At 33.4% G+C, this 60,948-nt stretch overlaps 6 protein-coding genes and 1 long non-coding RNA gene across 8 annotated transcripts in view; 4 read left to right on the top strand and 3 right to left on the bottom strand.

The window, feature by feature from the left end:
* LOC131640253 (uncharacterized) overlaps window positions 1-2,535 on the top strand; it is a 2,730-nt gene extending 195 nt beyond the window's left edge. The window contains exons 1-11 of the mRNA XM_058910662.1: window positions 1-208; window positions 291-450; window positions 654-744; window positions 825-952; window positions 1,033-1,105; window positions 1,194-1,341; window positions 1,447-1,604; window positions 1,701-1,821; window positions 1,898-2,068; window positions 2,154-2,210; window positions 2,290-2,535. The exon at window positions 1-208 is cut by the window's left edge and continues 195 nt beyond it. Coding sequence (XP_058766645.1) covers window positions 68-208; window positions 291-450; window positions 654-744; window positions 825-952; window positions 1,033-1,105; window positions 1,194-1,341; window positions 1,447-1,604; window positions 1,701-1,821; window positions 1,898-2,068; window positions 2,154-2,210; window positions 2,290-2,463 — 1,422 coding nt within the window. The 5' untranslated portion in view covers window positions 1-67 and the 3' untranslated portion in view covers window positions 2,464-2,535. The remainder of the gene's footprint in view (window positions 209-290; window positions 451-653; window positions 745-824; window positions 953-1,032; window positions 1,106-1,193; window positions 1,342-1,446; window positions 1,605-1,700; window positions 1,822-1,897; window positions 2,069-2,153; window positions 2,211-2,289) is intronic.
* An 832-nt stretch (window positions 2,536-3,367) lies between these two features.
* LOC131640235 (uncharacterized) lies at window positions 3,368-8,919 on the top strand. The gene is made up of 9 exons (XM_058910647.1): window positions 3,368-3,863; window positions 3,973-4,059; window positions 4,150-4,594; window positions 4,689-5,076; window positions 5,134-5,662; window positions 5,752-6,972; window positions 7,073-7,291; window positions 7,396-8,253; window positions 8,342-8,919. Exons 1-9 carry the CDS (start codon window positions 3,368-3,370, stop codon window positions 8,917-8,919), a joined length of 4,821 nt encoding a protein of 1,606 aa, XP_058766630.1.
* Window positions 8,920-13,517: 4,598 nt separating this feature from the next.
* LOC131640255 (uncharacterized) lies at window positions 13,518-14,640 on the bottom strand. The gene is made up of 4 exons (XM_058910665.1): window positions 14,392-14,640; window positions 13,893-14,294; window positions 13,742-13,787; window positions 13,518-13,648 (listed from the first exon to the last, which is right to left on the bottom strand). Exons 1-4 carry the CDS (start codon window positions 14,424-14,426, stop codon window positions 13,643-13,645), a joined length of 489 nt encoding a protein of 162 aa, XP_058766648.1. The 5' UTR covers window positions 14,427-14,640; the 3' UTR covers window positions 13,518-13,642.
* Window positions 14,641-15,283: 643 nt separating this feature from the next.
* LOC131640249 (uncharacterized) lies at window positions 15,284-16,949 on the top strand. Its single transcript, XR_009295195.1, has 3 exons — window positions 15,284-15,648; window positions 15,797-15,862; window positions 16,364-16,949. It is a non-coding gene; the product is annotated as an uncharacterized LOC131640249 (long non-coding RNA).
* Window positions 16,950-33,192: 16,243 nt separating this feature from the next.
* LOC131640254 (lipid transfer protein EARLI 1-like) lies at window positions 33,193-33,736 on the top strand. The gene has a single exon (XM_058910663.1). The coding sequence runs from the start codon at window positions 33,243-33,245 to the stop codon at window positions 33,609-33,611; it is 369 nt and encodes a 122-aa protein (XP_058766646.1). The 5' UTR covers window positions 33,193-33,242; the 3' UTR covers window positions 33,612-33,736.
* Window positions 33,737-45,756: 12,020 nt separating this feature from the next.
* LOC131640245 (probable DNA helicase MCM8) lies at window positions 45,757-54,121 on the bottom strand. Its single transcript, XM_058910657.1, has 17 exons — window positions 53,885-54,121; window positions 52,615-52,755; window positions 52,400-52,517; window positions 52,058-52,280; window positions 51,785-51,948; window positions 50,627-50,890; window positions 50,024-50,119; window positions 49,697-49,849; window positions 49,054-49,124; window positions 48,849-48,967; window positions 48,381-48,510; window positions 47,613-47,664; window positions 47,327-47,510; window positions 47,050-47,224; window positions 46,445-46,615; window positions 46,248-46,361; window positions 45,757-46,066 (listed from the first exon to the last, which is right to left on the bottom strand). The coding sequence occupies exons 1-17, from the start codon at window positions 54,095-54,097 to the stop codon at window positions 46,016-46,018; spliced, it is 2,439 nt and encodes an 812-aa protein (XP_058766640.1). The 5' UTR covers window positions 54,098-54,121; the 3' UTR covers window positions 45,757-46,015.
* A 4,283-nt stretch (window positions 54,122-58,404) lies between these two features.
* On the bottom strand, window positions 58,405-60,341 carry LOC131640257 (large ribosomal subunit protein eL32z). 2 transcript variants are annotated; one of them, XM_058910666.1, is made up of 4 exons: window positions 60,285-60,341; window positions 59,721-59,817; window positions 58,806-58,987; window positions 58,405-58,694 (listed from the first exon to the last, which is right to left on the bottom strand). In XM_058910666.1, exons 2-4 carry the CDS (start codon window positions 59,808-59,810, stop codon window positions 58,565-58,567), a joined length of 402 nt encoding a protein of 133 aa, XP_058766649.1. In that variant the 5' UTR covers window positions 59,811-59,817; window positions 60,285-60,341; the 3' UTR covers window positions 58,405-58,564. The 2 variants fall into 2 exon arrangements, with proteins under 2 accessions (XP_058766649.1, XP_058766650.1); XM_058910667.1 differs by lacking the exon at window positions 60,285-60,341 and adding an exon at window positions 60,231-60,253.
* Window positions 60,342-60,948: the final 607 nt, after the last annotated feature.

Genomic DNA, 60,948 nt, shown 5'->3' on the forward strand with positions numbered 1-60,948 from the left:
ATTATTTTTTCTTCATTCAACCTTACTGATAGAGTTCTGTTTCTTCCACTACTTTTCTCAACAGAATATGAGCAGAAAGTTTTCCCCGATTAAGGATCTCAACGATTCAAAAGAAACATGGAGATTGGCCGTTCGAGTTGTTGATTTTTGGAGTGTTATCAACAGCAAGGGTAAGGAGCATCTGGAGATGGTTCTAATGGACGTATCGGTAATGATCCGTATTCTCTCAACAAGTTTATTAGGTTATTATATTTTTCAGTTATGATATTGTTGTTGTTTGTCATCGTCAGGGTGATAGGATACAAGTTTTGATTCGTTCTGACCACACACCAAAATGGAAAGCAAGAATACGCGAAAACATGTCTTGCATAATCAACAATGGAACTGTTTATGAAAACGATTTTCAGTGGAAGCTTTGTGATCACGACAAGAAATTTGTGTTTATTGGTGGTACAACTGTTAAGGAAGTTGAAATTCAGAACCTTCCTCCCAAAAGATTTTTTTTTCAAAGACTTTAATGATATTCTTGGAGGAAATTGTGAGATGAACCGACTTGAAGGTAAATATATTAGGTCATTTGATTTCTTCATACTACAATGTTGTTTATTATTACAGAAGTTGATTTTAACTTTCTCTCTTACTATGTTTTGTAGATATCATTGGTGTGGTTCAAGAAATCAACAATTTTCAATACAACAATTCTGGAAAAAAATCATTTGTTTCACTGAGTCTTAAAGACTTGAAGTAAATTATCTCAATTCAAATATTACAACTGTGTTCCATCATTATTATCTTATTGATATTTTTTATGTTTATTTCTGCAGAGGAGTCATTGTTAACTGCACATTATGGGAGAGCTACGGAACAAAATTTTTGGACTTCTACCACGACGAAAAAAACAGTGGTGCTATTGTAATAATACTAACTCATGCAATGATAAAGGAATCACAAGGTTTGTATCAATAATCTCCTATTTTTCAAATACTATTCGCAGAGCAATAAATTTGATACTCTATTTTTGGTCTTTTTCAGTCTCAAATGGTTGGAGTGGATCTAAGTTGCTTATTAACGAAGACATTCCAGAGATAACTGAGTATTTATCAAAGTATACACAAATTGTTATATTCTTAAAGTATAATAAGCTCCCTTAAAATTTATCATCATTTACATTCATTTTTGGTTCAATGTTTCAGGTTACCGTCAAATGAGCAGACTGAAAAGCCTTCGCAGTCTTCGAAGGGAATGTCTCTTTGGTCTGGTGCCTCTCAATTCACCCCAGTCGAAAGTTTCGTTCATAAGGCCAAGTGTATTTCTCTCAGTGAACTTTGCAAGGTGAAACAGGTACATGGTTATAACAAATTTCAAATAGTAAGATCAATATTATTTTATACAGATGATTTTTGTTAGAGTGTTGCATTTTTTTATATTCAACTTATTGTATCTTAGGACATGTTATGCGTTACTGTTGGAACAACTCAAAGATTTTTTGTCTCAAAACACGGTTGGTTTTATTATGGGTGTACTAAATGTTCTCTAAAGGCATCTGATGTGAACAATCCATACAAATGTTCATGTGGACAGAATGTAGAACATGCCATACCGAGGTTGTATTTTTCAACCTTTAATCAGATTAATTCATTTGCCATTATTCAATATTTGTAGTGTTCTAATTTTATTTTCCTATGCATTTATGTAAAAAGGTATCGAGTTGACATATATGTGGTTGATGGTGATTCCAAATTTCGCTTTGTGTTTTGGGACTCTGACTGTGCCGACATTATTGGAAAGTCTGCTGATAGTATTTATAAAGCAATGCTTGAGGTTCATTTTAATTCATTACCTATTTTAATGTTTATTTGTATATGAATGAAGTACTTACATTGAATTTAATGTGCAGGAAGGTGACGACGACCCAATGATATATCCAGATGATCTTGACATGCTACTTGGTAAAAAGATGGCGTTTAGGGCTAAAGTTCAGCCAACATTTGGCCAAGCATCTGTTTGGAAACTTTCCTATGATGAAGAGTTTGTAAAGGAAATTGAGAAAGATTATATTACTGATGAAGTATGGAAATTTTTCTTTGCACATCTACATATGTCTATTTATCAATATTTGTATCTTAATCTTCATCTCAATATCTGATTTGCAGGGAGATAGCAAATCTTTAAACCAAAACCCAGTTGTTGATCGTGTTGATGAATCCATTGTATGTTAATGTTGACTAAACTTTAGCCTGTTAATTACAGTATTTTCTTTATACTTACTGTTAATTTGTTTTCTTCCAGGAGTCGTTGTCGGCATATGGAGAAAATGATCCTGATAAACAAGTGACCAATACTCCATCCAAAGGAAGTCCTGTTTATCTTGATGCTGAAGATTCCGAATTACAAGCGTATGGTACTACCCAGCTCTCAGGAACCAAGCCTGCAAAGAAAGTTAAGATTGAATCGGATGCATGAAGACTCCACCAGAACCACTTTAATTTCCATCATTATTGTTATTTTGTGATATTTTCTTGACAGTTGTTTTAATGTTTTGGTACAAGATACACGAGTTATGATCCATGGATTAAATATCAATTATCATTTTGTCATACGATATCAAATATCAATTATCATTTTGGTTTTCTTATAATTTCTCTGTAGCAATGGTGTATGGTATGTTGTTTGTGTTTAATATTGCATGATATATTGCCCGATTATACAATGCTAAGTATATTAACTGTTGTTTGTGTTTAATATTGCGTGATATGTTGTCCGATTATACAAACGATCCATATTATTTGGAAACAAATTAGTGGTAAACCATCCTACATGATATTTCTTCTTACCTGCAAGTGAAAATTAATTTTTGAATAATAAATTATATATCAGAATCGCTTTGATTTGCACAGTATTTTTTCATTAAACCATAATTTTGGCAATGTTATTTACAGTAATGTTTTACAAATTTTGGCAATGTAATTTTGGCAACTTGATTTGAATACTGCATGCATTATTTAAATATAACCTCACCAAATGTGTTTTACAAATTTTTTAATGTCGCTCTTGAAAACTGCACCAGCATCATGTCAACCATCATACCTACCTGACATATGAACAGTAGCTTGCACTACATTCTCATCTTATTTGTGCACGCTTCAGGCAATTATGGTTGCTTGGTGCATTCATTTTTTGCTTATTTAATGATTAAGTCACAATATTTTTAACTGCATAAAATAGGGAGATGACATAAACTTTTCATATTCAGCTATTTCCCTCCATAAACAAATAGTTTGGAGGGAGTCTTTGTCTATATATTTCATGCTTCCCTGCATATTCATCCATATTTTGCAGAATGATTGTATCTTCAAAGTAAGAAATCATGGAAAAGAAACAAAGCGATGAGCATGATCACTTCATGAATGTTATCAGAAGAAAAAGGCAATTTGATGCTAGACATCATAGAATTCGTGTTCTACGAGCTAAGAGAGCCAAGGCATTGGCGGCAATGAACAAAGAAAATGCATGTCAAACTCAACCCCCTGCTGATACTATATCTTCGCATTTCAGATTACCACTATCTTCTATTTCTCCAAATATTCCAAGTTCCACCATAACTGATCGAAATACACAGCAGAAAACTCACAATGTATCAACATTGAATACATTGCCAAGTTCATTAGCAAAAAAACGCCCAAGAGTTGTTTCTGTAAAGAACATTAACAATTTAGGAGTTAACCTCAGAAGGAGATTTGATAACCAGTTTATGAGCGGTGCGACGGCATCTTCAAGCCATACACCTAATCCAGATTCCAGCACCAACGAACTTTTCCAAGATGACAGTGAAGGGGATGAAGGTTCCGGTAATTCTTCAGATGGTTAGTATCTTTATTGTGATGGATTATTAACCGATTTTGAATGTTCTTACACTTAACCAAATATAATAACATAATATTTTCTAACTCATATTATTATATGCTGCTGTAGCCTGCAGTTCAGTTTCCAACTATTCAAACGACGAGCATGAAGTAGGTTTTGACACTGACATTGAAGAAGTAGATGTTCAAAGATCAGGTTGTATTTTATTTTATTGATATGTTTCTTTATTTAAAAAATCATTATCTATTATGTTATTTTACCTGACAACTGTACATTTTTGTTTAGGAGAATACTACGATTTAGGTGACCCATCATGTGAGTGTCAGCAATGTGGTGCAAATATGTGGTATATGGAGAGGAAAAACAAGTCTCGACATTCTGCTAATCCTAAGTTCTCAATGTGTTGTGGAGAAGGAAAGGTTCAAATACCTTTGTTGAGACAACCTCCACCCGTATTGCAGAGCCTGTTGTTTGAACAAAACGAAAGTGAATCAAAAATATTCCAACAACAGATTCGTCTTTACAATATGATGTTCGCATTTACTTCTCCGGGTGCTAAAATGGATAACAGATTTAATAATGGTAGAGGTCCCCCTAACTATCGTATTCAAGGTCAAACATGTCATCGTATAGGCAGCATGTTACCTTTGCCAGGTGAAAAGGCCCGTTTTGCCCAACTATATATATACGATACTGAACATGAAGTTCAGAATAGATTTGATATTTTCAGGTTTTTACTTTATACATCTTTGTTTCAACACTGTATATTATTTTGTTGTTGCAATTCTCAACATTCTGAACTCTATATGTTGGATGTTTTGCAGAAAAAGGGACGGAGTTGATATTAATATAGTTGAAAAGTTGTCTTCAATGTTATATGAACATAATGTTCATGCTCAGTCATTCAAGATGGCAAGGGACATACTTTCTCAAGGAAATGTTGCAGATCTAAAACTCCGTCTCATTTCTGATCGTCAAAATGATGGAAGAATATATAATCAACCAACAGTTTCAGAAGTTGCTGCTCTCATTGTTGGTGATGTTGATACTGCCGAAAAAAGGGATATTATAATGCAAAAACAATGTGGCCAACTTCAGAGAATAGATGAATATCACACTTCTTATTTGGGTTTTCAATATCCTTTACTTTTCCCTTACGGCGAAGATGGTTACAGACCAAACATACGGCATCGCAATAAAGGATCTACAGCGGTCCGTAATGCAGAAACAACGACCACGGTATCGGAAATTGACGATGTTCCATGGGAGGATGCAACCAAGAGAAACAGACTTACAATCAGAGAGTGGTTCGCCTTTAGGATTCAGTCAAGAAAAAACGAGGCACAGACAATTCTCAGGTCAAGGAGGTTATTTCAACAGTTTTTGGTAGATGGTTTTACAATGATGGAATCCGAGAGACTTCGATGGTTAAGAAAGAATCAGTCAAAACTACGAGTAGGGAAGTATGATCATCTTGCAGATGCTAGGACAAATGGACATACACGTGGTGCAGCTACAGGGAAAAGAGTTGTCCTACCTTCGTCGTATGTTGGAAGCCGTAGATTTATGGATCAGTTATATTTCGATGGCATGGCAATTTGTAGTTATGTTGGATTTCCTGATTTGTTTATTACATTCACATGTAATCCCAATTGGCCAGAAATACAGCGCGTATTAAGTTCTACAAATCTGAAAGCGTCTGATCGTCCGGATCTCATAACAAGAATCTTCAAATTGAAATTTGATTCGTTACTGTCCGATTTGACTAAAAAGAGTATCATGGGAAAGGTTCTTGCGTGTAAGTAATTTGTAAGTTTGATTAATTTAACTTCCTTATTCATTTTTAATGTAATGTTATAGGCTAATATGTTCATTTTATATTTGTAGATATGTACACAATTGAGTTCCAAAAAAGAGGGTTGCCCCATGCGCACATATTAATTTTCCTTCATCCGTCGAGCAAGTACCCAACACCCGCTGACATTGATCGTATCATATCAGCAGAAATACCAAACAAAGACACCGACGAAGAGTTATATAACTTGGTCAAATCTCACATGATACACGGACCTTGCGGAAATGCTTTTCGTAATTCTACGTGTATGAAGGAAGGAAAATGTTCTAAATACTTCCCTAAAGATTTCAGACGTGATACGATCGTTGATCAAGATGGATATCCGGTGTATAGACGAAGGGACAACGGACACACAGTTTCTAAGAATGGAATTGAGATTGATAACAGATTTGTTGTTCCTTACAATGCAAAGTTATTGTTGAAGTACAGAGCTCATATTAATATGGAATGGTGCAATCAAAGCACATCCGTCAAATATTTGTTTAAATACATCAACAAAGGATACGACAGAATAACTGCTGCAATTGTCATGAATGAAGATGGATCTGTTTCGCAACACGAAACCGTCGATGAAATAAAGCAGTATATTGACTGTAGGTACGTTTCTCCAAGTGAAGCTGCTTGGAGAATTTATGGTTTTTCCATTCATGGAAGAAAACCAGCTGTAGAAAGACTTCACTTTCATGGGGAGGGACAAAATTCTGTTTTTTATACTGATGTCAGTCCCATTACCAAAGTCCTTGATAAACCGAGCGTTACTGAGTCGATGTTCACTTCATGGTTTGAAGCAAACAAGAAATACGACGAAGCGCGCCAACTAACGTATAGCAATTTTGTTTCAAAGTTTGTATACGTTAAGAAAAAAAGAGAGTGGAAACCCAGACAAAAGGGATACACAATTGGAAGACTAATTTGGGTTCCTCCAACTACCGGGGAGTTGTACTATCTAAGGATGATGCTAACACATGTGAAAGGGCCGAAAAGCTACGATGAAATAAAGACAGTAAACAATGTTAGGTACGATACTTTCCGTGATGCATGTTTTGCTATGGGATTTATTGGGGATGATCGAGAATTCATAGCTGCAATAACAGAAGCATTTCATTGGGGTTCTGGACATTATTTGAGATTACTTTTTGTTCACATGTTATTGTCAAGTAGCATTAATAGGCCAAAGCATGTATGGAGTAAAACTCAACATCTGTTATCTGATGGAATTCTGTATTCTCAGCAAAGGATTGCAAACAACAGAGGTATATTACAAAAATATGATCACAGTAATTAATTACACATAATATTACTATGCTATTCCAATATTTACCAGCGATTTATTTATTTTTGTTCATTTAACAGATCTGCGCCTAACAAATGAAGAAATTCTCAATCTGACGTTGATTGAAATTGAAAAACTTCTCCAACGCAGTAGAAAGAGTTTAAGTGATTTTCCTGGAATGCCAAAACCACATGGTTACATAAATGAGGAGCTTGGAAATAATTTAATTTACGAAGAGAGAAACTACGATCCTGCTGAACAACTTCAACAGTTTAATACGCTGTATAATAACCTCACAGGTGTAAATAGTAGTTAACATCAATTAGGCAGAAGAATTTCATATAACTTAGAAACTTATATTTCTAATATGAAGCATCTAAATTATGTGTTGACTTTATTTCAGATGAACAAAGAGATGTGTTCAAACAAATCTTGACAGCTGTTGATACCCAGAACGGAGGGGTATTCTTTTTGTATGGATACGGCGGTACAGGGAAAACATACATGTGGAGAACATTAGCTTCCTACATAAGATCAAGAAGACAAATATGCTTGACAGTTGCCTCTTCAGGTATTGCATCCCTTTTGCTCCCCGGTGGTCGAACGGCACATTCGAAATTTAAAATTCCGATCCCCACACTTGAATCTTCGACATGCGACATTAACAAGGGTAGTGACAGGGGTAACATGCTAAAATTATCTAAATTGATAATTTGGGATGAAGCTCCCATGTGTCACAAATTTTGTTTTGAGGCTTTGGATAAAACACTCAGAGATATCATGGGTGGAACCAGGTCATCTGATAAAATATTTGGTGGGAAGGTAATTGTGTTTGGTGGGGATTTCAGACAGATTCTACCGGTTATTCCAAGAGGCAGCCGTTCAGATATAATTCATGCAACTATCAATTCATCATACATTTGGGATCATTGTAAGGTTCTGAAACTTACAAAAAACATGAGGCTTCAGCAATCTGGGACGACCATATCGGCATCCGAGTTAGAACGGTTTTCAAATTGGATATTAAAAGTTGGAGATGGAAAACTGGCAGAACCTAACGATGGCTATGCTGATATTGATATCCCAGCAGATATTTTGATATCTAATTTCGATGATCCCCTTCGAGCCATATTCGAAAACACTTATCCAAATTTTGAAGCTAAATTCAATAATGTAGCTTTTCTGCAGTCAAGGGCAATATTGGCTGGAACAATTGAGACAGTAGATGAAATAAATCACTATGTATTAGACAATCTTCCAGGTAATATTTAATTTTTTGTGAAAATTTATCCGACGATTTTTCACTTCCATCTTTAAGAGATCATAATATAAAGGCACTGCATTTTCAGGGGATGAAAAAGAATACCTAAGCTCTGATTCAGTCGACACGCATGATGGTGATGGCAATGAATGTTTTGATGTTTTAACTCCTGAGTTTCTGAATGGACTGAGAACGTCGGGACTTCCTAATCATAGGATCAGATTGAAAGTAAATACTCCAATCATGCTGCTCAGGAATATTGATCAAGCAGAAGGCTTATGCAATGGAACACGTCTAATCGTTACAAGATTGGCTGATCATGTCATCGAAGCTAAAATCATTTCAGGCAAGAACATCGGCGGTATCATTTATATTGCCCGAATGGACATTACTCCAACGCAGACGCCATGGCCATTCAGGATGACACGAAGACAGTTTCCTATAACAGTCTGTTATGCTATGACTATTAATAAATCTCAAGGTCAGTCTTTGGATCATGTTGGCATATATTTACCGAGGAGCGTATTCAGCCATGGCCAGTTATATGTTGCAGTTTCAAGAGTAAAGAGCAGAAAAGGCCTTAAAATCTTGATCCATGATAAGGAGAAACTTCCATTGACCACCACAACAAATGTTGTCTTCAAAGAAGTGTTTGAAAATGTGTAGTCTATAAGTTTTTGCAATATTTATGGACCTGTTGTTATTGGTATATGTTTTGTGCTCAGTTGCCTAAAATTAGCTTACAACTTAAACAACTTATTAACTGTCATGAATGGAAGATTTGATATCATCTTTGCATACTGATAATTTATTTTCATCTGTACAACTGGATTGAAGACTTACGATGAATTATAGCTGCCATAATATCAATGATTGTAGAACATCAACAATTCAAAGCTTAGCATAGTAAAAATATTCACGTTGATAACCATAATTTAAATCCATTACAGAGCCATCTGTGATTACAATCTAAGTACCATCAACAACAAATTTAAAGCTACAAGTAACATCTTTACATCCTAATCAGCTACTTTTTTCCCCAAGAACGCAAACATCAGATCTGAAAATGGAATCATGGAGAATTCTATGAAATCTCCAACTTGAAGATTTTTTGACTTTGCAAATTCGTACCAACCAACTCCAATACGTTTCTCATACTCATTCCTGCCAGCCTTAAGAATACGACAGTGATATCCCTTTCCGTCAATAAGATCTACCATCCTTATTGCATTTTGGTCTTTACGAAAACATGTCCTTGATATTTCCATTGGAATATTCTGCATTATAACTTTCTACTTATTAACCCACGATATATATAGATCTATATACGGCAGTGGATTTAACTGGGTTTTGAACTTACCAGAGCATTTTGGCCTCGCATGTTCGCTTCTGTGATATTAGATTTCCACTTTACCTCCCCGGTGTGATCAGCCATGCACTCAGCTTCAGTAAGAAACCCATCTTTTATGAGTGTTTCAAACATCTTTTCCTGCTCTTGCTCAAACTCTTTGTTAATGTTATGAGCCCATTCAAGACTGTCTCTCTCAGGATCACTGAAACACAAATTGTAAAGAATAACACTGCTATTAAGCAAAGATTTTAGAAAACAGGGGAATCCATTTATTATATTACAACATGCATGCAAATTATACTTACCTGCTTGATGGAGAAGGGACGAATGGAACTCCCCACTTCACCATATCAGAATTAAATTTTATAAGGACCTCAATTCTGATGCATTATGACAAAAAATTCTATATATAGATAGATAGTGATAACCCTTATTTTTTGGGCCAGACAACACTGATGGGCCTACATTTTTTATATGTACAAATATCCAGCATGTTTGGTAAACGAGTTTTAACAACAAAAAATTAATTATTGCAATTTTTTTAGTAGTTAGTAGATGTTACAAATCAGACCTTTAAATATACATGACACTATATTTCCTTCCATACATTTAATAAATATGTTTGCCTACATAAATTGAAGTTGCTATATATATAAGCTGATTGTATAATATGTATTCTTTATAAAGTGTAATTTGGTTTTAACATGGTAAATTGTTTATCAAACAAAATTTCTTAAAAAAACATTTCATATATAATTCATGTAAATAAACTATTTTAACACACATGATCCAATCATGATGGCCAATGTAAAGGAGCAACCATGAAGTATGTAGAACACAAGGATTTGCAAAACATATAACCATTCAAAATTTAGCATGTGCCATAATAGTAGTCTTGATAAAGTCATTCAACATTAGAGCAAAGTACCAACCCATAGGGGAAACAAAAAACATTGTTCAGATAAGTTATAAAAGTCACCACCAGATACAAAAAATTCAAAGACTTTGGTCTTTGAAACTACTTCAACAACAGACAAAAAAAGCAAAGTACTTCCACCACCTTTCAACAGCCCCATCACTTCTTCTTCATCGTAACATAAATGAAAGTGCCATGTCTCGCCAACTGACAAGTCAGTGTGTCGCCTTTCTTGAACCCCTTGGTCTTCACATAGTCGTACCATCCTTTAGTCATGTATTTCTCAGCCGGACTCGGAGCCCCGTTGCGGTATGCCGTCTTCACAGTACACTTGAATTGTTGTTTCAAATCACAATCTCTAATAGTTACCTCCTTCTGATTACTTGCCAAGCAGTCTATTGCTATCTGCTTAGGGAAATGCTGCAACAACACAAATTTTCATTGAATAAACACTTGAGATCTGCAAAGTATTAAAATATGAGGTCGATTTTCAGTATGCTTACCTGGACATTATCCTTTTTTACTCTTGAATTCTTTATAGCAATATCCCAGCAGTATGTTGGCTTTCCTCCCCACATTCTTATCCTAACATTTGAAACATTTTTCCCCTTCTTCGCAAGTTTCATTGTGCTCCTCTCACTCCCATCTGTAACAGATCTTAAGTTGGCAGTCCTTCCAAGATTTTTGCTATTACTCCTCCTCTCAACTTCAGCTGCTTTCTTCCCAACTGTTTTATCAACAACAGTTTTTGACTTCTCAGTTTTTTTGTTAGTCTGTACATTATCGTTCGCAGAGACAAGGGGGACATCAACTTCTTCAAGCTTCACACTACTCATAGGAACAACAGTATTGTTGACATTTGGAACAACTGCAGGGACATTGTTGCAAGTTTCTGCAAATCTAACAGATTTCTTAGAATTTGCTTTACCCTTTCTCACCGACCTGACAGATGATTGTGAAGCTGAGCCATCTTCAACCTCACCTACGAGTTTTTGAATTTCGTTCATTGCTTCCTCCTCACTGAAAGAAAAATTATAGTTGCATGAGCACATTATTAATCCCAAATACGGATTAACACCCCAAATATACCATGTACAGGGAATATTTGAAAGATTAACAACTTTAAAATATATATAACACCACACTATTGGCCCAGAATAAAACACCTATGCTTCATAGATTAACAGAATCAGGCAAACAAAAATTGCAATACAACTTGACCCCCCACAACGTTTCGAAGACCTGATCTGGGAAATATTAAACAGTAAACTCCATTCACATCATGATCTTTTAATCAAACAAATCTATTTTAGCATGCATCAGAAATAAAAAAAACCCTAAAACCTAACTAGATCGCACATGAACTTTATGCCAAAACAAATAAATTAAATAGGAATTCATGTATCTAACCTGATAACTTCTTCTTCCTCATCTGGAAACCACCCATACGCTGGCTTTCTTCCAAACCTCATCGTCGAAGACTGTTGCTATCTCCAGAAGTGATGTAAGTGTTTTGATAAAGACTGGAATGAGAAGGAGAGAAGTTGTGTAATGTAAACAGTTCAAAATATGTTATAACTCAACTTTGCACGTTTCCTTTTTCTTTTCCCTAGACTTATTCAGTAAATGACCCCTATCTCAATCAATAATGACTGTTACCTATGATCCCCCGTGTAACCAAAACATTTACTAATTAATTTGAAAACAACACTTTGTAGTCTAACGAAAAGAAAGCCATTTAATTTATCTCTATCTCTTAAATCCAAACATACATGCATATACTTTTTTTAAACTCTACCTATTCCATGCAGTACACGTTAGTTTTATTTAGATTTCCTTTGTTTTTTTTATTACTTACTCTTTTCTAATTTTTGCTGTGTTTTAAAAAACATAACATTATATATTTTTTATTAAAATCCACTTTTTAGGAACAAAAAATAGTTTCTATCAATCCTACTTTATTTCAAAAATTTATTTTTTAAAATCACATTTAATAAATCAAACCAATGTTATAATAATTAAAAATTTATGTAAATATTTGTAGATAAATATTCAATATATGATTATTGTCAAGATGTTGGTTTCAACTCACACATCTATTGTAAATTAATTACTAAATAGTTCAATAAAATAATATTTTATAATATTACTTAGCTTATTCATCCCACTAATTTTAAAATCCTATGGAAATAAATTTCAACAACCTATTTTTATTATTTTTCAACACTTTGTGACATATTAAAAAAACAATAGGAATTTATATATCTTTTCTTATACATAATTAACTCAGTTATAATTCATGTTACAATATTTTTTACACATATTGACATCCTTATGTGTGTTTATCAACATATATATTATTCATAATTTAAAGTTTATGCAAATAATAGTTGATAAATAATCCATATATAATTCTTTAAAAAATATTAATTACACAAAAGAATATCTTTTACTAAGAAAAGTTGACAAGTTGTTTTTTTTCCACTCGCCTATTAAATAAAAATTAATTATACAATCTAATATGAAATTTATAGTTTCTAATATTACTTTGCTTATTGATCCCACTAATTTTAATATTATACAAAACATTTTTATTACTATTCTTCAACACTTACTAATATGTTTCAAAAACATTGGGAATTTATATATATATTTGTATACATACTTAACTAAACTATAATACATGTTTCAAGATTTATTAGCCATACTGATATGCTTATGTGCATATTTCAATATATATATCAGAGTTCCCATTCTCCTATTAACTTGAAGTTTATGTTGAAAAATAAGTAAAATATTAAACATAACCAAATTATACTAACAGGAGTACATAAATGATAATTTTAAACCATGCTCATCCATTTGATTTTCACACATTGTTGCAAAGCATATGACTATTATATTGCAATTATAGAGTAGCAAGGATAACATTAGCTGTTTCAATCCAAAGAAAACTGATGAATAACAAACACAAAAAGTCTTAAACATAACATTAATCCACATACAACTGAAATAGAAAAAAAAAAAAGCCCAACAACATCATCCAAAACAATCTACTGTTCTTCCAAAACTTTGCACTTCTTCATTCACCATAGCCATCAATACCCAACAACACATATTCTTTAACCCTGCAATACAACAGAATGATAATTTTTCTGTTTACTTTCAGAAACATACAATGACAGCAACAAATAATTTAACACGTAAAACATATATCTAACCATTCTTTTCAGCTTCTCCACCAACTCTGTCCATATCATCCATTCTCTGTCATTTAAACAACATACACAGACTTAATACTTAAATTTAAATTGAATTCATATAACCTAATAGCATGCCTTTTCGGAAAATCGGATAATAACATTCTTATACCTTTCATTTTCAAAGAAAAAATTCCCAATATACACTGAGTTCGATATTTCTATCATTCTGGGGTTTATCTCCAGTCCAACACTTCCCAGAACATCCGTTAAAAATTCCACGTCTTCAAGTACAGCGAACCTCAAGCCACCCCTCAATTCCTGATGCTTCCCCGACCACCTGATTCCAAGCATCTCATCCTGCCACACCCCTGCTATGTTCTGAATCTTACTTCCCCTTTGCCAGGCGCATGCAACACCATCCATCACATGCAAAGCCCACTCAGTGCACAACTTGGTAATCCGCTCTTTCTTCGTCTTCAAACTCATCCGCAACATCTTCGATCTTTGCTTCATCCTCCTTTTAATCGCCAATCGTTTGACTGGGTCTTGAACAACAAAAAATTTCATAGTTCTGCAAAATCAGAAAAAATAATGAACAAAAGTGACATTTCATAACAAACAAACGAAACAATGAGATTCGATTACAGAAAAAAAAGAACGAAGAGTACCTGCAAGCCTTTGCAACTTGGGAGAAGCTACCCATTTTGTGAAATCTCCAACTCACGGATTAGGTTTCAGGATTTGGTACTTGAAGAGTGGAAAAAAACTGTGTCCTTTGTACTATATATACTCAAACTCCCATTACCTGTTAGACTTCCTTTCAGTAGGTAAACGTGCACAAGTTTTTGGAAACTGTTGAAATGCCTTTTTCTGTACATGCAGAAGTAAATTTAATTATATCTTTTTAATAGTAATAATTAATTTCACACCATAATCTAAAAGTCAAATGATTTTATTGGGTGGGAAAATAATTGATTGATTTATATTTATTATATAATGTAATACAAATACTTAATTATTTCGTTGCATAGATTATTAAACATGTTAGTGCATCAAACATGACTTTATATTTATAGCAAAAAACAAATTAAAAATACCTATTTAAATTTATATTGAATTTTTAATTATCATCGAATAAATTGTTTATCTTAATTAATATATTATTTTATATAAATCGTTAACCGTAATTTTTTTTGTTTAATGTTTATTCCTACCGACTTTACGTGACCCGCTATTTCACATTAGTACATCATTTCTACAGTATCTAAAACTTTATTTATTTAATTGTTTTTATAATAATTATTTATTTATAATACTATGAACTTTTTTATCCAATTTTAATATCATATTGAAAACAAATAAAAATTTATACATTAAATTAATATGGATATGCTAATTATTATTTACGAATTTTTTTTGTTTAATTATTATAACTTTTATTAGAATTCTTTAACCATAAACATATTAAATATATTAAATATTTATACCGACTTTACGTGACCCGTGCGAGCGCACGGGTCCTTTACTAGTTGAGATAGAAACGAAACCCTTCCTCTTCTTCTCAAACTCTTTTTAACACAAAATCCATCTGAGTGCAAACTCAACTTCACTACAAACCCTTCTCTTACTGCAAACCGTTCTTCACCGGAAATGTCTTTGTCATACACTTCTCACCGCATGACTCCAAAATTGACTAAACCCACAAATAATTTCCTCCTATGTAGAATCCCTTCATTTCACTTCCTCTTCAAGTTCTCACTACTTCCCCGTTCCTCTCATTTCCCGACACTCTCTTTCTCTCTCCCATTCACTATCTGTGACCAACTCTCTGATTAGAGCATCGTCGATATGCCCCTCTTCATCTCGGACGAAGAGTTCTTACTGTTATCCGGCGACACAAGCGCCATAACCCTAAAAGCACGAAGGTGAATGAGTTGCACTAGTCAAAGAGGCAGTTAATTAAGTTGAATAAACTTAAATATCATTCTTTTTATCTTTCAATTCTTTTTTATCATGCAACGTGATGTACTTTCATCTGAGACTATGCCTGATTGAGCTTTTATATGCTTGTAGGAATTAATATCAACTAAAGATGATGATGCAACCAACAAAGAGAAATTTTCTGCTGAACTTTCAATTGTAAGTGTTATGGCATACATGAACCTCTTCCCTAAATATAAGCCCAATTTTTTCCCTTTCAAATACTGCTATAATATGCTTAGAATTTGGATATAGTAGCATGGCTATCTATATTACTTTTTGGGTGGCAATCTATATAGCATTGGGGTATAGCAGCATGGCTATCTATGCAGTATGCACTGTTCTAACTGCTTATCTTAAATATGTTTTACAGAGGAAGAATGAAGGGATACTTCACATATGCTCTGTATAAACTGTTTCATTTTATAGTGTGTGAAAATAAACTGACAACTGCTTGAGAATATATCATAATATAGTTTCACGAGCCCAAATCAACTCATCAAAAACCTCTTTAATGTTATTTTTTGTGCTTAGGCCAGTTAGGTGTAGTGTGTGTTGGACATATCATACTAAGGAGGCTTGTGAATTTAATATCTTTGTTCTTTCTCTCAAAAAAAGTGTTTCTTATTTTTTTTTTCTTTTAATGATGAGTGTTTGCAGGTTCATCCTCGTCAAATTGATTCACACTCGCATGTTGTTAAAGAAAGATGATGAATGAGACTTTATACAAATACTCGATAAATATGACTGGTCCAACAATCCCATGCATCTCTTTTTTTTTCATAAACAACTCTTATATAAAGATTAGGAGTACTAGGGGTACTCCAACCCTATACAAGAAAAAAAGGAGAACAAATTAAAGTTACAATCGTCATGCACACAATGGAGGGTTTTTATACCACTCATAGAAGTTACAATTGATACTTCCTTTTGAAGTTGAAACAATCCACCACCAAGAATGCCACTGTATCTTGTAAAATACCTCCTCAAGATCAAACTTTGCATTGTTGAAGATTATGTCATTTCTCATCTTCCAAATACACCAGCAAATTGTTAACCATAAAGTTGCAGCCCTGTTACACTTCAGTTTGCCCTTCAATTGTTCTATCCAATTCATCAAATTTCCGCAGCAATCCAATACGGTTTGCATCTGAGTATCAATCCACAATAGAATTCTACTCTTCAAAGAAGCTAATTTAGAACAGTGCATGAACACATGATCTAAATCTTCTACCTGCAATTCACAAAACACACACACAGCTTGTTGTTGACGAGCTATAATATTTCTTCTTTGAAGTTGTCTCCGTGTTAGTAATCTATCTCTAACCAACCTCCAGCCAAAAATCTGGATTTTTGACGGCACCGCTGCTCCCCATATGATACTCAAACACTCTTTCATTCCAGTTGCTCCCATAGAATCCGGTTGTTGATTTAACCTCGTATAATACGATTCCACAGTGAAACAATTAGAGTTGTTGTAAGGCCAAATGAAAACATCTTTGGCACAATTGACAGGGCTGATCCCAACCAAACAGGTTTTCAATTCCCCATATTCCCTTGAAGCCTCGCTCCCCAGAACTTCTGTACCTCTAATCAAGATCCATTCCCACACTTCTCCAGTCCACTTTCCATAGTTATAGACAGAATCTTCTTTAAAAACCACTTCCTTGTATATAGAAGGAAATTGGCTAGCCAAATTACCTATCCCAATCCATTGGTTCTTCCAAAACATAATGTTTTTACAATCTCCTAGTCTAAATGTAATTTTCCTCATGAGTCCTTCATCCTCATCACACAGCTCCATAATGTCCCTCCACCATAATGACTCCTTTTTTTTGGAATAGAGTTGTCACAGCCCCACATTTTGTTTCTCACATTCCCATATCTACCTTCCAACACACCTCTCCATATAGCATCTTCCTCAGTCAAGAATCTCCAAGGCCATTTAGACAATAATGCCTTGTTATATCTTCCTACATGTTTAATCCCCAAGTCTCCTTCTTCTTTTGATTTACATACCTCCTTCCACCCTACCCAAGCAATGGATTTCTTGTCCCCGACTCCACTCCACAAAAAATTTCGTTGTATGGAGATAATCTCTTTCATCACCTTTTTTGGAACTTTGTAAAAAGAGAATTTCGCTGTTGATCCCATGCATCTCATAGAGTATGTACTGTGTTTTGTGAGTTGCATTCCATGGTGTAGTTTCTTTCTGTTCAATACGATTAAGATTTTGTTGAAATGCTTGAGGTTTGGTATATGTTCGCTATTTTGAAAGTGATTGTTGTATATTGTTTCGATAGTGGTTGTTCCCCCTTGATATGTTTTACTTGGAATAACTATTATGTTGCATAGGTGGTGTCAGATTTGCTCCTTAAAACCGTGAGAAACATGTCCTAGAATTTGCTTGTTAAAACTGAGAGAAACCTTGTGTAAGTTATGTTCCTTTAACAAGTGACTATTGTGCTCCTTAGAATTAATTTAGTTAGGAATTAATGTTGCTCCTTAAATACTTTTGCAATATGTTTTTGGATTTGCTTCGTAAATATGATGTGTGGAGGCTATTGCCAAATAATCCAACTTGTTAGGTCAGTTCTATAAAAACTTCTTAAGTCGGATACAAGTGGAGGAAATGCTTACCGAAAGCCTAGACTTATTAAGTCGGTTTTTATGTAATCAACCTAATAACATTTTCTTAAGTCAGATCCAAAACCGACTTAAGTGAAAACTTCTTATGTCGACAACTCTTAAATCAGGCTCGGAACCGTCTTAAGAAGTCGTTTTTAACCGACTTAACATTTCAGTCATTTATTTTTTTATCTTTCTATTTTGCTCATTTATGTTTTTTAAATATTGATATTTTTATCCTTTTTATAGAATCCATCAATCAAGAAGGCTCGAAATTCATATTAGTTTCATCATTATCTTGATCATCATCTTCATGCACACCATATTTAATGAAATGAAAGATCCAAAAAGAAACACGCTTTGTTTTTTCTATTAAATAAAATCCACTTCTAATTTCAAAAACTCATACTTCTACACAAATATTTCAACCATTTTAAATCCAAACTCTTAATTTCTATAAAAAAAAAATATGAATTGAGAAATTGAAGTTTTTGGGGATTTAGAGTGGCCTGGGTTGGGCATCTAATATGGATATATATGGTCCAAATATTAAAATTAGTAATAAATGAAATATTAGAAAATGTGTTTGTATTTATGATATATAACTTGCCACACTTTTAGAGACCATTAATGTGTGTTTGGGGGTGGAGGTGGGGGGCTTGGTCTAAAAATATTAAAAAACTTTTAATATTATATTACTAGGGAATTTTAGATGTAAATTAGTTGTAAATGCAGGTATAGGAAATACAAAAGTGTAACATCCAACTAATATTCTCCATAATCATATCAGCAAGACGTTAAATTTTTGGCACTGAGGACATACAAAAGTTGAGATGACATAAAAAAATCTAAAGTTAGGAATATATATATATATATATATATATATATATATATATATATATATATATATATATATATATATATATATATATATATATATATATATATTAGGAGGATTTTTAAAATAAGAGATAGGAGGATTAATTGTTAATCATTAAAATTGATAAATGGTCTTGATCAACATTTAATGTCTATATTTACATGTGACTTCATCGAGATAATTTATCAAATCTAATGATTAATATTAAATCCTCCTATATCTTATTTTAAAAGTCCTCCTACTTGATACAATCTTCAAGTTAGCTGCTCATCCAAGACTTTAATTCCAACCTTCTACCGAACATTTCGCTTCTAAACTATACCTGAAAAACAAATAATATTGGGGTGAGATTACTAAATCCCAATGAGTCCTCTTATGCTATGAATCATCTCGGTTCTATAGGGATAAAATATGATTATTCTCACATACTCTAGTGAAATAATCGTTATGGGATACTATGGGTACCAGGAATCCTTGTTCCCGTTCGTGGAAGAGGGCCATAACGACTAACACCCATTTCTCCTATGTACACCATTTTTAAGCAACCAGGCTCATGGTTACATTTCATGGCTAGATGTGTAACCAACCATTCTTTAAACCCACTATATCCGAATCATTTCAGCATCGAGTCATTAATTCAATGAATAGGTTCTTACCTTAATTAGTTAAGACATAAAATCAGTTTATTAATTATGTGTTGCTTAAATTAATTATTAACCGATACGCTCCTGTATATTAATGTATCATTTACGACTTCTTTTCTACGAAAACAAGATACCCCCTCAATTATAACATCTCGCGCGGGTTTTAGTCACAGTCCTGCTACGATCCCGTCATAATCCTATTATGAACCCGTTCGATCAGTTAACGTGAGGTTCTAATCTTTTACATGTCATTAGTTTTCTAGCATTAGTTAAATATATACATAGCACCTTATTGGTTAATTAGTGTATTAATTATCCTAATTAGCACACAGGATTTGCCTAAACTGGACCTCACGTCCAGGTTTGCCCTGTCAGCACTCCTCCTTAGTACATATAATTTGCCTAAACTGGACTACGCGTCCAGGTTTTCCCTGTCAGTATTCATTCTTAGTACATGTGATTTTCCTAAACTCGACTACGCGTCCAGGTTTGCCTTGTCAGTACTCATTCTTAGTACACATGATTTACCTAAACTTGACTACACATCCAAGTTTACTATGTCAGTACTCATTCTTAGTAAACATAAGTCCATAATTATGTATACTTACAACATGTAAAGAAGATAAGGATCATGCATATAACAAGGGTAAACTTCCATAGCATCATCCTAACATCAATGCACAACATTATTTGCATATTATTAAAGCATTTTTAATCTTAACCTCCTAACATGCAATCCAACATGTACTTAACATATAACACAGCTATCATATAAGAATGATATTTATTCATCATAATATAGAGCATTTGATTAGCTTTCCAACTCCTTTTGTCGCACTTCATTTTGAGTCATGGAGCTCGAGTTGTGATCGAAACAATATTTGAAACTAAATTTGCCTTCGTGATTCGAATCATGTGTAAATTCTGATTCAAATCAAATCAGTTAGGAGCCAAAAATGGGCTATGATTTGAATCATAACACCTTGTGTAATTCTTTGATTTGAATCATAACACCTTATGTGATTCTTGGATTTGAATCAAATCAATCAGGGGGCACCAGAAGGCTTCTGATCTGAATTAGAACTTCTCTGATTCGAATCAAACTTACAAATCTCCATATTTCCACATTTTCTTCATGTTTTTCTCATCCTAACTTCATGGGAAACATATTCATTAAATCCATAATGGTACTAACATGTTAAACCAAGTATTAGACCAAACATGCATCACATTAAGGGTTCATTCCATGGCAGTTTCTCACAGCAAGTTGTGCGGGTCATGATATCCTAAGGAGTATTCATTCCAATCAAGTTTATCAAGCAAAAACATAGTTAAGTGTATGATTTGGAATTAGCCACAATCATGAGCATGTTATTTCAACAATAATCATGAAAACATCATGTATACAAGAACTCACAACCCAAAGCCCCATTGATAAACAACCCTAGAATCCCCTAAATTCCCCAAGGTCCTACCTAAGGACTCGCCTTGAAGAGAAGGTTCTGAGCTTAATGATGAGAATTGAGATGGTTGGATGATCTTTAGCAAATTGATCAAGATGCCCCTTGATTCTTCTTCTTCTTCTTCTCCAAGGTCCTTTCCTTGCAATGCTTTCCCTATTTCCTCCTCTTCTTTTGACGCCTCACCTTTCCCGAACTCTCTCTTCCAAATTATGATTTCTTCCAGGGTAACATAATGAGAGGATGAGGAAAAATGTATATTATGACCTTATAAGTGCTTGTGAAGGAAATGCCACTTTTACCTTTTATCTTAACTTCATATTTTTAATGAGTTCCATCTTACCCATACAAGGATACTAGCTTATGTCTTATGTCATTCTTATATAATTAGGGCCATAAGCATCACTAATGCACCATGCCACTAATGGGATTAGCAATTAAATTCAACTTGGTTAACTTAGATTCATATTAACCTCTACTCATAAATATGAATAAGAAATGAGGATGTTATATTCTCCCCCCTAAATTGAAATTCGTACTCGAATTTCTTTCAACCAACTAGATAAAAAATATTGCTTACATCTCTTCCTTGACTAACATGTGACTCTTCCCAGATGAGATTCCGTTCTAACAGTATGAATCTATAATATACTTGTGTCCTAACGTCCCCTTACTTGTAACCTTAGTTCTTACACAGTCACAACTCTTCTGATACGCCATTCTGATATACTTGAGAATTAATCCTTTCGGATTCGCAACCCTTACTTCCTCACACTCAGTCTTCGTAGCTTCATAAATCATTGTATTCTACTCTTGTTGGATATCCATCGTATTCAATCTTCGTCTAGCTCGTTACTTTTTTAAACATACTCCACTAATTTATCATTTTTTTTCTTTGTTCCTTGAACTACCTCCAATCCAAGAAAATTCCTGCTACAACTTTCATCTCTAACAACGAAGTTCTGTATACACTTTCACACGAACCCAAATGGAGTTATATAGGTGCTTGGCAACTGGCGCTGGACTTGGTAGGGAGAACCACAGTTCGATCCCCCGCAACTGCGATCGGGAGGGGGAAGGAACCACTTGATGTTAGAACTCGTCCCCGAACCGGACTAATCCGGTGTAAATCATAAAAAACGGGAAAACTGGCGGTTTTTCTGAACCGATGGTTTAAATACATTTTTTATTTTTTATTTTAAAATATTAAAACACATCGTTTTGATTATTTTAATGAAAAATTAAATTAAAAAATAATAGAAATAAAATTTAAAAAAAAATATTGCAAATATGGTTGATTTTGTTACCGGTAATTTTGATATTGAAGAAAGAGATTCCAACATTAAAACAATTTTTTCTTTTTTGAAATTAAATTTAGTAGACAATAAAATTATTTTGTTATAAATTATTCAATTAGATTATGTTGCGATTAAACTTTGTTTGCAATTATACATTATAATTTTGTACTATTTTATTATGTGTTATATCTATGTTTAAAATTTGAATTTAAATTATGAACTTGTGAATTTATTAATAATATGATATTTTCAAAAAGTTTAAGTGCTAGTTATATTTTGTAGAGACTGGATCTAGTTCGACAGATTTTATACCTATATAATTTTGTTATAACGACCGGTCTATTCATCCAAGTCATCCGGTTTAACCCGGTTTAGTCATGCGGTTCGACCAGTGACCCAGTGGTTCGACCAATAAAGCAGTGACCCAGTACCCTCACCGGTTTGATGTCCCGTCTGATTTTTAAAACATTATTCCTATTATAATAAATTTATGTTTTATTATAGATAATTATATTTTTAAAATATTTTTTTTATTATTATAATTATATTTTTTTAATATAGGCCCATTTTTAAAATTAAACAAGGCCTCCGAATTAATTGGGCCGGCCTTGCTTATATATATATTTGGGGTCCTGTACTGTTGACCCTATTGCTCTTGGAGATGATCGGGCTTATAGGAGTATTTAAGTGGGACAATTTCTTTATTCACCCCTGCTTTTTTAGGAACCTGCAGCGAAATTTTAAAAATGCTCTATTTCGGAAGTGTATCTTCGAAGTCATCTAAAAAGGTGATTCCGGAGATGCATCTCCGATATCATTTTTTTTATTTAAAAAAAATGTGTTTTCTTCAAAAATGTGTTTTACTTAAATGAATTATGATACAATAAATAAAGGTAAGTTAATGAAAAAAATAATAAATATCACATTGGTATTTTAAATGGACAAATAATTTGAGACAAATAAAAATAGGAAAGAGAACACATATTGTGTGAGACGGAGGAAGTAAAAGATAATACTTAACAATATTGGTGCATCCTTAATAACTCCTCTCTTCTTTACTGAGTTGAAAGTTTAGAATTTTTTTTTTAAATATCCAGTTTTTTAAAAAAAATTTCAAAAATAACCAGGTTTTCAAAATATTTACAAATTTTTTTTTTTTTAATTTTAACACGTTGTCGCCGGGGGGGTGACGACAACGTTTTGGGCCTAGGAGTTGTCGCCAGTGGACCTGGCGCCTCCTTTGTTTTGTTTTGGTGTTGTCGCCACCCCCCCTGGCGACAACACCCCCCCTATTTTTTTTTTCTTTTTTTTTTTTGTTATTTTTTTTCTGCTTCTTTTTTTTTTCTTTTTTTTTTTGTTATTTTTTTTTCTGCTTCTTTTTTTTCCAATATTTTTATACTATTTTTTTAAGTTGTTTTTTTATTTTTTTAAGTTGAAAAAATAATAGCAATAAATTAAACATTACCAAAATATAAAATACATTAAAATGGAAAACAACACACAATACATTAAAATGAAAAACAACACAAAATACATTAAAGATACAAATAAAATTCCTAATTATTGAGCGCCACGTGGACCATGGTACGATCCGCATTCAGGTTGTCTAATAGGTCGTGTAGAAGGGTCACGAGTCGGTAGTGCTCCTCTATTCCTGCGACGCCCCCCTCTATTTGGTTCCTCTTGTGTTTGAGTCGACGGCCCCTCAATGTATTCCGGGTCTACAAAACCTGTGAGCCGTCCTTGACCTCTAGTATTCCCGCTATAGGAAAGGCGGGTGCCCGCATGCCCGTCAAAGCTTTGTCTAGGTGGGTTGAAATTTCTCCTAGTGGGTGCGGCTTGGAGGTTTGGATTTTGGAAGTTGGTGGTGGATTCGGTTTGGTTAAAATAGATTGGTTGTGATGGTGTATTGAAGTTAGATGGTTGGCTGGGGTATTGTGATGTTGGTTGGTCGAATGTGTTGTAAGGCGGGTATTCTTCTTGTATGCCCATGTCGGGGGTTAGTGGTGGTGATGTGGAAGAACCCCCCACATTGAGGTCTAGGAATTGTGATCTGGAAGAGCTACCGACATGGTATTATTGGGATTGTTGTTGTTCTTGTTGGTAAAAAGGCGTTTGTTGGTGGATTGGTTGGTGGTGGTAATTTTGTTGTTGTGGTTGTGGTTGTTGTTGTGGTGGGTAATGTTGTTGTTGGTAATTTGGTGGTGGTTGATGATGTTGGAAAGACGGTGGTGGTTGTTCTTGATGGAAATTTTGTTGTCGTTGTTGTTGTTGGTAAATAGGTGGTTGTTGTTGTTGGCCTCCAAAATATGGTTGTTGTTCTCGCGGGTCAGCTAAATAGAAAGGGACAGACACAAACATTTCGGGATTTGTGACCGATCTGTACCAGTTTACATATTCAGGCGTTGGTTTCATTTCTTCCGGCGCCACAGGAAATTGTAAAACAGTGTTGGAACGTTTAGCCCATATTTTACGTTGATCTCTAGCAAACGTCTGCCAATGTTCTACGTACCACTGTTCGCTAACCTTCGCCAGATGCCAACGTCCTAAAGAGTCAGGCTCAGGGGGGTCAGGGATACCTTGATGCATGCCGAATTGGAGCTTCACACGGTCACTTGGGTGCATCTCCACAGTGGTGAACCTTATGATGGGTGTTTTTTCCGTCCAAACAGCTGCCTCTTTACGGTCGGGTACGTGGTCCAAATCCAAGTAAGGTCTCCAAAGAAACTGCAACAAAAAAATATTAATTTCAAATTATATAAAATAGTTAATTTTACAAATATATTTAGAAGATGGAAATATTTAGTGGTGTTACATCTTGGGGTCTTAATCGATCCAATAGTTGGCGGTAAAAAATGATTTTGTTTACTGGCGTTTTGGTGTAGTCCATCCCGAGGGCATTAAACCTAAACACATTCAAAAATAAAAATCAATATAGTTACAATTAATAATGGAAAAAAATGAAGTAATTAAAATAAGATCATTAAGTTACCTTGACGCATAAGGGAAGACGTAAATGTGCGGATTTGCTGGGGCTAATACTGGCATTCTCCACCATCCCCATGTTTGTAGCAAGAATGCACATCCACTAAATGTGCAGCTATCCTTTTTTGCACATTTGCACAAAGAGCTATATAGGTACGCTAACACCGCCGAACCCCAACTATACGTCTTAATTGCATCGATGTCCTCAAGTAGACACAAGTACATAAAATTAACACTATTCCCCGTGCCTTCGGGAAATAGAAACCTACCAAATAACAACATAATATACATTCTAGTTTTTTGTAGTTTACTTTCCTCGCTAGAGTCTCGATTCAACACCAGGCCTTGATAAGCTAGTTGAAGGCCAGAAAGCTTTATACCTTGGCCCCTACCTCTTTGTCTCCCCTCACCCTCTATTAAATCAACACCCAACAATTCTACACATAGAGTGTTTGGTTGTTGGACATTTCCAAACACAGCTTTTCCATTTGTGTTGAGACCCAATAACATGTACACGTCCTCTAGAGTGACGGTACATTCACCGATTGGAAGGTGAAAAGTATGGGTCTCAGGCCTCCAACGCTCACACAATGCTAATATAAATTTCATATCGATTGAGGTGCTTATTAAATTAATTACCTTCCCAAACCCCGCACGCTCAAGATAAGGCACAATCCAAGGGTCCGGTGGACTTATCGATCCCGCACGGGTTCTAAATCTCGTGAAATCCTATAAAAAAACGATGAACCATAAGTATTTGAATGTTTGAAATTAGTAAATATTATTAGAAAATTTAAGTGTTTAGAACATAAATAAATTGAATTTACTCAAACTTACATAATCGGCGATGTTTGCAATGGTTCCTCGATGCTCTTCACCCATTGTTAGGAGAGACATTTTTGTTGATGATGAAAACTAGTTGTTCTGATGAAAGTAAGTTTGATGATAGTTATTTGGTGATGAAGAAAATGAACAAGTATGGGGACCTATTTATAGCCAAAACAAAACACAATTAAATGTGTTTGGTGCAATAAAAGTCTGCCACAATTAATTGTGAGAAGACAAGTGCATGCAACGGTTGAACACTTAACACGAAGCAAGTCGCCACCCCCGGTGACGACAACTCTTAAAAATCAATGTTGTCGCCACCCCCCTTTGGCGACAACTCTTAAAAATCAATGTTGTCGCCACCCCCGTTGGCGACAACTATAAAAAATCAATGTTGTCGCCACCCCCTCTGACGACTGCCTGCATGCATTAGTCTTGTCACATTTATATGTTTCAGACTTTGTATTGTTGCATGCATGCTAGTGTAAAATGTGGGGACGAGATGCATTTATTGCATAGGTGTGTAAGAGATTCCCTAGCCTGCATGCATTAGTCTTGTCACATTTAAATGTTTCAGACTATGTATAACGTGTATTCTTGCATGCACTAGGTGTGTAAGAGATTCCATTGTGGCATGCATGTATTCTTGGTGTACTCCATTGTGGGGACGAGATTCCTTAATAGCATAGGTGTGTAAGAGATTCCATTGTGGCATGCATGTATTCTTGTCATGGTTATTTGCTTTTCAGACTTTGTATTGTGTGTACTCTTGCATGCATGTATATTTGTTTTTTTTTAATTGTTTTTATTTTAACATATTTAAACTACATATATATATATATATTAAAATAACGCAGATGTCATGGAAAACATTAATTCATTCATTAATTAAAAGATACAATAAAAGGTCATGCAAAACATTAATACATGGAAAACATTAAATCATTCCAAAAAAAATAAAACATCTAAGAAATTACTACGGTTAAAACAATGTCATTGGGTCCATGCATCATTTGAATGGCATCAATGTCATATTCCACCTTATCCCAAACACTTATCGTTGCTCCAGTCACAGCATCGGCCCTTGTTTTAAGCCTCTTGATGCTTCTTATCTGTTCGCCGGCTTCGTACTCCCCCTCCAAAAAAGACATGAGACTCCTCTTGAGTTGCTCGACGGAAGAGATATTCCAAAACATAACCGGCATGGGAGGTTTGACGGGTGAGAATATGACATGTCCGTTCCTTCTGCGATACTCCGGTTCAGGTTCGGCACGCCATGTTGATCTCCGGGGCGGCAGCTCTGTTGTCCTGTGACATCCGTCTGGCCTAATGGTTGTCCGGCGAGGCATGGTTGTGTTTGTGTGATTGTTTGGTATTTGGAGTTTGTGTATCTGTGTGTAAACTCAACCATAGGAGCCCCTATTTTATAATATTAGTGGATATAAAAAAAGTATTGTTGCGTACAGACTTAAAAAAATTATTGTTGCGTACAACTCTTAAAAATCAATGTCGTCGCCACCCCCGTTGGCGACAACTCTTAAAAATCAATGTCGTCGCCACCCCCGTTGGCGACAACTCTTAAAAATCAATGTCGTCGCCACCCCCGTTGGCGACTGCCATAATTGTATAGGTGGGGACGAGATTCCCTAGCCTGCATGCATTAGTCTTGTCACATTTAAATGTTTCAGACTTTCTCATTGCATGTTTTAAAATCAATGCATTAGTCTTGTGTAAGGTGTGTGTAAGAGATTCCATTTTGGCATGCTATAGTCTTGTCATGTTTGAATCTTGTGCAGAATTATTGCATGTATTCTTGCATGCATTAGTATTGTGTAAGAGGTGGGGACGAGATTCCATTGTGGCATGGTTTAGTCTTGTCATGTTTGAATCTTGTGCAGAATTATTGCATGTATTCTTGCATGCATTAGTATTGTGTAAGAGGTGGGAGAGATTCCATTGTGGCATGGTTTAGTCTTGTCATGTTTGAATCTTGTGCAGAATTATTGCATGTATTCTTGCATGCATTAGTATTGTGTAAGAGGTGGGGACGAGATTCCATTGTGGCATGGTTTAGTCTTGTCATGTTTGAATCTTGTGCAGAATTATTGCATGTATTCTTGCATGCATTAGTATTGTGTAAGATGTGGTGCATCTATTATAAGAACTAAACTTCACATTTCTTCTTTCAAACCTAAATTTCACAAACATTTCTTCTTTCATACCTAAACTTCACAAACATTCATCCCTCCTATTTCTCACAAACACATATCAAAATTATGGCATCCACCTCACAATACAAAGTTCGTGTTCATATGAACGGTGAGACTTACCAGTGCGACACAAACGGTTTTATTTTTAGAAACACCAACTCAACACGTTTTGCTCTAAATAGACATGCGGACTTTTCTTATCTAAAAAGGAAAATCGAATCCAAAATAAGAGAACCAGTCTCGCAAATATTTTACCAACAACCCCTAGTTGAACCTAACAACTCGGTCAAGTTTTATCAATCACAGATAGCGACTGACATAGAGGTTCAAAACATGTTCCTTACCCATGAGTATTTTGGTTACGATTATCTGGAACTGTACATAGTGGTCGAACAAATTGTTCCTTCACAAATGACTCAGTCACAGGTTATTGATCCTGTTGTTGATGACGAACAACAGCCCGAACATGCCATGGACGAAGAAACTGAAATAAAAGATGTTGTTGACGAGTTGGTGAATCGTGACTCCGAAGATGACGAACAAGTTCCAGTACCGGATCCAGTACCAGATACACATGCATACTCACCTCCAGCACATTTCACAACACTTAATTTGGGAGAGGACGAGCCATCGTCCGATATGTTCTACAATCCATATATGCGGTCAAACGAGGAGTTAAAAGAGGGTGACACGTTTCGTTCGAAGGATGATTGTATGTTGGCTATAAAAAATTGGCACTTAGCAAATTGTGTTGATTTTAAAGCTGATCGCTCAAATCCAGAGAGAGTGACTATTGTGTGTAAAAACCCGGAGTGTGGATACATGCTGAAGGCATCATTCAGAAAGAAATTTAATGCCTGGGTGATACGTTCGATATCTCAAGGCCACACCTGCGTCACCACTAATATGGCGCAAGATCATCGAAAACTCAGTCATGACATGATATGTCATACCATCATTCCTCTTGTCGAAACTGACCCATCACTGAAGGTGAAGACAATAATTTCTCATTGCGTTTCTGTGTTCAAATACAGACCTTCGTACAGAAAGGCTTGGTTAGCTAAGCAGAAAGCAATTGAAAAAGTCTACGGCAACTGGGAGGAATCATACCAACAACTTCCTCGCTACCTGGCTGCACTGCAATTGTATTCACCTGGGACTGTTACTATTTTGGAGACACTGCCGGCACAGTCCCAAGACGGAACCCCTCTCGAAGGTAATGGAATCTTCCATAGACTGTTCTGGGCGTTTCGACCATGCATCATCGGTTTTGGTTTTTGCAAGCCGATTATTCAAATTGATGGAACATGGCTGTATGGGGAATACAAGGGAACTTTGCTGATGGCGGTCGCGCAGGATGGAAACAGCAACATTTTTCCAATAGCCTTTGCTCTGGTAGAAGGAGAAACAGCTGCTGCTTGGAGTTTCTTTCTGAAGAATCTCCGAGCTAGAGTTGCTCCACAGCCTAACCTTTGTTTGATTTCAGACAGGCACGCTTCTATTGACAGCGCATACAACAATCCGGAAAATGGTTGGCACAACCCCCCCTCTAAGCATGTCTACTGTATTAGGCATATAGCACAAAATTTTATGAGAGAGATCAAAGATAAATTTTTGAAGAACCACTTGGTGAACGCGGGGTATGCCTTAAACCAACCTGGATTCCAATACTACCGCCGAGAAATAGCGTTGACAAATCCAGATGCAGGGAGGTGGATTGACAGCATTGACAGAGCGAGATGGACTAGGTCATACGACGATGGGGCTAGGTGGGGTCACATGACTACAAATCTTGTGGAATCAATGAACGGGGTTTTCAAAGGCATTCGAAACCTACCTGTAACTGCCTTGGTTAGTGCTACGTATTTTCGGATGGCAACTCTGTTCGCCACAAGAGGTAAGCGGTGGAATTCAGTGTTACAAACACAACAGGTCTACAGCGATGTGTGTATGAAATATATACAACAGGAATCTGCCAAGGGTAACACTCACCGAGTGACCGAGTTCGACCGTCATGGCCACACCTTCAGTGTAAAAGAAACAATTGACCACAACCAGGGACTTCCACGACAACAGTATCGCGTCAATATCCCAGATCGTTGGTGCGACTGTGGCCAATTTCAAGCATATCGCATGCCTTGCTCCCATGTCCTTGCAGCATGTTCACATACTCACTTTGATGCATTATCTTTGGTATCCGAAATTTACAAGGTATCAACGTTGCTCAACGTATACGACAATTACTTTCCGGTGGTAGCAATGGAAGCATATTGGCCTGTGTACGAGGGGGAAACAGTTTGGCATAACGATTTAATGCGTCGGAATAAAAGCGGTCGACCAAACAGCAGGCGTATTAGAACCGATATGGATATCACTGAAAAAATGCAGAGGAAGTGTAGTATATGTCGTGAGGTATGACATAATAGGAACAAATGTCCTAATCGTGGTGCTAGCTCCACAACATAGTATTTAGGTGTTATGTGTCTTTGTAATTTATTTTTTCAATGAAATGAAATCAAATTATTAGTTAAAAAAATACGGATGGAAAATAAATTAACAAAAAAATTATATAAACAAATAATGTTGAAAAAAGAGTTGGAAAAATTATATAAAAAAAATTAGAAAAAAAATAACAAAAAAAAAGAAAAAAAAAATAGGGGGGGTGTTGTCGCCGGGGGGGTGGCGACAACACCAAAACAAAACAAAGGAGGCGCCAGGCCCAGTGGCGACAACTCCTAGGCCCAAAACGTTGTCGCCACCCCCCCGCGACAACGTGTTAAAATTTTAAAAAAAAAAACATTTTTGTAAATATTTTGAAAACCTTGTTATTTTTGAAATTTTTTTTAAAAAACTGGATATTTAAAAAAAAAAATTCGAAAGTTTATTCTATAATAATTTTCAACAAAACAAATATATTTTTTAAACTGGCGTATCCTACAAGCAAATTCACTTAAGTTTTTACTCTATTATTTTGAAGAAAAAAATAAAAAAGTAGGACCTGGTCCAATTTTTTTCTTTCACATGATCATAGAATTTCTCTTTATTAGATACAAAATACAGAGTGAGTTAAATACAAATTCAATTTGCATTAATAAACCTTCGTTCAAAGTGCACCAGTATTCTCAACATGCTACTGTTAGAGCCAAAATAATTTATATTTGATTCTAGCCCTTCAATAATTTTGATACACATTTTGAAGGGCACAATTTATTCTTTATATCATTTAAAAAAATTAGGTAAAAATATTACTAGGGGCTTGGTCTAAAAATATTAAAAACTTTTAATATGATATTACTAGAGAATTTTATATGTAAATTAGTTTAAATATAAGTTTAAAGAATACAAAACTGATGTTGTGAGACATTGACTAAAGTGTAGGAAAGAAGAAAAAAAAAAGTTATATAGAATAATTTGAAGATTTTAGATTGAAAAAGTTTGTTTTGAACCAAATGAACTAAAACAGATTGACATCATAGAAAAAGTAGAAGAAAATAAAAGAAATAGTAATCAGTTTGGGCAATAAACTAAAACAGATTGACATCATAGAAAAAGTAGAAGAATATATATACAGTACACAAATCATAAGCATTCATATATGTCACTTTAAAACTTTAAAGATTAATATGGGTAAGGTTAAATATTTTTAGTGATATGATGGTTTTTTTTTACATATGATGGTTAAAAGTTAAAACTGGACTAACCGTGTAGATAAATAATACTTCAGTAGTAATAATAATAATAATAATAATAATAATAATAATAATAATAATAATAATAATAATAATAATAATAATAATAATAATAATAATAATAATAATAATAATAATAATAATAATAATAATAATAATAATAATAATAATAATAATAATAATAATAATAATAATAATAATAATAATAATAATAATAATAATAATAATAATAATAATATCATTATTATTATTATTATTATTATTATTATAAAATATATACATAATGAAAAAGAGAAAATAAGTGATGCACTGGCACAGTGTAAAAAAGTTTTACACTGTCAACCTAAACCATGAATCAGGACAAATTAGACTGTAAATTTTAAAAAGTTTATATGACATTGCGAAATGACTTGTTTCTATTGGATGACAGTGTAAAACTTTTTTACAATAGCAGTACATTACCTTTAATTTGCTAGAGACGTCCAACTTACGTAGCAAAGCTTCCCTCGACGTCAAGTTTTTTACCTCTTCTAAATTCCATGACTACAAATTAACAACCAATGCTATTTCTAAGTTAGGAAAAAAATAATTCATCTATATATAGGCAGTGCATGCAATTCAAAGTACAAAATTTAAAACTAAATTAGGTTGAATAGATTTGCCTAACAATTCACCCTCTGTTAATTAATTTTAATTCATTCAAGAGATCCAACTAATTAAGTGCAGGTCCATGATAAGTGGTCCATATTAGGATTCATTGAAATATAAAAAAAAAAATAGAAATTTCTAAGATCTCCAAAGTCCCTTTTAATTTGCCTATAAATTAAATTATGTCCCTCACCTTTCATTCATCAACCACAACAAAAATCAAATAATTCAAAATAATTTACTAAACATATCTTAAAAACATTTGCAGAATGAGTTCAAAGAGTGTTGCATCCATTACAATTGATCTCATCATCGTGGTCTTCGCCCTTTGCATCTTCTTCTTCACCACTCCTAGCTTCGCCCAAGCGCCAACCGTGTCACCACCATCACCACCGCCGAAATGTCCTCCTTTGCAAGCTTGCGTTGCTTTGTTGCCATTTTTGGGAAATATTGGGGTTGGCATTCAACAAGCCAAACCTTGTTGCTCCATCATTAGTGGTCTTGTAGAGGCTGATGCTGTTGCATGCGTTTGTGCAGTAGTCAAGGCTAATGTTGTTGGAATAGACATTAATATTCCCGTAAAGGAAGTACTCAAGGTTTGTGAACAAAATGTACCCAGTTTCTCCCAATGCAGTTAACTTATATAATATAGTCAAATGATATGACGATTTCTAATAATTATAATAATTACCAATAAAGTATGGATCATGTAATTGAAGACTCTTATAAGTCATATAATTACATTCTTGTTGTATGTTAATGTTATGAGCAAAAGTTTGCTAATTAATAAAAAGTCTTTATTATAGTTTATGAAGGGATCGTTTATTTAATATTAATTCTTAATGTTAATAAACGAGAGACAAGATTATTAATTTTTAATTAATAAAAAGTCCTTATTATCGTTTATTTTGTGAAGTCCTTAATAAAAAATTGCAGCCACCTCATTTACTTCTTAATGTTGTTTATGTATGTATGTTTGGTTTTATTTTGGAGGACAGACAAGATTATTAATTCTACAAGTACATATGTGGAGTTCGATAATCCAATTGGTTTGAACTAAAGGTTTAAAAGGAGTTAAGAGGTAAATGTTGCAATCAATGCAATACCAATTAATCACATATAGATGTTTTACATATTATTATACCATATTATACTTTAGTATGAAATAGAATAAATAACTATCAACATCAACATTATATAATTACTGAATCTACGACATGTTATCATATGAGAGATGAAATTTCATAAATACACAAAAGTGTAGAGACAAGTGATCGACACTTGTTAACTTGTGGATATTCCTTAACTACTCCTAATACTTTGAATACTCTCCACATGAAAAGAAGAAGTAAATTGCTTGTTGTACAGTATATTGAGGACCATATATATATATATATATATATATATATATATATATATATATATATATATATATATATATATATATATATATATATATATATATATATATATATATATATATACCAATTAGAGTTTCCATTATTCCGAAATGGATCATACATCCACTCAAATTTGAACTCATATCCAATTAATTAATTACTAAATAAAAATCTAATTAATCTTTTAAATTCTATTTGACCACTTAATCAATTACTTAATCGGTATCGGTTAAGGCTCTTAATTTTGATAAATAGCTAATATAATTTATATAAACATTTTTTTCACATAATAATTATTGAAATATAATAGTTAAATAATATTTAAATATAAAATATTCCAACAATCTTCCACTTGGACAATATATCTTAATAATTATATTATATTCTTTAGGAGCGCATTCGAATGCTACTTATCCTTAGATTTCAACTTTACAATCTGGTTAATCTCATACATTATAATGAGACCACCGTGACTGTCGTCACTGACTTATAACATGACGGAACTCGACGACCACCACATAAATGTACTTGATGACATAGATTTATATGGGTAAATGAGATGGAAATTTCATACAATGTGATCTCTAAATCATGTCAATTTCCAACTGGTCCAATTAAAGTCCTTATTGAGATTAAACTAAAGTTTGCAAATTCAATATTTGCACAAACGATACAGAAATGGTTATAACAGCAATGACCTTATAAACATTATTTCTGCAGATAATCTTAACATAAAGTCTGTATTGATATCAAAACAATATTATAAAACATAAAGAATGAGTGGCTCTCACTAATCTAAGACATCCTTAGTGACAACAATCATATAAAAGACCTTATATATAAAATCTTTGATTAGCGAGTCTTTAGCTTAAATTTCACATGCATATATTCTAGTTTCAACAATAATAATGTTGTGAAAAAACGATGTCAAGAACAAAATATAATAGGAATTAGGGAAGATAAGAAGAACACAAGAATTGGTTATAACTGCTATTCTTTTACTTTCTCTTAAAACAAGATTACAAGTTTACAAGAATAACAAATAACCTCTCTCACCCTAAATTAGGATTTGCAGCTTAGCAATGATGAGAGACTAGTATGCTATTTATCATAAAACCTAACATACTAACTAATGGGCTTCTTCCACAAGGCCCATTACACAAGCCAACTTAATAAACAAGCTAACTTAACAAATTAGGGTTTAAACACTAAAACCTAATTTAACATGCTAACAACCCTAGCATTTTTGACACAAGCATGTGAACAATCTTCGACTTCATGCTTAATCCTGTCGAACCAAGAAGCTACCCTTCGACCATACTAGAGTTTGATCCAATATCTCACAAATAAATTATAAGTCAATAGGCTTTTAAAATTTATTGTTGAAACACTATAAGATTTGCTTACTGCAAAATATAACTTGAATGGTCTTTCAAAATCTTATATTGAATTGTAACTGAATGACATAAATAACTTACCTTCATTTATTCTGTATAAGAATGTCTATTCGACATCTAAAATATCAGAAGTCGAACATACTAATGATCTCCTCATTGTCAGATCCCCGATTTATGAGTACAAACTATTTTTGTTCTCTACAATAATCCTAATAGTTGGCCTTTTTTCTTTCAACAATTCAATTTTGAATTGTTCAAGTATCTACTTAAAGATTTTATCTACGTCTTTCCATATACGTATAAAATCATATATAAGATTCCCACAACCAAAATATAAAAAAAAAAAAACTTAATTTTCTAAATTTGCAAATTCTTTTGGACAATGATTGAGACTTAATAGTCTCCCTTAATAATTAAGACATATCATAGTTTATTGTCTTTCATGTCAGTTTTATTTTCTAGGTCTTTATGTCATAGTTTATATAACTGGATGATACCTTGAGAATAATCTCCAAGGTTTTTTATCACTAAATTTTTGTTAGAGATATATTGGTTTCACACAATAATCATATATCATTGTTGACTAAATAAAATAAAATCAACACATTAAACTAGGAACATAAACTTACTCCCATTGAACTTGTAAAACCCAATAATTTTTCATAATAGCATCTCAAAATCAAACGAGACAATTACCTTATGCAATATTGTAGTATCATAAATGAGACAATTTCAAAAAAAAAAACTAATGACTCATAAATGAATTTTATCTATTTGCAAACCATAAATTGTGTATTTATTGACACATAATTTTCTCCCGCTGCATCATATTGTATTTCTTAATGTTACCATTAAGAAACACTAACTTGATATCAATCTTATGAAGCTTCAAAATCATAACAAGTAACAAGTGTCACAACTAACATATCAAATGTTATTTAAAATGACATAAATATTGCTAGTGATGATATTCCTTATAATCGCCACATGTATACCATTATAGGTGTGAATGCAATCCACTGAATACTTTCATGATTTTATGTTTACACGACTTTACTATGCAATCCACCATTGATCTGGGGTTTCCTCACAGTCCGGTACAAAGAACTCAACAGCACATAGCACCATAATTGGGGAGTCCCTTGACCGCCCCAACTGGGAATTTCATATCACACAACATACAAAAAGGTCATTGGGTGTACATTTCCTCCAGAATAGGTCTTCTGGGTTTACCTTCCTGCCTTCTGTTGGGAGCTACCCTCAAGGTCAGGTCTTCCGTGTTTACCTTCCTATCTGCTATCGGAACTACCCTAAATTCAAACAAGGTTAGTACAAACAAGTATGCAGACAAGTATCTGTGTACGAGGAATCCAGAAGTAGTATTCGTCGGTCTACCTAGACTGCACAACACACCCTCGATGAGTAACCAAGTGCCTAGTGTCAAGAGACTTGCACAAGCACACCGCACGATGAGTCAAATGGGTCCTAAATGGAATTTTATCTATGACGAGTTCTGCAAGACCTAGTCCTGGAAGAAGTGACATTGACTATGTGATCCTGTAAATCATCTATACGCATGTGTGAACCGCAAGTGCAAATACACCATCATGACTGCATAAGCCCACCATGCCAAAGCCTAGTGATATTGCTTACATGGCATCACTAGAGGCGAGTCTGAAGGGATATTGCCTATGTGGCATCAATTCCCCACCATACCAAACACGTCGATGTGAACCGCAAGTGGGGAAACGCCCTATAATACCCCCACAAGCACATTGCAATGGTAGCTCAGGTGTGCACAACCTTTCGATAATGCCGATGTGAACCGCAAGTGGGAAAATCCCTTTTAGACCCTCACAAGCACATCGCCACAGTAGTCCATGTGTGTATAACCTAACGAAGATACTGGTGCCTTACCACCTAGTAGCATGGGTCTACTTTGATTCAAGTATATGTCATAATTCACATCCAAATGTTTGATCGAACAATCGGATAACAAGCCAAGCAAGTAATCATAGCATAACACTCAACACAGTGCATTTACTTAAGCATACATACAAGAGTAGCATAAAATTGATCAAATAATGTCATTTAACCATTGTGCATCACATTAGGCGCGTACATAACTAGGACATGAATAATCAATCACCATATAGTTCATCCTTCCAAAATTCCACAAATAGCATACATTTAATGATCACAACATGTCATATTTTACTATGAACCCTAAATAATTTGTATAAAACCATTCCATTAATTCACTACTAAATAGAGCATTTGAAGAGCTTTCCAATGCTTCCGACGACACCTAATTCCAAGTTACAGAACTCAAGTTACGCTGATTTTAATTTGAATTTTTCTCACACAAACAGTGGTAACCGCTTACCCCCAAACCCGTAACCGGTTACCCCCAAACTCGTAACCGGTTACAGGCTCGTAAAACAGCCCAGAAACACATTTTTTCACATGTAGCCGAGTACTATGGAGTTCAGAACCACAATCACCTATTTATCATTTTTTCACCAAAATAAACTCATTGCTAACACATACCAACATATATCATCAACCAAAAGCATAATTAATTACTCTTGGCTTAAATAGATTTCTATTTAGTAAATAATTACTTAATTAATTATTTCAAAACCATGATTTATAGTTTTTAAGGATATCATACATAAGAAGTGGAAGATCCTAAATCTATATAAATCAACATACAAACCATAAACTTCATAGTAAGTGTAACCAAAAAATCAACATACAAACCATAAACTTCATAGTAAGTGTAACCAAAAAATACTCAAAAAATTTCATTAAAACTTCATGCCTCATAAAACATATAGTGTCATGATCCCAAAAAAGAATAATGATGTTTAGAGGACAAATCACAATAAACTAAAAATGAAGATCTATTCTGATATCACTTGTTAGAATTAATTCAATAACAATTATTCACATATAAATCTCCTGCATATTATATCATATATTTTAGTGCGGAATAGAATAAATAAATATGAAAATGTATATAATTACATGATCTATGACATGTAAGTATATGAGAGATGCAATTTTAGGAATAATTGAATCCATAAGATAAAAGTTTTTTGACAATGATAATTATAATTCTAAAATATAAAAGTGTAGAGACAAGTGAATGACACTTGTTGGTTTGTGGATCTTTCTCAACTGATACTCCTAATGCCTTGAACACTCTTCAAATGGGAGAAGAGGTAAACTGCTTGTTGTCGAGTATATTTGGACCATAACCTATACATATATAGGGTGATAGTCAATTAAGGCTCTCATTATTCCGAAATGGACTATCCTATCATTCACTCATATTTGAGCTCACATCCAATTAATTAAATAATTAGTTACTAAATAGAAATCTAATTAGTCTTTTAAACTTTATTTGACCACTTAATCAATTAAGACACTTAATTTTAATAAATAACTAATATAATTCATATAAATATATTTTCCCACGTAATAATTATTGAAATATAATAATTAAATAATATTTAAATATAAAATATTTCAACAATAAAAAGATTGGAGTTCTTAATGAGAGAGAAAATATTTACCAACATTAATAATAATTAACTAAAGACTTTGTCTAATTAATAAAGAAAAAAGAAATTAAAAATAATTCCCTTTTTGATTTGCCTATAAAATTATGTCCCTGGCCTCTTTAACATCTGATTGCAAAACGGATTCAAATGGTGTTGCATCCATTACCATTCTAATTCTCTCCCTTAACATCTTTTTCTTCGCCACCCTTAGCTCCGCTCAAACGCCAACTGTGCCTCCACCACCACCGCTGGGTTGTCCTAATTTGCGTGTTTGTGCCACTATGTTGTCAGATTCGGTAAGCAATGTGGTTGGTTCTCCACAATCCATACCTTATTGCTCCCTCATTGTTGGCCTTGTTGATCTTATGCTGCTGTGTGTCTTTGTACATCAATTAAAGCTAATGTTTTAGGAATAAATCTTAATAATATTCCCTTAAAAGTAGTACTTGATGTTTGTGGACGTAGTACGTGCCGTTAACATAATATATCATTGCTAATCAAATAATGTACGATTACTATATTATTTACTAATAATATATATAGTTAATTTGTTGTTAATGGTGCTTTTTGTTGTTGTAATGTTTGGAATCAAAGACTCTTATATAAGTCTTATAAATCAAGAAAATAGGAAAATACTAAGCGAATAATACCTTTCACTAAACTTTAATCACGGAGAATTAAGCAAAACACATTTGATATATAATTGAGAGAAACAAATGAAAATCAACATAACCAAAAAAATAATATTATACTATAAGCACTTTAACAAGGGCTTTACATAGAGTGTGTTTCATTAAGAATAATACATTATATCATACTATCATATAGTATTATTATTTGTGGCCAAGGACGTTGAAGGAGCATGCATGCATGCATGAATATGATGTAATCATCATTTAGAGAATATAATGAGAAAAATTACAAGGGCTACAAGAACAATGGCAAACACCAACAGCAACAGAATTCCAGGAGGTGAAATGGCACCCATAAAAGATGGACCAAAAATAAGTATTGTAGCAATAATAAGAAACGCCACAATAGATCCAAGACCCCATACTTCAGGTTGCTTCATTTTCTCCCACGGTCAAAAAGATGATTACTCGAAAATATTAATATGTATATGTGTATGTAATAATATGATGAAACTAATGCTTGGTGATTTATGGTATAGTGTCATGCCCTATATATAATGTTTGAAAGGGTGGAAATGGTGTTGGTTGGAAATGGCACAATGTTTGGTTTTGGGTATCAAGCGGTATTTTAAAAATAAATAACTGTACGCGGACTTATTAATTTTAAAGGATATAGATAATTTACTTTTGACAATATTTAATATTATTTATTTTTACGAAAAATAAATTTAGGGAGATTGCTCTTAAAAAAATTACAGCGAGTCGATGGTTTTCAAGTTTAAGGTAAATAAAATTGGATTTTAAGGACACTTACAATTTATTTATATTCACTTCTACACTATTGATGTTTGAATTAAAAAAAAATTATATCCAAAACTTGTCTTTTTGGCGCCAGACAAAAGTTGACCTAACTTCAATATTAAGTATTAATTAATATTATATACTCACTAAATAAAAATGGAAGAAATTAGGATTTGAAAAAGAAATTAATGTTAACATATGCTTAAGAAAATAGGGTTTAAGATTTAGGGTTTAAGATTTACGAAAAAATAAATATAATAATGTAAAAATATCTTATGTTACTTTTATATATATATATATATATATATATATATATATATATATATATATATATATATATATATATATATATATATTTATTGTTAGTGATATAGGACTATCATGGCTCTCTGGGAGGCCAAATCCTTGACTTATGAACATAAAGTCAAGTTTGTTGAACAGGAATCTAAAACTAAAACCCTTATGAGTGAAGATAGTTTCTCATTCTTTGTCGTCGATGATGTCAGCATGTATGAAGATTTATTTGTGTTCTCTTCTAATTCCTGTAGTATCTCTTTCTCTTTCTCCTCCTAACACGCACATGATCTTGTGCACATCCACTGTAAATTGTCAGTTCCTTTTTCAGTTCTTTTTATGCTTTTTTGAATGTTTGTTTAATTGTAGTTATTTTCCTTTAATTACTATAAGCAAATTTCCTCATGGAAATATTTAGTGGGGGTGAGGTTGACCGTCGGGTCATGAAAAACTCTAGTTGTCTTAATTACTCTTATACCCCTTGCGTATCCAAGAACAGTGGTATCTTTAAGAGGCTTGTATATTACAAATTTGAGAAGAATATTTCAAGTTATAAAAGGTGAAGTGACAAAAGATCAACAAAGATCTCCACTTCCAGATGGAAATGGTTGGCTTATGGAAGAGGTTTTGAATCTTAATGGCAATTCCCTTAGTGATTAGTTCAATGTGAGTGACCAATTTAAGCATGTTTCTGTATATCTTTGTGTTTTATAATTCATATGTTCTTGGTTTTCATCTATTGCATCATTGACTATTGCAACAGATACACCTTCGCCATCAAATTGAGGATTTTCCCCAAAAGCAAAAGGGTGTGGAGTTCAAGTATTTTTGGAAACGAATGGCTGAAAAGTACAAAGAATTAGAAAAGGATTACAAAGAACATTCTACACAATATGCAGGAACATCTTCAAGTGACTTTTAGCCTAGTTGAGAAGAAGCTTTATCTAGATAGCAGATGATACTTGAACATGCATGGGAGCTATCTGATATTGAGTCAGCATAAATTCAGTTCCATTCACGGGCTTGGACTCGAATATATGTTGCATCAGATTATAAGGTTCATATGATTGTGTTGTTTGTCCTTAGATTACCAGACAATCCTAACTTCGATCAATATCAGCAGAACTTTGACAAGAACTCGATTGATGTTAGAAACTGTGTTGGTCTTCAAACTAGATTACTCATATGAGAGATTACTTGATTGTTCCATTGTGCATAATTATGACTATGGTAGGAGATACTTACTCATAATGTAATAGCAAAGTTGACAGCTTATCACAAGGGTCAGGAACATGTATACTCATAATTGTGAAGTTTGTGGCAGTTGACAATCGTTGTCAAGAAATGCTTTTTGACATACAGAAAATGTAGACATTTTTTATGCCTTAGAAGGCCATAACATTAAGCATTGATCCTTCAATTATTTCTTAAAATTTGAGAAACGTTTTTATTTCATAAATATTTGAATAGTTTATTTGTATACACTGACAGTGTAAATTTTTGTACACATACATTCAATCAAATCACATCATGTAGATATTTGTTGAGATATTTTTGGACACTACTGGAAAATAGAATTATAGTTGCTCAGATTTAGCGTCGGCCACTGACACTGACGCTGAGTATATGATATAGCGTCGGCCAAACCCATGCTAACGCCACGCTACATACTTTTTATTTTTTCCATTTGTTTTATTAATTTTATTGATTAATTAGACATAGATAGACTGGGGCTAATTATTTTCACTTTTTATTAATATTTATCTGACTTTGTAGTCACGGATAGCTAACGCTAACTATTTATTGATTTATTTATTAATATAGTTATTCAATTATCAACATGTTTGTGTCGGTTATAGGTTGACGTTGTGTTATTCATCCTAAATTTTGGTTGGCTCCAAAAATATTTCATTTCCCTCTTTTCTTTTGTTTAACGCCAATTGTTTTATTTATTTTTTATTTTAGTGTTTGTGTCGGGGTGACCGACGCTAGTTAATTGCCATTGTTTTGTAAAAAATTAAAAAGTTATACCTTTTGGTTTGACCTAGGTTCGAACTCATGTGTTTCATGATCACATACCTTTAGAGGCGTAGAGTCCTTCGGCCACACCATTCTACCATGTAGATTGTGTTTGCAAGCTGCTAAATCCACTTGGTATTCTTCTTCGCGTATCTTGGTTGCAATCTTATGTCCTTTGATAACCGGTGAGGGAGTTGGGAGATCGAAATGTCGCACACATTGTTTATTGCTTCGGCAAAATATTTCTTCAGAATTGGTGTTATGGTTGTGGCGTGTACGAGGGGTGGAAATAGGTTGGGTCGAGCTAGGTTTTGCCAAGCCTGAGTCTGGCCTGTCAAAAAACTGAAGCCTAAGTCTGGCCTGTAGCCTGTCGTAGGCTTATTTTTATGTCTGAGTCTGGCCTTTTCGAAGGTCTGGTTAGCCTGTTAGTCTCGATAAAAGCCTATCTATTTTAAACATATGTAAATAAGCATTTAAAATAATGTTTAAATAGACTAACTAACTAAAAAAGCAAGAGACTAAAAGTTTGTTTGTATTGACTTATTTTAACTTACCTATTAACATTAATTCTGTGAGACTATTTGTTTAAGAGAACTTATGAAAACAATGTTCATCACGTGTTTTCATCTTATTTTCACAAGGTTTTCAAGATAATCAAGTTTTATTTATGTATTTTAATTCAAAGTACAAAACATAACATAATGATAATAAAAAACTATTCATATTTATTTAAATAGGCCGGCCTGATAGGCTCAAAAGGCTTTGTTCAGGGCCTAAGGCCTAGTCTTTTTAACTATATAGGTTTATTAAAAAGTCTAGGCCTTCTCTATTTTAAAAAAGTGTGTGGTCTAACTTAAGTTTATATAGGCTAGTCTGTAGGCCCCTGGATGCGATGATTGGAGGAGGAGACATAGGGCTGCACGAAAATCGCCAATACATTCTTCATTTCCATTTTACTAGAGTTTAAATTTAGCTATAACTTTGATTAATAGTCCGTTAATAGAAATAATTAATTTAGAAAAAAACAATTCAAGAATTTGATAGGAGTATTACTAAATTATCATTTAAATATAAATGCATGTTGACATTTTATTTAAAATAAATTGAATGTGTTAATAAAAATATACTATTTGATATAAATTGACATTTTATTTAAATACAAATTGAATGCATCCAATACAACATAATTATTTTTTAAAATAAGACTAGTAAAAAATAATTATTCTTGATACATAAAATTATTTTTTTTTAAATGTTTCATTAAGATATAAGTTTATTTAACTACGGAAAATTGAAAACACATTTATAAAATCAAAGAATTCAAGATAACCAATTAATATTTATCATTGATACATAAAATAAAATTTTATTTTTTATATAAAAATATGTATAAACAAATTTATATATTTATTAACCATTATTTTTAATAAAAATATATTAGAATAGTTACGATTTATATATATTTTTTCGCTAATTATTTAGAAGAAAAAAATAATTTTTTAAGTATCAGTTAGGTGTTATTAATTTAGAAATTAAAAAATATATATTTGTTTTTGATGCATAAAATCAATTTAAAGAAAATTTTGTCTAAAATATAAGTCAATTTAAGCAAATCAAATCGGAAACACAGTTATAAAATGGGAGACTTTGAAATAATAAACTAATATTTGTTATTGATGCATAAAATAAAAATTTATTTTTATATAGAAATTTATATCAACTCATTTATATTTTTAGTCACTATTATTTTTTAATAAAAATATTCAGAATAATTACATTTGATAAATATTTTCACTTATCATTTAAGGTAATGACATACAAAAAATAACATAAGGATTACTATATATTTTACACATTGAGAAATTGAAGTACCTATTTTCACAAGAAGACATAATAAGAGTAAACAATTGAAATGAAAGAAACAAATTCTATTACCCGTGGTTTAAGTAACTAAAAACTTCCTCAAATATGCTAGTTATTACATCTCTACCGATGAGTATAACATTTACTACTTTATAAGTAATATTTATCATCTCTATACATTTATAAAATGGGATGGTTTCATAATAGATTTAATGACAAAATTTATGAGACGGGATCGTTCTATACTAAATCTAATATCAATTTATGAAACGGGATCGTTCTATACTAAATCTAATTTTAACATACTATTAAAAAAGCGGCAACACCACTCATTCATACTAAATCTAATATCGACATTTATAAAACAGAATGGTTTCATACTAAATCTAATATTAATATGTTTCTATACTAAATCTAATATCAGCATTTATAAAACTAGATGGTTTCATACTAAATCTAACATCGATATGTTACTAAAGAAAGAGCGACAATGCCGCTCCCCATGCAATCGCACGTGTATATTACTAGTTAAATTTACTAAAGGAGGTGAGAAGCATTAGGTGCATATATTCACCACCATAAATCATAATCAACATTGCAAGTACAAATTAATATTTTTTTTTAATGGAGTAAAACTGAGGGGGTGATGGAAGGATTATCACACATATTAACTCCCAACCCAATCAACACTGTAAATTTAAAAGGTGTACTTATATTGATTATATTATATATGGCTGTTTACTTGATTGCAAACAAACATTTAAGGATTCAAATTATATATGAGACTATAAGATTGAAAAAAACCTGGGTGGTAAAAGACTGTCTAACTTTAGAAGATTGAACAATACAGCAAAACTGCCGCCCAGCTAATATATGAGAGACTATAAGATTAATTTTCTCATCTCCAAGTGAAATTGTATAGCACATTCCCAGTATTTCGGAGTATTTAGGGAAAGGGAACTTCAGTATAAGATAAGGAACACTTTTTTTGTCAAGTTCCATAACATGACAAATTAACCAAAAGCTCTTACATTTAATCACAAATATGTACATAACTCAACTTAAGTTTAGCCCCTTGACCTAGTCGATTGGCTCCGCGAGTAAGAAGAGGATAACACCTGCACATGTCAAAAGAATTTTCTTGTCATCAAAATTTTAACATTTTTCTTTCATATATACAGTTGCTGGGAAGGGATAGGCAGGCATTTTAGATTCTTGGTGTACAAAAGAGATGCATATTAATAAATGGAAACTATCAAACAAACCGCTATAGAGTGAAGAGCAAAAATCTCATCACACCTGGTATGTCTTTGGTCCTTTTTTAAGTAGATAACCAACGCTGTTTAAATTATCGATGAAAGTATCCACATCAGGTACTTTCAAGGAAATCCTATCTGCCAGACTGTACATTTCCTGAAAAGTAAGCAACACATTCGTTTTAATATCGAGGAAAGAAACCATTGACAGAATGTAGGGAAAAAATTGAAAACACATACAGATACTGAAAAGGAATCTTTTTGTTCCAGCTCCGATTGCTTATTAAGGGCATTTAGAAAGCGTTTTGCTTCTTTCTGTTGACTCATCCCCCCACTTCGACCAAAATCCACAACACCGTGTTCGTCAACATATTTATCATACAGAGATTCCTTCATGATTTCAACAGCATCCTGAACAATTATGACAATGTCATTACAGGAATGACTCAAGGAATTGATGACAAGAAAAAACTTGGCTGTTACTTTAAATTTTATTGACAGAACAATTTAGTTGTTTACATAAAAACTAGTGTTACATGACTTTAAAGTATTAGTAGATGCTGGAAATAGTTTTAGGCATGTTCCACGTACTAAAACCTTATGAACGAAATACATTGATTTCCTAGTTTTAGAAAAAAGGCTGGAAATATTTTTGACCTAATAAAAATGTTTCCACGTCGTCTCTTTGCAAGGATTATTAACTTGAGAAGAGCTTTTCATCTATATATGAATGGCAGCATTATGCTTCAAGTTGGCTTTCACGATTTTTTTTATCCATGTTGAAGAACCAAAAGATGATTAATGCTGTTAAAATTATTCAGGTCAAACTAAAACGTAATACTAACCATTGCATCCTGTGTAGTTATTTCTACTCTCAAGTCCAGCCGAGCACGAGCTTCAGCTAGCCTTACTAGACTTTCCAACTGCCTTGCTGTTATAGGAGTACCATCAGCCGAAACGTTATGATCTCTAAGTTTTAGGTAAAAATTTTGTATGATTTCTGCTGCTGGCTTGGACATCCTTATTAAGAGAAATCAGAAAAAATGCAGAAAATAAATACTGTGAAATTTCCTGAGGGAATACTTAGACCAGAGTCAAAAGGTAGATATGACGTTGAACTACCTAGGAAAGACAAAACTTCTTGCATAAGCAATGTATTTGCGAAGAAGTTGACCAGGTAATGGAACAAAATCATTGTCTCCTCGTCTGTCAAGTTTCAACTTTGAAATTAAAGAACCAGATCTAGCACCCAATTTTACCCCTTCAACATTCTGTGATGCAGAAGCTCTTGAATCAGAAGGTGGATCTGGTCAAGAAGTATATATTTCATTAGTGAATCTTGAATTGCCAAAATGCAGGATGCTCTAGTCTAGCCAATTTAAAATATAATGTACGAGGGAGAGATAACCTCCACGTCGCTTTTTAGATGCTTGTGAGTGTTGGCCGAACCCAGTATGAAGCTGTGATATACATTTGAAACATCAATTTATAGTACCAAGTACCAAAAGAACCATAGAAAAACATAGGATAGGTTCAAATGGAAAATAATAAACCAAACATTGATTTGGTAGAAATGTGAAAACATTCAGCTTTTGTTTAATGTGAGAAAAGATATTGTCCTACTGCATAAACACCCAAATATAACGTGCAGAAAATACAATATGATTGCATCTAAGTCATTTGCCAAACTACTTTCCTTTTCAATATTCTTTCAACTCTTCCCACTTTTTTCTGTTGGTCTGTGTGTGTATCATGTTGTATCTGTTCAAACCTATTTACTAAGTTCAGTTCTTTACTTGAGAAGAAGAGTAGCTTCAAGATCAAGTAATCGAAGACAAAGAAAAAAAGGATTAACCTAGAACTAGAATAATTATGTAGAAATGAAAATTACCAACAGTTAATAATTCATGTCCTTGACACAAGCAGATACATTGTTGTGTTAACTGTTAAAGAGACTACAGTTTGAAAATAGCCTCATCAAACAACTGAAAAGTTTAAACCAATAATGAAAACTCAGTAATACACTTAAGCATCATTAGTATAGTTGTTATTTATTCAAATGTCAGGATGAGAAGCCAATATGCCATTTCCATCAACCATGAATAAGATATGAATGTCATGTAGCTTATGTACAAAAGTGAATATCAACATGAAGTAAGAAGACAGTAAAACTTACTGACATAATATGCTCCGAGACTCGTTTGTCCAAAAGTTCATCAGGCTTGTCCAGCAATATGAAAATTAAATCAAAACGGGACAATAGTGCAGCACTCATTTTTAAATTTTCATTTACAGTTTTTGCCCGGCTGCGATTTTCATTTAAAGAAATTGTCAGGAGAAATTATTTGCTTGGTTACATGACTAGCATTATCTAGTTATATGTTAAAAAATTGATGTTAGATCACTCTATTCCATTCCACAACAACAACAACCAAGCCTTATCCCACTAATAAGTGGAGAGTGGAACTCAATCCATTCCATTCCACTCTTTTCTTATACCATCAATTCAGACAAACTTACCCCATTGAAGGAGAAAATTGAAATAAGGGATATAAATGAACTTAGATAACTTATTATAAGATAGATTATTAAAAATAAAAACAGAATGGAAAATTGAGGGGATAATGAAGATTAAAAATGTTACTTATAATGACCACCAGCAGGGTTTGCTGCTGCTAAGACAGAAGTCCGGGATGATAAACTTGCTACCAATCCCGCCTTTGCAATAGAGACACACTGTTGCTCCATTGCCTCCAGTAAAGCCTGTATTGTTACAAATTTGAAATAAGGCTTCAGTTAAGATATAATAAAGTAACCAGAAATTGATCAATGGTTACCAGAGAACAAACCTGATGCTCTGAAGACATTTTATCAAACTCGTCAATACAGCACAATCCACTGTCAGCCAGCACCATAGCACCTATTAGGAATTGCAACAATTATTCACAGAAAATACGGACTAAATTTTGCAAACGATCACAGCAAAATCAGTTAGACCCAATCATATCCTTATTGATTGCATATAAAAAAATAACAGTTTCCCTCTCTTCCGCTTTATCCGAAAGTTATTATGTCAGACACTATCCAAGATAAACTAACAAAATCTTCAGAGCTTAAGGAAATAGTGACAAGCACCAGACAACTATGTCATCATTCAGCCCACCGCCAAGGAAGCAATCCGTACAACTTGGCCAGAAAAGAACTACAGATAACTTAGCTTCCTGACTTATTAAATATACACTTTAAATCCACATTTATCATACAGAAACAAAGATTTCAACATATGGAACACAGAAGAACAACTAGAAGAAATAAACAATAAAAGGTAACATGACAACACAATTCAAAGACATATTCCACAAAGAGTAGTATCGATTATGACCAGTGACTGGTAATCCGCTAATTCTGGAAATAGTGCTGTACACATTGAATCATGAGTCCACAAGTTCAATGAGTGCAACATTAAAAAATAATGTAAAAAAAAGCATATACCTGCCTCAAAAGCATAGTCATTTGTCATAGGATCCTTCACTACAGCTACTGTGAGGCCAGCTTTGGTTGTTGCGTTACCACATACATAGATACCTCGTGGAGAAACAGCTGCTGCTGCTTGTAACAACTGGCTCTTACCTAGACCAGGGTCGCCTAGAAAATTGAAATTGCAACACAATTAGTTTGTAAATTTTTATTCTCTCTCCATTTTGCAAACTTCCTAATGAAGAAAGCATTTTCGATACAAATAAATTTACTTCTCCGTAAGGAAAAACATTTCTGAAGGATTGATTCCATTCAAAATCGCAAAGATAACACATAGCATACCTACAATCATGACATGAATATCTCCCCTCACAGGTACCTTATTCTGATCCATAGAATGCCTTCGTACACCACCAAATAATGCTAGAGTTATCCCAGCTGTCAAATAAACAACAAACTATCATTTGATTTTCCCCTCGACTGCCGATTTTGGAACATAAGCCCCATATCATGACATTGAAGTATCAGAAATGCTTGAGTCACATTCTTAACAAGCAAATGCTAACAATGCACTTGTCAGCCATGAGATTAATAAGTCGTTAAAATGAACAAAATTATGACTGGATAGGGGGATTATGAAGTTTTCAGTGGAACTAGCAAGGTTATACTAACAATTACATAGGACATAAGAAACATGTCACCAAACAAGCCACTAAAAGGGTGGACAAGGGCATGAAACTTCTGTCACTGCGGGGTCTAAAAAAATCAGGTGTGCACAATCTTAGTCTGAATGGAGAGGCTATTTCCAGCAACAAAACCAATGAACACCAGCACCAAATCACACGACAGCAATGTAACATTGCGGCAATGAGCTAAAGGCTCACCCTCTCACTAAACAAGTGATTAAGGTGAGGACACACATTTCATCACGAGATGGATATTTACCTTTAACAAGCTCGTGCCCATAGATGGAAGGGCATATAGAGTGAAGAATTTGCCGAAATAAATCTGAACCATGCTCCTCTGCAAATTTCACAACAAATTCTAAATCCTTTGATGAAAATGAAAACAAATCAAACAGCTCAGTTGGTCTAGCTTTGGCATTAGAGTCTTGCGAATCATCAGGTATGGACTGTGACTTTGAATTCATAATGGATACAGCTTCAAGATACAAATAGTAAAATCCTTGGTTTTTGTTCTTTGACTTCCCTGGATAAATACCCACAAGCTGCATCAGGTAAATGGCTCAACAGAGAATAAATTTGCATTTTATGTAAAGTAGTTGAGGTATTTAAAGCAGGGATAACTCTTTAGTGTGACCTAACGATAAATATTTGTATAAACTAAAACCCAATCACCCAATAAAGAGCAAGCATATGACAACTTAGTAGTAAATTAGTACAAAAATCCTTGTGACAAGTGATACTGTCGGTTATTGATAGATAAGTCTAAATAACTGATGTAACCGCGTCTACCGGTATACTACACTATGAAATAACTGGTATCGTGTATCTTACATGAAGATTTGCTAATAGCTCTGGTTTTTTTTTAATTCTAAATGGTGTAAGTTTTTAAGTTATATTATTTTAGCATACTTCTTATGCATTCGTTTTTAACAACAGGAAAGAAGTTATGTAGCCTTTAAGAATTAAGCAGAAGCTGGTCCAATCAAGGTTTCCTAAAGAACTCATGTTGTACAGGAGAATATAATATGATGCTAAGACACTTTCATTATCTATATTACATATTTCAGCTGTAATAAAATTAATCTGTTTGTCGCCGAAGCTATTATTCATTTATTGGCCATACAAAATACAATACTGTGAAATTTATGATTTAATATGTAGCCAAATACAAATGCAACGGCACTTAAAGAAATAAATAAAGGATATTAAAACAGTTTAAACATATACCCACGAAGAATTTTAATATAGCTTGGTTATCTTTGTTCGCAAACTTTAATTAGCTTGATTATAGCTTGGTTATCTCTGTTCGCAATCTTTAATTAGCTTGATTTCACATCAACATTCAAGCAATTTGTAACTTGTAATACAAGCCAGCAAGTAAGGTGGATAACTAAAACAAGCAATTAGTAAATAATACCTCCTCCAATATCCATGTAATTGTTAATTCCTTTGATAATTCCAGTAACCGTCACCACATCTCCAGGAATGCATGAATCAACAAGATCTTGGGTAAGTTCACATTCCACTGTTCGAGGGACTCGTCCTTCCTCATGATCTTCATGTTTTAATAATTCTTGAACCCTAGTCCATACATGCATTGAAAACAGAGATTTCAAAATGAATAAGTGGGGGAGGGGGAAGCCAAAATATAACAACAGAATAGAGATTATGAGTCAAGATCTAGGCTCACCTTATTTTCTGAAAATCAATAGTCTTAGCAGTAGATCGCAATGGATTGAAGAATTTGCTTTTGCATCCATTCAAATTGCAAGTTGACGGTGGTGAGAATTTTCCATCGGGAAATATACGTGTAATACTTTGTTTGCACTTACTGCATTCAAAACTCATCTCTACCACAAGAGGCCTGACGGTGCTGGCTTTCACAGCGGTACCACGCACTGAGACGAGCTTGCCTGTCAAATCCTCAAATGATGTTAAAATGCTTTTTTTTTTCTATACAACGGGAAAACCTCCACTATTGCAAGCAAACTTTAGGAAAACAAAAAAACACTACAATGATTTTATGGTATACCAATGTAAGCTGCTTTTAAGTTCTTCAACGCAATCATGGTTTCAGGACAGTTATGAAGACGGATGTCTACTTTGGCAGAAAGCTCCATCTTGTCACTCTCCCATTTAGAAAGCAAAACCTGTTTCCAGTTTATTATTATTTAATTCGTATAAATCCCTGGTCAAGCATAAGATATGCACTTGTTTGCAAAATAAAATAATCGACTTCAAACATACCTTGTGAACAGCAGCACTCATGCATAAGAGAGCAATTTTAGGTTTCTCCGTTAACATTTCATAAAATTTTGTAACATCACACATTATTTTGAGCTGCTGAAAATCAAGTGGCAGTACATAGTTTCCATACTCATTTTTCACCTGTCAGCACAATTCAAAAGTTATATGTATACCCGGGATTGATAAAACGAATAAATCATGTCTACACTGTAAAATTAAAATATATAATTTTAGGTTTCTCTGTTAACATTTCATAAAATTCTTTAACATCACACATATTTTTGAGCTGCTGAAAATCAAATGGCAGTACATAGTTTCCATACTCATTTTTCACCTGTCAGCATAATTCAAATATTATATGTATACCCGGGATTGATAATACGAATAAATCATGTCTACACTTTAAAATTAAAATATATAATTTACTTGCATTCAATGGAAAGAAGCTTATTAAGCTTTAAAAACCAGAGAAGGGGCGAGATTCTAAGCGATTAGGACATACGAGGGGAGGTCTGAAGAAGTTTATTTAGGCTTATTTTATGACATAAGCACTTGCTAATTGTTTAAAAGAGCTTAAGACATAAGCACTTCCATAAACTGTTTTTAGCTCATATCTCTCAAAAATCTTATTTCAAACTGTTTCAGTATAGGTTATCTTCATTACCTCTTGGATTCTAAAAATAGTTCGTACACAAACTCTTGTATAATAAGAGCTTATTAAATAAGCACTTAACTAAATTGTACATCCGGACTAATAAGCACTTATTCTTAGGAGCTCCAAATGATCACAATAGATTACATATTCTTTTAGTTATTCTTATCTCCACTATTCTACAAGAAACCGACATCTCTAGAAAAAATGTGTCAGTGTTAGAGTTGGAATTTGAAACCAACACTGACAATTGTGATTAAGTTTAATTTATTCATTTTTTTAAATTATTAACAGTGTCGGCGTGTCAGTGACTCCGGTGTCGTGTCTCTGGTGTCCGTGCTTTAAAAGACCATGACCTAATTGAAAACGAATACAAATAAAATTGCACTGTGAAACCAATCCTTGCTCTAGTTCCTTCTATTATACTCGCTAATCTAGTTTTCATAACTTAGGTTTGGTACAAATATATAGATTCTTCTTTTATTTGAAATTAGAAACCTAATATTAACCTATGATAGTTGAAATTTGAAATTCCTAACTAACATGGAAAATCGATAAAACTTTCAACAAGTTTGTAAGGAAATGAAACGGTTGAAGAGATGAGAGTGATTGCAGTACCTGAGAAGCGATGTTTTGGCCTTGCGGAGAAGAAAAGAAAGAGAAAAGAGAAGATGTGAGACTGAACCAGGTTTTTTCGACGGTGAAGAGCTGTTGAGGAAAGTAAAAGTCCATTAACTCGAATGATTGCATGGGAAATGATTCGGATCCATGCCGGATCCTCTGCTCCGTCTCTTCTGCGGTTCTGTGCATTCCGTTTCCGGTGAAACTCATTGGCAGTGCTTTTCGCGGGAAAATGTGAATATGTAAAAAGAGTGTTGTCTTTTCCACGAGTTTTTAAAGCCCAACAAATTTTCTCAATTTTAAGCAATGACTTAAATTTTTTTAGAATTTTCAGTAGTTTAATAAACCTTAAGCATCGATTGAATCGATGGAACTGAATAAAATAGAATACTATTTATTATTTGGATAATTTAAAAATAAATGGAGTGTAGAGGAATGTATTGATATAAATTTTATTTCATCACTTACTATCATATTGTTCTCCTTTGATTTGGGCAGAATGAATAACTTGTATTGTCTCTTCCGTCTTAAAATTTCTAAACAATAGAAGAATATTCTCTTTTCGCTCCGCTCCATTCCACTTTAATCCGTTCTTTTTAGAATATCCAAACATAGCTTTATTGTTTAGCTAAAAATGTTTAGTTTTGAAATTTTCAAAATATTTAATAGATTCAACAAATTCGGTATGTGTCTTATGTATGTTGTTTAACTTGAAATTTAAATGATGATTCGGCTTATAGTTCTTAACATTTTTTTAACCAATTCATTCAATTTTAAATTTCTTAACTACTTCAAAGGGTGATAAATACCATGTTTTCGGCAATGTTTTAAATATTGGGTTGAACCGGTTCAACTTTGAACTGTAATTTAATCCAGTTTGATTTGGACCAATGAAATGTTAGGTCTATAAAATTGGGATAAAAATAGTTGTATAATCGAATGGGTTTCGCTGAACCAGACGGTTCAAATAATCAAAGTTTTTTTTTTAATGTTTTATTTCTCTTTTTTTCTTTATTTAGATCTAAAAATTTAATTATAGCAAACATTTAAAATTGCATAGATAGGAGATAAAGAATAAAATTGAAAGACGTGAGATAATGTAAATGCAAATAGAAAGAGAATAAATAATATAGTATTCATGGACATGGGATAATTGATGTTGGTCGTAGAAGAGATGAGAAAAATTATGTTGATAAAGAACATGTGACTTTGAGTTAAGGAATTAGAACAAATGTATAAATATTGGTACTTAATTGATTTTCTAATTTGATATTGGGCCTTACAATGTATTATTATTATTATTATTATTATTATTATTATTATTATTATTATTATTATTATTATTATTATTATTATTATTATTATGTAAGCTTGTTTATTTGTATTATATTTAATTGAGAATTTTATTTTTTAAATTATGATATAAATTAATTTTATTATGATGTATATTAACATATTTATTTAAAAATTTTAGTTTAAATTTAATATGCAGTTCAATTACGGTTTAACTGGTTGAACCGATTAAACCTTAACTCGCACATATCACCGATTTATTCTTCGGTCCGGTTTTTAAAACATTGGTTTTTACCGAATAAATTATTGAACAAAAATACATTAAAATAATTAATAATAAAAGGGTAAAAATGTGTAAAATAATTTGTTTGAATGATCGAGCATGTTGAAAATTAGGGGTGGCAGAACAGGCGGTGGCCTATCGGGCCAGCCCGCGCACCCGCCTAAAGATGACGGGTTGGGTTGAAATTTTCGTCCCGCCGTCCAACAAAGTTCGCCCCGCCAAAACCCGCCGTCCACCTAAGCTCGTCCCGCCAAAGCCCGCCGCCCGCTAAAGTCTGCCTCACCTATTTGTTAAGCTTGTCTCGCCTTAAGCTCGTCCATTTTTTAGTTAATTCTAGTAATTCAAATTCTTATGATTTTATTTTATACATTCATTTATAAATATATGCAATATTTTTTTAGGTAAAATTTATTTAAATGATGTTTTATCAAAAATTATTCTAAAAAATAAGTGAAAATATTAATTTAATTGAAAGGTAGAAAAACACTATTAATCTATTAAAAGAAATGAAAGAAAAATAAAAGAAAATAAAAATAGGCAGGCAGGCGTGATTTTTATGCTCATTTTATTTGGTGAGCTTGCCTGCCCCGCTTGCTTTTTGGCGGGCTTACCGCGAGGCGGGGCAGGCAGTCCATTTCGCCATCCCTATTGAAAACCATGTGGAGAGTGAATTTATACTAGTGTTGTGTGAGTTTTTTTCTAGTTGGGGGTACATGATGCTCTAAGTTTTGCTTGATTTTTCCAATTATGCGTCATTTTTCATTTTTCTTATCCATGTTTGCACAACTCCCTTGAAATGTGGTTGTTTCCCCTTGTCTTTCTTCTATTAGTGACATTATAAACATGGAGTATAAGTTAATTGTTCAATTATCGAATCTTATTAGGTTTTGATTGATTCTAACACTTCCACGACCGCGTAGACCTCGTTAGACTTGAGAAAGATTTGACAACCTCACATTCTATCATATTTGCATTCACATGACATTCGATGAGTTGAAGGAATATCTCCTGATACTAAATTATTTGCCTCTAATATCATATAACATATTATCTATTTTCATGGATAAACAAATGCATTTTTTGTTGTTTATTAATTATCTTTGAGTTGTGAGATTATATTATGTAAACAGTAATTAATGTGTATGAATCATGTATTTGATAATTAAAAAAAAAAGTACAATGAGGGTAGCCTTGTATTTGTAGGGTTGTCTATGGTGTGTAAGATATTTTGACAGTATTTAAGGCTAACTCATGCAAAGTGGTGAGAAGCTTTGTCTGTGTGTTTCTAGGAGAAATTGAATATGTCTTCCTCAGTTCTAAGGTTGAGGTATTTATAGGAGCTTTTGTGGGCTGGAAAGAATAAAAAATTAAGCTCACTTCCTCCATTTTTTTCCCTTAACTCCTCGCGAGGATTCGTTCCTTCCCCACTAACAGAGAGGGCAGTTTTTCCACCTCACATTGACGATATATTTTGGGTTAGTGCGTGATCCACGTGTTTTGCCTACTAAACTGGGAAGGGAGCGTGAATTGAATCAGACATCTTAGCATAAGCCCAACAAGACGGTTTAACCCTTCTTTAGGTGACCTGGAGCCTTTCTTAGGTGACCTCGTGCTTCATTACGGACGGCCTGTCATGATGTGTTGGTCACTCGCCCAATGTTGGAAAAAGTTTGTTTGTATCGCACAGTCATGGACCTTGCATATTAGGGCCTAGTAAAATAATACCAGTACATAGTTCATCAAGCACGAGGCATTGGAAAGGGTGAAGTTACTTAAGATGACCACAGAGGGGAAAACCCCCCAAGTAGGGCGAGGGGAAATACTGTAGAGTCGAGTCCCTCAGATGAGACCAATGAGTCGAGTCCCTCATATGAGACCAATAAGTCGAGTTTCTCAAGCAAGGCTTTTTAGTGAAACTTCTTAAAGGTATGCCTCTCAAGCGAGACTTTATAAAGACTGGTCACTCAAGCACGAGATGACCACTAAGGGAATTCCTCTAGTAAGGGCGAGATGACTTTAATCCTTAAGACATTGATCTCTATCCAAACAGGGCATTCTTGAGACGAGGGGCCAGTTTGATAAGTGTAAGGCTTATGTGTATCTTTTCACCATTTGCAGTTCTTTTACAATCACATCCTTTGCGATTTATTAATGAAAAATATAGGTATTGTGTCGATTCTTTTAATGATATTTGAATTTTCTTGCAATTACTTTTGTGGTGTTTGTCTTTCATGTCGCCTAGACTAAATAAATTTCTTGTTGGAGCGAGTCCTTCAGGTGTTGCTTGAGTTTCTCTTAGCAGGTATCCTTCATCAATGTACCTCGTAGACAGCAAGGATACTTCATTGAAGATTCAACATACAATTGCCTCGTAGTGCGACAAGGATCCTTCAATGAAAATCCATTATACAATTTCCTCATAAAACTGCAAAGATCCTTCAGTGAAGATCCAACATACAATTGTCCCGTATGACATCAAAGACCCTTTAGTGAATCTCCAACATACAATTGTTTCGTATTGAGGCAAGGATATAGTTAAATTATATGTAGAATCAATTTCATTTAAATTGCTTAGATGAAAGAGTTAGTAATTATGGTTATTTATAATGGTTATGTATATGGGTGTTTCACATGCCAAATTTGTTTGATGCCCAAACCAATAAAAAAATATATGAATTGATTTGAGTTGAATTTATACATTTTTGCAATAAAGTCCAAACCAAATCAAACTAAGAAACAACATGTTGGTTTATGATGAATTAATCCGATACATTAAAAACTAAAAATAAATATGAAGAAAAAAAATTAAAATAACTAATTTACATCAACTAATTTTTCAAAATCATATAAAATCCCTAATTGTTTTTGTTTATCCAAATAAATTGTGAGTGACAAAGCATTCAAGATATCAATATTATGAATATGAAAAGAGGGCATAAGATGACAATGTAAAAAGACTCAATAATCATAACTCAGACTGTCAATACTAAACACTAGATTCAAAAACAGGAATTCGTCAGACAACATTGCTGAGGATATTCTGTCATGTCCATACAAGAAACAATAATAGCAAATAAATTTGAAATATATTGGAAAAGCAATCATTCATCCTCTTGGCTGCGCAACCTGGCCAGTTTGTTTGTGACAACAACATCCAATTGTGCTGCACGTTCAACGATATCCTTTCTTTTCCTTGTTGACACATTGTGCGCTATCTCAGCACAGTATGTCCTGATGTTTTTTCATATAAGTAAACAAAGTCAGTATGTGTGCAAAAGGTGAGTGATAAATTGTTGATCCAAATGCTAACATGGATACTGGAATTGAAGACAAGCTTGTTACCTGTTATGCATCATGAGGAGTTCTAGATCCTTGACATTGTGGACAACAAACTTCTTGAAACCATTGGGCAGATAGTGGCGGGTCTTCTTGTCTGAACCATAACCAATGTTTGGCATCAAAGTAACTCCTTTGAACTTTCTCCTAACACGTGAGTCAATACCCTTAGGCCTGCGCCAACTTTCCTGCGAACCAAAACAGAAATAAGATACACGCCATAACCCTGTGGATTCAATTTGTTTGGAAGATTCAAACAGCATACATATACTGATATAAAGAACAGCAAAAAAAATTAAAGACATAAATAGCAGATAATGCATACAATGTAGAAATATTGGAAAACATGGTTTGTAAATCCAAAAGAATGATTGGTACACAGACAAAAACCTATCATTACATAGGTTTATATATAAAGCATTGTCGAAAATGGAAATGACACAAAATTGTAGAAAATGGAAATAGTAGAATATACAATAGGAATTGGCAAAGTAAAGCTTCCTTTTGTAATTATTATCTAATCTCTAACATGAAGAAGTATAATTTATGCATGAATATAAAATCTATATTCAAATAGTTCAAAAGTTTTTGAAGTAATCACAAGTATACACAAAACTAACTACATCTAGATTTTACATAATATTGGTGAAAATATGAGCTTAATGAGTATATAACAAAATCAAAGGTATATCAGCTTATCCTGAAATAATGTTCAATCAAAAAGTATTGATAATGTATTAAGAAAACTGTTTGAGAAAGCTTAAACATCCACCTTTGAGGTATCTCCACTCCAACTTATTTCCAAACATTCATTAATTCATTTGATAAAACAAAGAACCGACAACTTGAAGATATAAAAAACAACTTAATAGAGACTACAAATCTCTTGAACATTTAAGCAACTAATTATAAACGACATACCTTGACACATATTCTCCTGTCACTTTGAGGCCTAATGAACCTCTTGACACGCTTCTTGATAATCTTCTTGGTAAGCAGTGGAACGGCCATCTTGTCTCTACAAAACACATAAAATTTCTTCTTCAATTCATAACCAACTAAACAAACTTTAAAAAAAAATTAAAACTACACATCTAACATCTAACACTAGAAAACCTTAAAAATTGTTATAAAAATTTACATGAATTATTAAGAAATGGAGGTTATTGGTAGAAGTAAAAAACACGGATTTACTATAAAATAAGGAAAATTTTAGATATGGATGTGCTAAAATTGAAACATGATGTTGTTAATCTCCTATTGTAAAAAGCTTGGGGTATACAACATCAAATTGACGATAGAATTGGATTGAAAAGGTAGATCGTTTAACAGGTTGAAAAAACACCAAACAGATTTCGAAATCGACATAGCATATAGTAATTAGATCAACAATAGGATAATAAGAAACAACATAAACAACAGATTACATACAGAGAAAGGAGAAACAAAAAATCAACGAAGTGAAAGAACTAGCAAAGGCGGTACCTTGGAGAAGCTTCACTGCGAAGAACCACAGCGAGAGATCCCTACAAAACCCTAGTATTTCTTAAACTTGGGTTGGGCTTGATGACCCAATAACAACGCCCGTTATATGAGATTTTTTCATGCCACCCTTTCAAATGTAATTACCACCCCCAATTTTTCATAATATAAAAAATATACCCCGATAATATTTGTGTTAACAATATTGCAAGAAAAATCTGATAGTTAAAGTTAAAAATGAAGTACTATAAATGAAAATATTCGGTAGGGCAGCATAAAAGTTTGAAATGTATTTTAACGATTTTTTAAAAAAAATGATGAAAAAATTATACTTTTTTTTTTTAAATATCATGGATTATCGAAGTTTTCTCAAAATGATAGAAAATTTAGTGGTGTTAAATTACTCGTTTTTTTAAAAGACCATGCAATTATCAGATATTTAGTAGAACTGTAAAATATATGATAGTTTGAATTTTCACAATTGAGATTTTGCCAACTATTTTGTACTATTGTGATTGCACTGACAATTATATGGATTCCATAACGAATTCAAACTTGTATAAATAGGTTTCATATGTTGTTTAAAATATAACTTAGAACATCTCAATATTCGTATATGACAGTTGTTTACTCCATGACGTGAAACCTCTTGTTGATTTTCGGCTCC

The sequence above is a fragment of the Vicia villosa genome, unplaced genomic scaffold (assembly GCF_029867415.1).
Source record: "Vicia villosa cultivar HV-30 ecotype Madison, WI unplaced genomic scaffold, Vvil1.0 ctg.003014F_1_1, whole genome shotgun sequence".
In the NCBI taxonomy this organism is placed as follows: domain Eukaryota; kingdom Viridiplantae; phylum Streptophyta; class Magnoliopsida; order Fabales; family Fabaceae; genus Vicia; species Vicia villosa.

Excerpts from the sequence above, each read along its gene's own strand:
- LOC131640235 (XM_058910647.1), top strand. The coding sequence starts at position 3,368 with ATGGAAAAGAAACAAAGCGATGAGCATGATCACTTCATGAATGTTATC. Across the intron at positions 4,595-4,688 it reads AATAGATTTGATATTTTCAG|AAAAAGGGACGGAGTTGATA; the intron begins GTTTTTACTTTA and ends GATGTTTTGCAG. Across the intron at positions 6,973-7,072 it reads AAGGATTGCAAACAACAGAG|ATCTGCGCCTAACAAATGAA; the intron begins GTATATTACAAA and ends TTCATTTAACAG.
- LOC131640255 (XM_058910665.1), bottom strand. The coding sequence starts at position 14,426 with ATGGGTAGCTTCTCCCAAGTTGCAAAGGCTTGCAG. Across the intron at positions 14,295-14,391 it reads CAAGTTGCAAAGGCTTGCAG|AACTATGAAATTTTTTGTTG; the intron begins GTACTCTTCGTT and ends CTGATTTTGCAG. Across the intron at positions 13,788-13,892 it reads TTTTTCTTTGAAAATGAAAG|AGAATGGATGATATGGACAG; the intron begins GTATAAGAATGT and ends TTTAAATGACAG.
- LOC131640254 (XM_058910663.1), top strand. The coding sequence starts at position 33,243 with ATGAGTTCAAAGAGTGTTGCATCCATTACAATTGATCTCATCATCGTG.
- LOC131640245 (XM_058910657.1), bottom strand. The coding sequence starts at position 54,097 with ATGAGTTTCACCGGAAACGGAATGCACAGAACCGCAGAAGAGACGGAG. Across the intron at positions 52,756-53,884 it reads GCCAAAACATCGCTTCTCAG|GTGAAAAATGAGTATGGAAA; the intron begins GTACTGCAATCA and ends TTGTGCTGACAG. Across the intron at positions 52,518-52,614 it reads TGAGTGCTGCTGTTCACAAG|GTTTTGCTTTCTAAATGGGA; the intron begins GTATGTTTGAAG and ends AACTGGAAACAG.
- LOC131640257 (XM_058910666.1), bottom strand. The coding sequence starts at position 59,810 with ATGGCCGTTCCACTGCTTACCAAGAAGATTATCAAGAAGCGTGTCAAG. Across the intron at positions 58,988-59,720 it reads ACAGGAGAATATGTGTCAAG|GAAAGTTGGCGCAGGCCTAA; the intron begins GTATGTCGTTTA and ends TTTGGTTCGCAG. Across the intron at positions 58,695-58,805 it reads CTCCTCATGATGCATAACAG|GACATACTGTGCTGAGATAG; the intron begins GTAACAAGCTTG and ends AAAAAACATCAG.